At 53.5% G+C, this 69,094-nt stretch overlaps 3 protein-coding genes across 7 annotated transcripts in view; all 3 read right to left on the bottom strand.

The window, feature by feature from the left end:
• Positions 1-9,663: 9,663 nt before the first annotated feature.
• On the bottom strand, positions 9,664-35,824 carry RBM28 (RNA binding motif protein 28). 2 transcript variants are annotated; one of them, XM_058681395.1, is made up of 19 exons: positions 35,632-35,824; positions 32,706-32,864; positions 32,260-32,351; positions 31,776-31,851; positions 30,915-31,007; positions 29,371-29,442; positions 28,471-28,663; positions 28,188-28,339; positions 26,236-26,308; positions 24,667-24,776; positions 21,701-21,774; positions 20,872-21,007; positions 19,931-19,995; positions 18,066-18,224; positions 16,322-16,471; positions 15,907-15,981; positions 13,560-13,813; positions 12,987-13,086; positions 9,664-10,206 (listed from the first exon to the last, which is right to left on the bottom strand). In XM_058681395.1, exons 1-19 carry the CDS (start codon positions 35,747-35,749, stop codon positions 10,072-10,074), a joined length of 2,286 nt encoding a protein of 761 aa, XP_058537378.1. In that variant the 5' UTR covers positions 35,750-35,824; the 3' UTR covers positions 9,664-10,071. The 2 variants fall into 2 exon arrangements, with proteins under 2 accessions (XP_058537378.1, XP_058537379.1); XM_058681396.1 differs by having other exon boundaries at positions 13,560-13,810.
• Positions 35,825-42,394: 6,570 nt separating this feature from the next.
• PRRT4 (proline rich transmembrane protein 4) lies at positions 42,395-50,679 on the bottom strand. Of its 2 annotated transcripts, XM_058681463.1 has the most exons (5): positions 49,969-50,679; positions 49,783-49,875; positions 49,359-49,478; positions 43,908-44,591; positions 42,395-43,324 (listed from the first exon to the last, which is right to left on the bottom strand). In XM_058681463.1, the coding sequence occupies exons 1-5, from the start codon at positions 50,621-50,623 to the stop codon at positions 42,792-42,794; spliced, it is 2,085 nt and encodes a 694-aa protein (XP_058537446.1). In that variant the 5' UTR covers positions 50,624-50,679; the 3' UTR covers positions 42,395-42,791. The 2 variants fall into 2 exon arrangements, with proteins under 2 accessions (XP_058537446.1, XP_058537445.1); XM_058681462.1 differs by having other exon boundaries at positions 42,395-44,591.
• Positions 50,680-62,437: 11,758 nt separating this feature from the next.
• The window catches only part of IMPDH1 (inosine monophosphate dehydrogenase 1), a 14,393-nt gene continuing 7,736 nt past the window's right edge, over positions 62,438-69,094 (bottom strand). For all 3 annotated transcript variants that reach the window (XM_004592511.2, XM_004592507.3, XM_004592508.4), the window contains 12 exons: positions 68,253-68,354; positions 68,077-68,151; positions 67,615-67,821; positions 67,369-67,456; positions 65,941-66,140; positions 65,700-65,790; positions 65,439-65,534; positions 64,478-64,621; positions 64,236-64,380; positions 63,868-64,011; positions 63,654-63,737; positions 62,438-62,632 (listed from right to left, as the gene is read on the bottom strand). In XM_004592511.2, coding sequence (XP_004592568.2) covers positions 62,611-62,632; positions 63,654-63,737; positions 63,868-64,011; positions 64,236-64,380; positions 64,478-64,621; positions 65,439-65,534; positions 65,700-65,790; positions 65,941-66,140; positions 67,369-67,456; positions 67,615-67,821; positions 68,077-68,151; positions 68,253-68,354 — 1,398 coding nt within the window. In that variant the 3' untranslated portion in view covers positions 62,438-62,610. The remainder of the gene's footprint in view (positions 62,633-63,653; positions 63,738-63,867; positions 64,012-64,235; positions 64,381-64,477; positions 64,622-65,438; positions 65,535-65,699; positions 65,791-65,940; positions 66,141-67,368; positions 67,457-67,614; positions 67,822-68,076; positions 68,152-68,252; positions 68,355-69,094) is intronic.

Below are 69,094 nucleotides of genomic sequence, written 5' to 3'. Positions count from 1 at the left end.
GATTAGGGTGAGAAGGGTGAGGAATAGGGGAAAGTGGATGAGACCACTGTTTTCAAGTTTCTTTTTCTTCTTCCTGTATCTGGGGGAAGGGAGGGGAGTAGGGGAGAGGGCTGCTCCCAGCATCCTAACTGCATCAGTACCTGGGGATGGGCACGGCCACCCGGTGTCATGCCAGGGTCCCTGATGTGGAGGATGCTCTGAGGATACTGCTCTGAAATGTTGTTGCTTTCGCTGCACCAAGAATGAGGAAATCCTGCTAAGGTCCATTGGCTGACTTAGTCCACCTTAGAGTCTCCATTTACCCAGATTCTTGCTGTCAACACTTGGCTAGGAGAGTTGTCCAATTTGTTCTCCCCTCCATCCTCTGCTGTGATACTAGATGTCCTCTGCAGACCCCAATGGACCGCCGTATCCTCCATGTGCCTGTGGGCGTGCCACCCACTACACCACCTTCACCAACTGAGGCGGCCCAGCTCTGACACGTGTACTCCACAGTTAGACCATGGATCCTGCGATTTTCCCTGTGGTTAAAGTCCATCAGTTCAGCTTGGGGGGGCAGGTGGTCCCCAAAGACACTTCATCAGAGGTGACTCCAGATCTGACTCCTATATGTGCCAGCCAGCACAGGGCCCAGCTCAGTCTGTCACTCAAATCAGCCTATGCACACAGGGGTGGTCGCAGTTGCTGGGTCAGTTTTGTCCCCAGTCCCATCTCTTACGCAAACCCATGGATGCTGCGGCCAGCCCAACCCTGCCCACCACACACTCAGCTTTCCCACACACCAGCGGGAACTGCAGCCCAGTCGGAGTGACCCCCAATAACCCCCGCAAACCCTCCCACAGCTCTGGTTCCTGTGCATGCTGGTAAGTACAGCAGACTAGTCTGGTCTGTCCCACATCCCATTCAGCTTTTGTCCACACCAGTGGGTGCTGCAGAGGCTAGCAGAGTTCTCCAAGGCTTCTTCCTACACTGCATTGGTACAGCATTCTCCTCCAACCACATTTCCTCCATTTACAAGAGACCTGGTAAGGTAAGGTCATAGATTCAGTCAGAGAGTTAATTATTCATTTGGATTGGTTTGTGCAAAAGGTTCCAGAGAGCCCACAAGAATAAATTGAAAAGCTATTAGAACTAACAGATGAATTTAATAAAGTGGTTGGATGCAAACCTCAGTAGCCTTCTTATCAGCCAGCAACAGCCAATTAGAAACAAGGTGGGGAGCCAGGGGACTGCAACATGACAACAGGAGTACCCGAGTTCAGAGGACACCAACTCGAGTGGGAAGCGGGAAACTTGTGTCTCAGATGTTTTTGAACTTTCCCAAAACTCGTGAGAGAAGTAGATGGAAAAGCATGCCCTATTTCCCAGTAGGATCATGAGACGTGCAGCAGCTTACCCCACAAACGCACCCTGGTCCAGTGCAGTCTATTGCTGTTCTGTTGTCCCTGGGTGGACCGTGACTCTTCTCGAGCTTTCTTAGAAGAAATGGGCAAGAATGACAGAGAGACTTGACAATGAGTGGGGAGGAGTTTCGCCTCCTCAAAGACTTGACATGTCGTGTAGCTAAAATGCAGTTTGTGTGGTTGTGAAAATGGGCAGACTGCTGAGCGGGCCCTAGCTGCAAGCAGAGGTCAGTGTGCGAGAGCTTGGTGTCGATGACGGTGGATTTACGACCCTGTGAGACAGAACAGACAGATGATGCAGTGGTCAACTGGGGGAAATTATATCCTGCCTCACAGAACATACACAAACAAATCCCAGGAGCATAAAAGTGCACCCCATTCACTAACCCACAAAAAGATACGTTGAAGTCCTAACCCCCAGATCACCTCAGTCTGTGGCCTGTTTTAGAAATACAGTCAGGCCTAGTGTGATGGCTCAATGGCTAAATCCTCACTGCAAGCGCCAGGGTCCATATGGGTGCCGGTTCATATCCCAGCTGCTCTGCTTCCCATCCAGTTCCCTGCTTGTGGCCTGAGAAAGCAGCCAAGGACGACCCAAATCCTTGGGACCCTGCACCCATGTGGGGGACCGGGAAGAGGCTCCCGGCTCCTGGCTTCAGATCGGCTCAGCTCTGGTCAGTACAGCAATTTAGGGAGGAAGCCATTTCCAGCGGATGGAAGATCTTTTTCTCTGTGTCTCCTTCTCTCCATAAATCTGACCTGCCTTTTCAATAAAAATAAATAAATCTTTTTTAGAATTTTTTTAAAAGAGAAGTAGAGTTGTGTGCCTTCATGCCATATTAGAGTGCTAGTTTACTCTGCTTCTAATTTAGCTTCCTGCTAATGCTTCTCTGAGGCAGAGGTACTTCAAACACTGGGCTCTACCTCCCAAAGGGATCGCCAGATGCAGTTCAAGACTCCTGGTCTTGACCAAATTCAGTTCTGGCAAAAGCTGTGCAGGTACTTGAGGAGTGACCCAGCAGATGGAAAACGTGTGTGCGTGTGTGTGTGTATTCTCAGCCAGTGTTCCACAGAAGTGCTGGTTTGAGTCCCAGCTACTCTGCTTCCAATCCAGCTCCCTGCTAATGTGCCTGGAGAAACAGTGAGTGGAGAATGGCCCAAGTCCAAGGGCTCCCTGAGCTCAACTGGGAGAACCAGAGGAAGCTCCTGGCCCCTGGCTTTGGCCTGGCCCAGTCCTGGCCTTTGCAGCCATTTGGGAGAGGGAATCAGCAGACGGAAGGTGTCTGATAGTCTCTGTCACTTTGCCTTTCAAATAAAGAAAGGAATCCTTTTCCAAAAACAAAATAAATAACTCCCCATTCCCTCCCTCCTCCAGTCTCGGATCAATTCTGCTCTGTTTTCTGTGTCTCAGGAATTTGCACATTCTAGGACCCTTGCATTGGTGGAATCCTACCATATTTTCCTCCTTCGTCAGGCTGATCTCACTTAGTGTCACGTTGCCCAGGTTTGTCCGTGTGCTGTGCAGCCTCAGTCGGATCGCTCCATGTGCAGAACTGTGCTCCATCCTGGGCGACTTGCTCGGAGCATTTGAGTTGCCCACTGAATACCAGTGAACGACATAGGCTCAAGGCCCTGCCTTCTCTTCTGGGAGGATATCAAGCAGTGCAATAGCTGGAATAAGTGAGCACCTTTGTTCTTTTCTATGGAAGGCTCTGCCCTCTTGGAGCCAAGTGAAGGCTGGCTCCTGGTTCTCCTCCAGACTGACAGCAAGGGCTGTGTATGCACACATCACCTGATTGAAGGTGCACTCAACCCTGGCCGTGCTTAGGTGTGATCAGATGTCAGACACAGAGCTGCTTGAAGGAAAAAAAATTTTTTTTGAAAGGCAGAGTTACAGAAAGAGACCTGACTGGTTGGGACTGGCAGCAGCTGTCCCTATAGACGAGGGCAAAGCCTCTGTGTGAGTGGCTGTGCAGCCACCTCAGCCTAAATGTGCCTTTAATAGCCTTGGTCAAACTGCCACGGTTGTCCCCAGAGACTTTCACAACTATGGGGGAAAAAAGCCCTTATCTGCCCTCTTAGGAGAGTGGCAATGTTTACTGAATTCCAGGAAAGGCAGTTATAAAACCGGGTAGGGCCCACACGCCCTGGCTACCGAGGCCAGAGTGCTGGCTGCTGCCAAGGACACGACGAATCCTTTGCCCGTCTGTGCATGCGCACACTGGCTCTCAGGAACACAGGGAGAGAAGGAACAGGAGAAAACCTGCAAGAGCCCATGCTAACTGCTTGTTTTTGTCCTGGGGCAGTGGGTGGGATGAGCTGGCTTAATGTTTATATGAATGGTTTTCCCTAAAACACTCATCATTGGGCCGACTAGGTGGCTAAGCAGGCTAATCCTGTGCCTGCAAGGACTGGCATCTGATATGGACTCTGGGTCACGTCCTAGCTGTTCTACTTCCCATCCAGTTCTCTGCTTTTGGCCTGGGAAAGCTGTGAAGGACAGCCCAAAGCCTTAGGACCCTACTGGGAGGCATTCCTGGCTCCTGACTTTGGATCAGCTCAGTTCTGGCCTTTGCAGCCCAAAGGGGAGTAAACCAGCAAAGGGATGAGAGCTGTGGCCCAACAGGCTAATCTTCTACCTGCAAGCGCCAGCACGCCTGTCCCAGTTGTTCCACTTCCCATTCAGATACCTGCTTATGACCTGGGAAAGCAGTGGATGGCTCAAGTCCTTGGGACCCTGCACCCACATGGGAGATCTGGAAAAACGCTCCTGGTTGCAGGCTTCGGATCAGCTCGGCTGTTGTGACCATTTGGGGAGTGAACAGTGAATGGAAGAGCTTTTGCTTTCTGTCCCTACTTCTCTCTGTAACTTTGCTTTTCCAATTGAAATTTTTTTTTCTCTATCTTGTCCCTTTCTTTCTCTGTAACTCTGCTTTTCAAATAAAAATAAATATTTTTAATTGCCATTATTGATGGCATGAAGTTATATTTTCAAAAGACATGTTTATTTACTTGGAAGGCAGATGACAGAAAGAACGTGGGAAGGAGAGAGATCTTCCCCATGCTGGTTCACTATGCTGGGCCAGGCCGAAGCTGGGAGCCCAGAAGTCACCCTGGGTCCCCATGTGAGTGGCAGAGGACCCAAGCACTCGCACCACCACCTGCTGTCTGCTAGGGTATACGGGAGCAGGGAGCTGGGTCGGAAGTGGAGGAGCAGGGACTCGGATCAGGCCAACATGGGGCACAGGTGTCCCAAGCAGACTTCATCTGCCAGGCCACAACATCCACCCCAATTCCAGGGGAGCTTTAAAGGATTTCTCATCTAAAGGACACACGAAGGAAAGCGCTCTTCACTCTCATACATTTAATCTGAAAAGGGGAAGGCATTTTCTTATCCCCTAACATTTGATGTTCCTCACAAAAGTGTCACAAATACAGTTCCTTAAACAGATCCTGGGGATAGGGCTCTGGGTCAGAGAGGAGCCTGCTCTGCTCCTCGCTCCAGTGGCCATGGGGTCACAGGAGAGGGTAGGTTTCCTGTTTTCATCGGCATTGAGAGGGGGTGATGGGGCTGCCAGTCTGGCACAGTGGGTAAAACTGCCACCTGCTGTGCGAGCAGCTTCTATGGACACCACCTCAAGTTCCAGCTGTTCCACTTTCGATCCAGCTTCCTGCTAATGCACCTGGAAAAACAGCAGAAGGTGACTCAAGTACTTGGCACCTTGCACCCATCTGGGAGACCTAGGGAAGCTCCTGGCTTTTACATGGCGAAGCCCCGGCTCTCGCAGCCTTTTGGGGGAGTAAACCAGTGGATAGAAGATCTCTCTGTTTCTCCCTCATTCTCCTTAGCTCTTTCAAAATAAAATTCTTTAAAAAATGGAAAGAAAGGCCAGTTTTTTGGTTTAAGATTTGTTAATTTTTATTGGAAAGGCAGATTTACAGAAAGGAGAGACAGAAAGATATTCCATCCACTGGTTCACTCCCCCAAATGACTGCAGCGGCTGGAGCTAAAATGATTTGAAGCTAGGAGCCAGGAGCTTCTTCTGGGTCTCCCACTCAGGCGCAGGGTCCCAAGGCCTTGAGCCATTCTCTGCTACTTTCCCAGACCACAAGCAAGGAGCACCCCAGATGAGATCCAGTACGTGATCTGGGGCGCCACTGTGCCAGGCCCTAAGAAAGGCCACTTGTGACACAGGATCATGGTCTAGGCTGAGCCTCAGGGTGAGGCGGCAGGATTGGGGGGGGCACTCTTTCTCTGGCAGCACTCAAAGGGAAAACGTCACCAGCGCACAGCACTGGGGGATCTTCCAGCGGAGAGCACGCTTAGACTGTGGTGTGTCTGAGGACTGGGGGATGAAGGGGGCAAGTGTGGACTTCCTCTCAGCTGGGTTTATATTTTTTATTTTAAAGACTTATGATATGAAAGGAAGAGTTACTGATAGAGGGAGAGAGAGAGAAAGACCTTTTATCTGCTAGTTCACTCCCCAAGTGGCCACGATGGCTGGAGCTGAGCTGACCTGATGCCAGGAACCAAGAGCTTCTGCCGGATCTCCCATGCGGGTGCAGGGTCCTCTGCTGCTTTCCCAGGCCACAAGCTCATTTGGAATGCCTACCCTGGAGGCAGCAGCTTTCCCTGCTATGCCACAGCTCCGAGAGCCTGGCTTCTTGCATTTGGCCTTTACCACCCAGCCCTGGGCGGGATCCGGGAGTTCCTCAGTAGCCTGTGGACAGGAAAGTGATGCCTCTGGCCACGAGGCAGGTTAAGCAACATTTGAGGACAGCTGCTGTTGGACCGAGGCCCAGACAACAGTGCAGGGCAAAAAGGGATAGGAGCGAGAGAGCAGACACTGCAGAGCTCTAAAGAAGACTGAGCCTGAGCAGGAAGGAAAAGAGAAAGTGGGTAAGGACAGGCTGGGGAGAGGGCACGCGGCTGACATCCGACTGGCTGCTGCCTCCGTCACCACCAAGGACTCATCTCTCAGGATACCACAGAGCACCACCCAGAGCATACTTGTAAAAGCAGTAGTCCTTGCCTTGTCAAGGGAGAGAATGCCACCCAGTGAGGGTTCCAGGGATGGTGGAGGTGCTCAAGGGAGAGCTGGGCCTGAAGCAGCAGGTGGCATCCAAGGCCAAGTGGCAATGAGAGACAAGCAGAACGGTCTAGATGGACAGGGACAAAATGTGGCAGGAAAAACACAGGGCTCTTTGTTGTCATCGCCCTGTCGCATTGTATTCTAGGGCCCTTCCCAGCACATCAGCTGAGCCAAGGACTCAGGGACCCAGCAAAGCCTGGAACAGACACCCTTCTTAGGGTGGGGAGGGGCCACATCATTGGATGAGCCTCCCCCGCCATATGGGGCTGCAGGGTCCGTGGGAAGTCCTTGCCTCCACAGGCACAGGGATGGGGGGGGGTGAAGGGGGGGTCCCTCTCTCCAGCATCCAGAGAGGAGATTCTGTGCTGGTTCAAGCTGGAGAAGAAGCGGCAGGCTCTGGCAGCAAAGACAAGTACAGGCAAAACGGGATTCACCATTTCTCAGCTGCTCCGAAGGCCTTCTCAGCAGCCTAGCAGCTCTCTTCTCAGAGCGGATCCCCGTCTGGGTCCTCCAACCTTCACTGGTGCAGAAGCTTGTCTACAACCATGCTCCAGTTCACAATCAGATGCCAAAGAAAACGGACTGATGCTGTGGAATAAGGAGTAAAGCTGCCTCCTGCAGTGCCAATATCCCATACGGGCGCTGGCTGGAGTTCCAGCTGCCACATTTCTGATCAGTTCCCTGCTATGGCCTGGGAAAGCAGCAGACTTTGGCTCAAGTCTTTGTGCCCCTGCTCCCATACGGGAGACCCAGAAGCTGCTGGCTTCGGATCAGTTCAGCTCCGGCCTTTGTGGCCACTTGGGGAGTGAACCAGTGGATGGAGGATGTCCCTCTCTGTCTCTCATTCTGTCCATAATTCTCTGCCTTCCAAATAAGGAAGAATAATGAAAGGAGAAGAAAACAGTTTGGCAACTGAAACACAAACTTAGCTGTGCAAGCCAACATCCTCCAGAGGGGCCCCTTGCATGAGGGGTAGCCAGACATGCAGAAAGCTGCAGATTCCAAGGACAGAATGGCTGCAGACAGGCAAGCATTAGCAGGTGCCTGCCAGCCCCAAAGAACTGGCTACTTGAGTCAACTGGAGAACTGAGGCTGTGAATTCATTGTGGTCTGTCTGACCCACTATCCGCTCAGACCACACAGGCAAATGTCTGAAGAGGTCCCTCTGATGACTTGAAGCTGTGGGTTAAGCAGCCTCTTGTGATGCCAGCATTCACCAGCACCCATATGGGATCCTAGCAATTGCAAAATGAGGATCTATCCATTGAGTCATCAGGCCGGAATCCCATATGAGCACCATTTTTGTGTCCTGACTGCGCCACTTCCCATCCAACTTCCTGCTTGTGGCCTGGGAGAGCAGTGGAGGATGGCCTGAAGCCTTGGGACCCTGCAACTGCATGGGAGACCTGGAAGAAGCTCCTGGCTCCTGGCTTTGGATTGGCTCAGCTCCAGTCATTGCGGCCACTTGGGGAGAGAACCAGCAAATGGAAAATCCTTCTCTCTGAGGAATCTTTCAAGCAAAAATATTAAAAAGTCAGTGGCAAGCAAAAGGCCTGAGAGAACGGTTCTCCAGCAGACGAAACAGGGAACGAATGCAAAGGCTCCCGGGTAACAGAGCCGGCAGAGCCAAGGGGTGCGAAGCAGTTCCTGTAACAGTCCATGACCACGGCAGGGCACCCCAATTTTGGGGGGACTCTACTGCCAGATGGTTGGGCTAGAGGTGATGGTAAGCATCGGCTCATTTCTGTTTGACCCATGGTGACCTCAGGACTGGCCTCATGTGTCCCCCTGCTCCCTGAGGGCCCTTCCGGGGCCTGCTGGCCCTCATTTCTGTGCTGTCCTCCTGGGTTGTGTCTGCAGATGGCTTAGCGCCTGCCGTCTGGTGCTCTCTCATCCCACGTCACTGGAGCCTCAGTTCCTTAACATGGAGTGCAGTGCCCAGCGCCTACAGCCCGACACCGCTCTGTCTTTCACACCTGATTCACACCCCCTTGGAGAGCTATCTAAACAAGCTCTTCCCCACACAGTTGCCTTTGGCTTCCGGGGAGCTCCCTCGGGCTCCCCCCAGCTGTTCCACTACAAGAAACCTCTTCTCTAACAGGTGCACACAAGTCCCTTCAGCCACTCATCTGACTCTTCTCATGTTTCATTACAGAAAATCTCAAGTGCTCACAGAAGAGAATACAAAGGATCTTCTAGAATCTTATGGAGAGTGTACATTATAAACAATAAATACACAGATTTCAAGACATTTTACACCAAACCCACTTTTATCAACTAAGTCCACTTTCCCAGGAACTGCCTCCCAACTCCCCTCAGTATAACACCTCTGCTTATCCAGGACCAGTTTCAACAACAATCAAATCACCTCAGGACAAACTCTGCCTCCCCCTGACATCTGGGCTCTCTTCCGGTCAGGTCACAAGGAGCTCGGAGTCCTGGCAGCTTAGTGCCCTGCAATGTCACACATGTGCCAACAGTCTCACAGTCCTAACCCGCTTATGGTGGGCAGGCTGCCACTTCATGACACACGACATAAACTCAGCAGACTCAGTTCTTCTACCAGAAGCGCATAACAATGGGTATTGAGGCCCAGGCACGGCAACCGGCCCCAGGGATTTTCATCTCTCCACAGAGCCCACTGCTTGTGCCAGCACAACCCACCACAGACCTTCAGACAGAACTCACTCCTTATGCCAGCACAACCACACATACCCTGTCTCTGATATTCACCACTCTCTGGGTTTCCACACCTCTAAAAAAGGAGTCAGAAGAATATGAGTAGGCGTGAATGAGGAAATGAGGCTGGATTTGCTCAGAGATGCCAGCTGGCCCAGGGGCCCACCTGGCCGTGAGACTGGAGGCCAGGCCTCTCGCTCCCAGCTTTCTCTCCACAGCCACCAGCCCTGCAGTCCAGGGAGGGGCAAGGCCAGAACTGGAGAGCCACTGCAACCCGGCCCCACGTCGAGCGCCAGCAGCAACCCTCTTCAGGAGCCACTCCCCGCCAGGCCTCTCTGCCCTCGAGGACTGTCCCACCTCCTACCTGCAGGACTAACTTGGACAGCATTTTTCTCCACTCTTACTTGGTCAGCTCATACAACATATGGGTGTGCGTAACTGAGTAAGTCAGGCAAGGCAGAAACATTCACCATAGTACGGGATTCATGTCTTAGAAATGACAATTTGTTATTTTAAAAAGCAAAACAGAAATCTATTTATAGAAGGGGCTTGACAAAATATCTCTTAAAAATACAGCACTCCAGGGGTATTTTACAATTGTTTCCATCCAAGGAATAAAGCACAAACATGTGGAATAATTAAAGACAAAACTTCACACAGCAGTCTGGACAACATACGAGCATCCCGATGGCGTTTGAGTGTTTCCTTGTCGCTTACTGACCACGCACCGCAGGAGGGACCCCAGTTCAGCTGTGCAAGGCCCGGGGAGGCTCCCAACTGGGTGGCCGTGCCCTCGGGACCTTCTTTCCTCTGGTGACAGATGCAGAAAGCGAGGAGGCTTGGGAGCTTCAGCAAGAAGGGCACAGCTCGGCTTGGCGTCCCATCTACTGCCGCCATCAGCTGTCAAACCATTTGCTCCTCTTGGCCAGAGGCACTCCACTGGACGGGCCCAACAGCTTCCGCTTATACTGCTCGACCAGCTGGTTGAAGTGGATTTCAGCTTTGTTTCCCTTAGCTTTCTTCTTAGGTACCTAACACATGAGAAAGGAAACACTGAGCTCCACCTGACTTGCAGACCACAAGCAGAAACAAGTGGGCCCCGACACCAACGCTCACAGGCAAGTAGGGTTTCCAGAAGCCAAGGTGCGGCTCAAAAGGAACTATCCACTGGCAGGAAACGAGGCCACAAGGGCATTGGTGTAGGCCCAGCCCAAGTGTTTCCGGTGGTCATTTGAATGTCAATCCAGGTGAGCTGGCCTAGGGTTTACACATTCTTGCCGACTTTACCAAGAATCCTGCCTACAGGACTTCAAGACAGGATCCCTGGAACAGCAGGGGCACACATTCGCCAGAGACAGATTTCTTTTTCTTTAAAACTTATTTATTTTATTGGAAAGTCAGATTCACAGAGAGGAGACATAGAGAAAGATCCTCCATCTGCTGGTTCACTCCCCAAGTGGCCACAACAGCCAGAACTGAGCCAATATGAAGCTAGGAGCCAGGAGCCTCCCCCGGGTCTCCTACGTGGGTGCAGGGTCCCAAGGCTTTGGGCCGTCCTCGACTGCTCTCTCAGGTCACAAGCCGGGTGCTGGATGGGAAGTGGAGCAGCCGGGATTCAAACTGACACCCTTATAGGATCCTGGCGCATTTGAGACAAGGACTCTAGCCACTAGGCTACCATGTCAGGCCCGACAGATTTCTTGAATAGGATGGGAACTAAATGCTTCTTTTGTCTTTAAAAGAAGCTGAGAAACTGGAAAAGCAAGCCTGGTCTCACCTGCTCAAGAAGGTGGACACGTTTTTTTCCTAAAAAGAACTAGAGTTCCTTGCAAACATGGCTCATGCCAGGACCAGAGAAGCCATCCAGGAGACAAGTCTGGGATGTACTGTGTGAGGAGTCTTCAAGAGTTCATGGAAAGTGACAAATCAGGTGTGGATTTTAGCCCAAGTTTCTTTTTTTTAATATCAAACAAACATTTAAAAAAAGTTTCTGTTAACTTTTGTTAAAAGGCAGATTTACAGAGAAGGAGAGACAGAGAGAAAGATCTTCTACCCACTGGTTCACTCCCCAAATAGCTCCAATGACTGGAGTCGAGTCAATCTGAAGCCAGGAACCAGGAGCTTCCTCCAGACCTACCATGCGGGTGAAGCACGCCAAGGTTTTGGGCCATCCTCCACTGCTTTCCCAGGCCACAAGCAGGGAGCTGGACAGGAAGCAGAGAAGCCAGGACAAGAAGCAATATCCATATGGGATCCTGGTGCTTAGAAGTAGAAGATTAGCCAATTGAGCCATTGCACTGGGACCAAAACAAACTTCTTTTAACTCCATTTTTTCCATTAACTTTTTGAAGTTTGAAAGCAAGGACATTATCAAAGATGAGATCATATTAAAAAGACTCAGGGGGCCTGGCACAGTAGCCTAGTGGCTAAAGTCCTTGGCTTGCATGCATACTGGGATCCTGTATGGGTGCTGGTTTGTGTCCCTGCGGCCCTGCTTCTCATCAAACTCACTAATTGTGGCCTGGGAAAGCAGCCGAGGACGGCCCAAAGCCTGGGGACCCTGCATCCACGAGAGAGACCAGGAAAAAGCTCCTGGCTCCTGACTTTGGATTGGCTCAGTTCTGGCCATTGCGGCCACTTGGGAAGACAATCATCGGATGGAAGATCTTCCTGTCCGTCTCTCCACTTCTCTGTGTATCTGACTTTACAATTAAAAAAAAAAAAGACTCAGGAACCACCCTGAAGGGGCCTCTGCTGGCCTGACACAGGACAGGAACAATGACTGCACTTAACTGAAACAATTCAAATACATGCCAACTCAGAATTTCACAATGCTAGCAAAAATCTTGTTCACTCTAGGACCCAGACAGCCCGTAGCTATTCACTCTGGAAATTGATAAGGGGGAGCATGAAGAAAATCAATATTTAGCTTGCCTTTCCTAGGCCGTCTCGTGATAAGGAATGATTAATAAGCAGGGTTCTTCTTTCTAGAATGCTACTTAAAAAGACAGACAATCACCACTCTGCCACCTGTAATGACACAGTGGGTCTGTTTGGTACTCTGGGGCTGCTAAAGCCACCAGGCGAAGCCCGAGGGGGACGGCCCCTGTGTCTACTGCTCAGCCCTGGTGGCATGCAAAACTGGCAATCAGGTGTGACGTGCCACACAGCATGGAAGGCAACCATGGAACCACCCACGAAACACTCTTGTCAAGAAAATGAATTTGATCAAGCCTCTTGACCCACACAGATGACAGGCAAGGCACATGAGCTGATACAGAAAGGACAGAGGAGGGAAGCACTAATTCACTATGCATTGCATTCCAAAGGCAAGTCCCCCCGCTTCTCGCGGGAATGAGCAGCAGAGAGAGCGGGGCAGTGCGGGGAGCAGCGAGCGGATATTAACAGACTGAAAAAGCATCGCAGGAACGCAAGCAGCAGCACAGCGTGTGGACTCTGTGAGAGCTGACTCACAGTCACCAAGCCTGAAAGACCCCTTCAAGGCAATTGAGGAAATGTTCAGCTGTGTATTAGATGGTACCAATGGTGTACTGAGGGTGTGGTTGAAGCCTGGCCAGCCAGAGGGGCACTGTGACGTTTCCCTGAGCGACAGGTCTCATTCCACAAGAGGCACAGTACCGGGTGAAGTGCGGCGAGGCCTGCCTGGGAACGTCTACTCCGAGCTGAGCGACAGGTGGCAGCTTGCTCTGCCTTTCTCTTCCAGTGCTGAACTTTCACTCTGTTCAACTAACCGAGCTAGGGGCGTGGCTGCTGGCTCACTGATCTCGCCCAGATGCCCTGCAGGACTCACCTGCTTAGAAGCAAGCTGCTGCTTCTCTTGCTTCCACCGGCTTGCTTGGGCCTTTGGCTTCTTGGGAGCGAGGGCCTTCATTTTGCCTTTGTCCCGTAACCTAAAAGAAGATGGCGAGGGTCAGCCCGCGTCCTTCCCCCAAATGGCTCTCAGTTTCCTTGTCTACACTGGCCTTTCCAAGTCCATGACACGTCCTGTCTTTCTAAAAGGGAATACCATCACAGGCTAGCCTAAGGTCCAACACTGCTTTTGCTCAAAACCTCATGGGACTCTCAAATACCCTCATTTATTTAATAAATATTTTGCAACAATTGACTTTTTTTTAAAAAACACAGCACTGATCTGATGCCCCAAAAGGAAATTTCCATTAAGGTCAAATATGTGGCCTCAGCTGAGAGGAAGACCAGGAGGCAGGGCAGAAGGGTGGCAGATGGCTGCTCTGAGATTCCCTCTGCCATCTGATCTGACGGCAATACCCACACTGCTCCAGAGACTGGCACGGCACTCAGCATCCCCTTCACCCAAAAAATGCCACTGAGAAGTCAGCTGGGCCTGAGCCACCGTGCAGCTCACCGAATCTTGGGGCCTCGGTGTGACGGCAGTGCGAGGACCTTCCTCCTCCTCTTCCCGTCGGGCAGCTCCACGTGTTCCACCTCAGCCTTGGTCTGGAAGCCCATCCAGTTCGTCGAGCCTTCCTTGTCCCGCGGCTTGCGGGGAGCCGCACTCGGTTCCACGGCGCGTCTGGGAGCCACCTGCTGCCTACCTTTTCCAGCCTCTGGCTGCTGCTTCAGCGGCTCACGGGCTGCAGGCTTGGACTGCACTTTCTGCTGCATAGAACAAGAAAGAAGCCATCTGCTCTGACAGGATTCGCATGTGGGCAATCTTTAACAGGGAAGGGGCTTTATGGGAGCTTGGTAAAGGAAGGAGACACTGTCCCCCACAGAGCTGGAAACTTCAAAGGAGTGAATCCAAGTGGGGCACAGACCACATCCCATCACAGGCGGTTACTGGGTGGGGGACACAACACAACCGTTTCCCTCCAACTCAGAAAGAGAAGGAAGACACAGAGTGAAGAAGACAAGGGCGCAGAGCTGCAGGAAGGTACAACAGATGTCACAGATTTACCTGCACTAAAATCAACACAATGAAGTTCATCAAAATCTAGACGAATTAACTGACAGAAGCCATGCTGAGAGTACATGCGTTACACGCCCTGTCTGCTGCTGAGCAGCAATGACACAAGAACAAACAACAAAGTGTTGCATTCTTTCAGGACTCATGCCTCCTGGAGATAAGAGACACAAACACACAAAGCAAAGGGCCCGGTGTGATGGCTCAGTGGCTAAATCTTCCTCTTGCAAGAGCCAAGATCCCATACAGGTGCTGGTTCGCGTCCCAGCTGCTCCATTTCCCTTCCAGCTCCCTGCCTGTGGTCTGGAAAAGCATTTAGGGAGGATAACTCAAAGCCTTGGGACCCTGCAACTGCATGGGAGACCTGGAAGAAGCTCCTGGCTCCTGGCTTTGGATTGGCTCAGCTCCAGTCATTGTGGCCACTTGGGGAGTGAACCAGCAGATGCAAGATCTCTCTCTCTCTCTCCTTCTCTGTAAATCTGCCTTTTCAATAAAAATAATTTTTTAAAGCAAAAACAAAATGGTTTAAGGACATTCGCAAGAGTCCATGTAATGAGGGTGAGAGGAGGGCCAATGCTGCTTGAGGAAGAACCATGTGATCTGGGGATGGAAACCGAGTCAGAGAAAGGGACACTTCTACGCAGACACAGCAGTAATGATACGGGGGTTGGGTGGGGGGAGTGGAGGCAACAAAGCAAGAAATCTGGAGGTTTAAAAAAGCTGCCAGCTTCAGAATCTCCCCTGAAGCCATGGCTAGAGGCAGTAACACCTGTTATCTACAACAGCAGAGCTTCCCTGAACAACCAGCTCCCAGGATTTCCCAGCCAGGGCCACCATCCTAGCCACTGACATCAGGCACCTGCTCACCACACAGCGCAGACTACAACAGCTGCCATGTGATGTGTAAGCTGAGGGACAATGTTGATGAGCGCTGTGGGAGTTATGGAATCTAGAATAATCTGGACTTGCGTGTCCTGGAGGATGATGGAGGAGCTCAACAGGCTAATCCTCCACATGCAAGTGCCGGCATCCCTGCTGCTCCACTTCCAATCCAGTTTCCTGCTTGTGGCCTGGGAAAGCTGGTCTAGGTAACTGGGCCCTTGCATTCATGTGGGAGACCCAGGGAAAGCTCCTGGTTCCTAGTTTTGGATCAACTCAGCTCTGGACATTACAACCATTTGGAAAGTGAAGTAGTAAATGGAAAATCTCTATCAATCCTTCTCTAGGTAAATCTCCCTGTCAAATAAAACTAAATAAATCTTAAAGAAAATGAGGACTGTGTGCTGGCTGTGCACTATGCTAGACAATGGTACATCAGCTCATTTCGTTCTCATCCATCCTGGGAGGTAAGTATTTTTACCCCATCTTACAGGGGGAGTTCCAGAGAGGTAACAACACAGCAAGGAACTAGCCAGAGCTTAAACCTGAGTATGTTTTCCTCTCCCCTCCATAGCACAGTGAATTAAAAACAGTTCTAGAACTAGCAGATGGCACACTTCCAGCGCCACCAGAGACCAAAGGAGGGGACGGCTGGCAACTACAGGGATTGGAAAGCCTTGGGCTGGCCACTACGATGCCTCATCCCCAGTGAGCCCTGGGCCAGAACTGCCCATGGTGGCAACCACACCTGCTTCTCTATGGTCTTCCCCTGTAGGGCCGTCAGAGGGACAAGCAAAGGCAGCCACAACAGACAGTCAAAATGGGCAGAGAGCTGCTTCAGGGAGCTGAACAAACCGGAAGTTTCCTTTTGTCCTTTTAAAAACCCAGAGGGGTGTTGGAAGGTGCGTACCTGGCTGTGCTGCATCCTCAGTGCCTTCACTCTCAGCTTCCTTCGGTCTTCCAAAGAGAACTCCACTATGGGTCTCTGCGGCACAGGGAGACAGGACGGCATGCAGCAGACTTGGATGTGGGAGGCCCATGAGCTGAGCTCATCCCCTCCACCTCATGTTCTTCAGCCTCCCAACCAATCGAATCCCTGCTGCTCACCTCTTTTCTCCAAAGACAAGGACAAGTCCGGCAAGCGGGAGCAAGCGGCCTCCCCAGCTCAGCTCCTTGTAGCCCTCTTACCACCCGGGTCACCACTCATGCCCGTCCCACCCCTCCAACTTGTCAATCCCCCCACCACAGAGGACAGTGGGCTGAAGGAGACGACCACCACTGTGCTGGTGGCCGCAGGGACCTCGCCTCCCCGGGGCGAGGCTCACCTTCTGAGACCCGAAGACCTCGGGGTTGTTGTTGATGTGGCGAAGGGCTTTCAGGGCGTGCTCGTGCTCCTGGAATTCGGCAAAGGCGTAGCCCAGGGACTGGCCCTTGGCAGCCCCAGGAGCACCTTTCAGGTCTCGCATCACCCTGCACTGTAAGTGGGTAAGAAACAGTGAGTCACACTGCCTGGCTTGAACTGCCTCAAGAGATTCAGTGAGAGGTCGGGGAACAGAACATAACTGTCCAAAGTCAAACTAGAGCAGCACTTGGAAGGACCCACGGCGGATTACAACAGATGTGTTGCTTCTAAGAGCTCACAAACACAAAGTTTACAAGTTTACAAACACAAAGTCAAACTTCCCAAGGAAAATGTCTAAGAGCTGTCTGTTCCCATACGGCACCATATGGGTGCCAGTTCAAGTCCAAGCTGCTCTAGTCTTGAATAAGCTCCCTGCTAACGTATCTGGGACAGCAGTGGAAGAAGGTCCAAATGTGTGGACCCTGCACCCCTGGAGGAGGCCCGGAAGAAGTTCCTTGTCCTGGCTTTGACTTGGCTCAGCCCTTGCCACTGTGGCCATCTGGGGAGTAAACCAGCGAATCGAACATCTCTCTCCCCCAATCCTGTAACTCTGCTTTTCAAATAAATAAAGTTTTTAATAGAGAAAAACTCAATATAATGCAAATATTGTAGAATATACATAGATCTCTAAATTATGACAGACATAATGAACAGACATGTGGATTTGGATATATAATGGAATCCTATGCCAGTAACGATTTAAGCCACTTACTAAAAACGGCATCAGATAAGTGCTGATGCATTCAAAGTCACTCACATAATTTCCCAAATACCAACAAAGACAATCTGAAGAGGCTTCCAGGGACCAAGAAAACATTGGCAATGACACTTTTTTAATGACTCTTGAGATGGGCATGTAGCCTAGCAGCTAAGACAGCCACATCCCATCCTGTAGGAGCCAGGCTGACTCCTGGCTCCGGTTCCTGTTAGGGCAGATGCTGGCAGCAGAGGCGCTAACTCACTCAGGTTGCTGCGACTCATGAAGATCTGGACTACGTGTCCAGCTCCTGGCTCTGGCCTGGGCTCAGCCCTGGCCACTGGGAGCATATGGGGAGGGATGGGAACTCTCTTTGTGTTCATCTGCTTTCTATCCCTCAAATACATGAATCAAATACCAATTTGGAAATTACTATGCTGTCAAAAAAGGGATATAATATTTGCCATGCAAAGTTCAGTCTGGTGAGAAGAAATGACTAACAACTTCGGGTCGACGTAATGGCACGTGTGATCACACACACACACACACACGGGGTGCAGCAGGGGCCGTGGCGAGGCCTCTGGGCCCATACAAAGTCTGATTTAAAAGAGGAACCTCTGTGTGGCTTTGCCTGGGGCACTGAGAATTCTCACGAGGGCAAACCTAATGGTACTCTTCTGAGGAGTAACATGCACACATTCTCTTCTTTGTAAGAAAATCCATCGTGCATTTAATAAGCTGCTTCCGCGTTTAATAAACTGCTTTATGAGGACAGAGCCTTCCTCAGGTCTGCTGCAGTCTGGTCAGACAGGAAAGACAGTTCTTAGGAACCAAAGAAAAGCTACTGCTCTGTCCACACGGCCGTTGCGAGGGACGCTCACTCCGACACTGGCGGGCAGGGCCAGCTCTCGTCTCTTTGATGCGCACGCCCTTCTCGCCCCGGGTGGCCGTGAGCAGGGCCAGCTCTCACCTCTTTGATGCACACGCCCTTCTCGCCCTTGGTGGCCGTGAGCAGCAGCTTCCTGAGCTGCGTGTCATCCACAGCCTTCGGCAGGTTGTGCAGACAGAGGCGGGTCCGGGAGACAAAGATATTCTGGTCCTTGAGTTTCTGGTGCTTCAGTAGCTCAAACTAAGGGAATAACACACTGTGAACAGGACAGTCCACCCTTTGTAAAGGCAAGCTCGTAGTTAGCCTATGTCAAAGAACCACAGCCCTCCACCATGACCACAGGTAGAGAAAACGGAAGAAAACGGCCTGCTCCACAGAAGGCCCAGTGCAAGTTCACAGAGGTAGGATGGTGGGCCAGCCGTGACAGCAGGCTCTGCAGTAAGCCCTCACTGGGCAAATTACAGGAAGACTTAGGGTTCAATTTTCCAACTAGACAATGGAACTGCAAATCCAAATATGAGCTGCTCTAAATGAGATGACAACCCCCTCAAAAACTGGTTCACTCACCAAGCTGGCCCACCAGCTTCTCATATGGGTGCCAGCTTGAGTCCCAGCTGCCCCACTTCTAATCCAGCTCCCCGCAAATGTGCCTGGGAAAGCAGCAGAGGTTGGCCCAAGTACCTGGACCCTGGACAACCACATGGGATACCTAGATGGAATTCCAGACTTCTGGATTCAGCCTGGCCAAGTCTCGGCTGCTGTGGCCATTTGGGCAATGCAACAGAAGAATAACTGTTGTCTCTCATGCCATCCTACTTTCTAACTCAGCCTTTCAAATAAATAATAAATCTCAATTTAAAAAAAAAAAAGAGCTGACCCAGAGTAAGTAACAAAGCATACTGAGGTTTACCATCTGTCCAACATTCACCTTCCCAACTCAAGCCAACAATCCAGTCCAAGCAAGAGGAAATGGGGCAGAGTGAGGCAAGCAAGTGCCAGTGACCACAGAGGCATGCTCTGCTCTGGAGCAATGATCCAAGCCACGTTGCTCCAGCGCCCTCTCTGGGACGGGATGATGAATGACATCCCCTAATTGGTTTTCTTAAAAACCAATGTGGTAGAAAGTGGTTTACAATTAACTACTTCCTTTGATCCAATAATCTCAGACTCCACTGTTTCTTATTCAGTAAAGGTTTCTAACAAATAATAAAATGCACTTCCTGGAAGTGAGGGTTAAAGGGCGTACCAGGTCAAGGTTCTACAGACTACTTTTCCTCCAGAAAAAAAGCTGTGCCTGCTGTGAATTTACAAAGCACACAAACAGGCTAGTGAGCTTTTTGCTAAATAGGTTGTTACTGTCAGAAAATGGGGTACACATGATTTCCAGATGGTCACTACCAACACAGATGATCCCTCGTCTGGGATCTATACAGGACCAAGCACACTGCCTGCACTGCCATGCTCACTTCCCTTCGTCACCTTCTCCACTTCCAAGTTGCACGGCTAATGCTGTTAACGGTTATGAACCTTCACCATCCTGGACTGGCTTAGCATTTGGAATGTTAAGATACACGGAAAAAAGTAAAACCTGCTGAAATTGCTATCACTAAGCAGCAGAGGCACTGAAGCAGTTCCAAGTAACATTGCAAATGCCTATAACAGGGAGTTCTCCTGAAATGATTTTATAATTTAGAGATAACAACTCCTTCTAAGACCTGGGTCGTCTCCTTCCCCTAATAACTGATCTTTCAAACGTTGCCAGGGTTCCCACCGGCCCTGGTCTTCTGTGGGTCACCTGCTGTCCCACCCTAGCGCCTCTTGTCCCTCCATGCCGTGGGAGGTGTCGAGATCACCCGTGGCTCTTCAATGAGCACATCCGGAACCAGCGGCGTTTCACCGACTCTAGAAGCCGTGCGGAGCCCCACAGGCGGGCCTTCTCTGCTCACCCGTTCTCTTTTGGCCATGTCAGCAGCACTCACACCGTCGGCAGCCTTTGTCCCCGCACGGATCACTGCAGAAGGAGGGGGAGGGGCCAAGGCGTCAGCAAGGGGACTTTCATTGAGCAACAAGAATGTGACTGAATGATGCAAACTCCCTGACCAGGCCCAGAGGACCATGTTGGCCAGGCATGTGGTTCGATCCAGAAATAGGCTACAGGGCTAGGCTGGGTTCGGAGCTGCTCTCAAGGACTACAACTCTGAACATGCCTGAATTTCATTCCACTTTTCATTCTCTTCCCTCACAGAAGCTTCACGGACAAGGGCAAATATACATGGAAAGGCCTATGGAAATTTTAAAATTTTGCAAAGCAAAACATGCCCACTTGTAATCTACCCTTTGGAAGTGAACCCGAGGGCTCAAGTACCCGAGGGCCAGTGATCATCGGTGAGATCAGCCAGCCCAGCAGGCAGTCCCGTTGCACAGAAGCCTAGTAGCAAAGGCCAATGGAAAAACATCACCAGCCCCGGGCCGGCAGCTGTACAGGAGATAAGCTGATAAACACTGAGTGCCCTGAAGAAGTGACTGTTTAACTTAAAGCTGATGTCTGACAATCCTTCCACCATCATGTGAAAGGCAGGGCATATACATTTTAATTCATACATAATTCAAGACTAATTTAAGTCCTAACTTCTTCAGAAAGTCTCTTCCTAGAAAGAACGACAGAAGCAAGGTGACTGGAGTTCGCATTGCCAAAAAAGTCTAAGGCGCTCAGGCAGGAAGGAGAACAGGACTGCCCCCAGCGGGAAGCCCCGGCCACTGCAGCGGAATAACGACCCGTAGAACGCTGTTAAAGAGGACATCTGGGTTTTCATTTGCAACAGTTCTGGATCAGGGCGCAGGGCCAGCTGCTTAGCGGACAGGCTCACATCTCCCTCGCAACACTCACAGCCTTCTCGGGCCAGATAAAGGTTCCGCGTTCCTGTCGGCTTCTTCACCTTCTTCCTCCGGAGCTTTGCAGCCTCATCCCGGGTCACTGCCAGATCCACCTTGAGCTGGCGGCCGTCCAGTTTAAGGCCACCAACCTGTTCAAAAATAACCTCTCTTAAAATGCACAAGCAGAAACTTCAAACCAGACAGGAACAGTGAGGAAAGAGACAGCAAACCCACCACATTCCAGAAGCCGGGCCCCACGATGGGCCAGCCCTCCACGGAGGACAGCTGTGGGAACGGCCCCACACACACCTGGGGCAGGCAGCTTCAGTCACTTACTGTTTCATGGCAATTGGTTAGTTCTAAAGTAGGCCCAAATTAAGGAAAATGATCTGAATCACACTTCTACTAATATTTAAAAAGCTTTAAATTAGTAGAGCGATGTGCGAATACAAAATAATTTAATAACCTTAAAACAATTTACACACAGAAAAATCCCCATTATGTACTTTCTCTCTCAGACATTTCCTCGTCTGAAACACAGACTTCACACCTTCTTTCTCAGCCTTTCACATGACTAGTCCAGGCTGGAAGCAGAACACAGACAGGAACCAGCAAATTACTCTGTTTCCTCAACCTATGAAACAGAGGGCTACTACATACCTCGTGGGGCTGACTTTAGGATTAAATCAGACAATGCATCTAAACCCCAGTATCCAACGTAAAGTGTCTAATGTCTTTATGATTACCGACAGCCACGATATCAACCTTGCGGCTCTGTGGAAGCATCACGTGGTCCCGGAACCACCCTCTCCCGGTCCCAGGGTCACGAAGCATCGTCTCACCTCAGCCTCGGGGGAAGCCGCTGCCAGGCACTTCTGAGCCGCTTCCTGGGTCACAAACTGAGCAAAGGCACAGCCTGCATGAGGGACAGACCAAGGCGAGAGCTCCAGGCCTGGGCCAAGCAGCAGGCCCAAGGCCACTCTCTAGCGGCCGCAGCCTGACGCAGGGTGGAAGCGACGGTGGCATCCACGCACTGAACACGATGACAGAGGCACTGTGTCGAGCACTACAGACAGCCACCTGCGCTCAGCAACACTATCATTGCTTCCTTCATCTCTTCTAGTGCTTCCTAAAACCACAGTCTTATCACCCGTCCACTTAACAAGAAACACAGGAAATGGTGGAGAAATCCCAACCTCCTATTTATTTCAGCATCACCTACCGAGAGTCCTGTTAGAGAGCTAACACAGGAGGCGGGAACCATATAAGCCTGAAGCTGGTCACAGATTTCACTGTCGCAGTCATGTGGGAGGCACCAAGTAGCAGATCTGCCCCTTGGAGTAAAAGTCCATGAACATCACCAGGCAACCAGGAAGCTGTGCCTGTTGTCAGTCAGATGCAAGACCAATCAACCCATCCACATTTCTGACGTCAGCAAAAAAGCAGCCTTTATAAGCAGACAAAAGAAGTTTTACATTCCAGCAAATCCCCTACTAAACGCCCCAGAAAAGAAACAGGGCCACGAGTCTGACCTGCTGGCTGATGAGCCAGCTGGGACATGCACACCCCACAGCAGAATGCCTGGGTTCGAGTCCTAACGTCCACCTTCCACGCAAGCCTCCTGACAATGTCGGTCAGGCAGGCAGGTGACAGCACGAGTGCCTGGGTCTCTGTCACCCACGTGCAAGACCCAGCGGAGTTCCAGGCTCCTAGCTTTAGTCTGGCCTAGCCCTGGCTGTTGGCAGCCATTTGGCTGCGCCTAGACAGAGGAAAGTTTTGTCACTCTGTGACTCTCTCTTAAAAAGAAAAATCATTGAAAAAAAATACAAGTTTCAAAATACTATGTTAGTATCGTTTTAAACGTAAAATACACCCTCCTACGAGACTACCGTAGTTCCTACAGCTCACAGGGCAACAAGAACGGACGGCAGCTCACTGGCTGTAAGCATACGCGTGATAGGTCAGGCTAAAGGTCCCCACTGAGTGTGAGGGGCCCTGCTTCCTCCAGGCAAAGCGGGTGTCCCCGCTCCAGTGGCCCCACGCCCTCCAGTCCTCCACTCCTGTCTCGATCACAACGCTGGTCGGGGGCATCTTCCCAAACACAACAATGGCCGCTTCTGTCTCTCCAGCAGCAGCCTGAGTGCACAGCTTCACCGGATACTCAAGAGAGGGAACCGAACATGGTCAGGTCTCCACCAAAGGAGGGTTCCTCACCAGTGGGCTCAACCACGGAGTCAGTATTTAGGGAAAAAAAAAATACTACATCTGTACTGAACACAGACTCTTTCTTCTCATCATCAACATCTAAAAAATAGGGAATCATTATTTACATTGCATTGGGTATTGTAAGTAATCTAGCAATGATGGTAATGCGAGTATTCAGGAGGAAGTTCATCAGTTACATGCAAACACTATACAATGTCATACACAGAACGTGAGCATCTGCAGATCTTGGTGCCCACAGGGGGCCCAGCACCAATCTTCTGAGGGTACAGAAGGATATCTGTAAGAAGGCAGAAGGGGGAAGAGATGTTTCTGACAGGAACATCAGCCTGGTCTTCCAACAGGAAGCAAACAAGAGCTTCTGTCTCCACAGGCAAGCCTGTCATCACTGGCGTTTCCAGGCCATCTCCCTGACAGTCTGCAGAAAAACAAGCACTTGCCGCTCCTGGTAAGTGAAGCAGCCCAGGGAGAGGAACGAACAGGAGGACAAGCGCAGGTTGCAAGAACAGGCATGCGAGCTATCAGGAAGCTTACCACAGATAAGGGAAGACAACAGAGGGAAAAAAGGAATTCAAATACCCTTGCTAGGATCATTAACTCCACTAACCGACCAAAAAGAAATAAGGTAGGTCAACTGTAGACTATATTTCGAAGATATCAACCCAATATAACACTGCAGTCAAAAAGGGCCAAGAGGTTGGATATTAAGGAAGTAAAGCAAGATCATAAAATTAAAGTAATATCATACTCTGCATATCTTATACAAGTTTAGTTGTCCATTTCTAGAAAAACTGCTAAAAATGAAGATGGTCCAAGAAATTTAACTGAATATTGGACCTGAAGCGCATCAAGTGATTACTCTAGCTACATTCACTCCTTTAATAAATGAGAAAAGTTGGGTTAAGCTAAGTAGTGAAGACACCAGCTAAAATGCCAACATCCTGCACTGCCTGTTCAGGATCACCCTTGGTTCCCGAGCCCAGCTGCCTCCTTAGGCTCCGGGAGGCAGCAGTCCTGACTTGGTAACTCAGTGCTTTAGAAGGACTGCAGGCATGAAACACAGGATTATGACCAATGAGTGGGCAGATGCTTAACCTAACAACAGCATATCAGACTAAGTAACTAACCTTTGAAGCTCAAAATATAGTTTTAGGAACGACAAAAAAAAAATAGCCCAACTTCTGACTGCTGCTCCTACAACAAAGTTTCTCAATCAGCTCCCACCTACAACCGAACAGGAACCAAAAGAAAAAAGAAAAGGGATTCCAGTCATCCAATCAACCTGCAATGATTCATGTCCCACCATCCTATCACATTGGAAATTCAAAGGAGAATAACAAATGGAATTCATATTCCTAAAGGAAATAAACAAGCTTAGACAAACGTATCTGGCAGCCACTGAAGACACCATGGAAGCCACGCTCAACATGCCAGGGCTCCTCATGGCCCCATGGCACTGTGGCACCAAGCTACATCACTGCAGACCCCTCAAAACAGCATACATCACGCATCCTCAACGCCCCCAAGTCAGTGACATGGCGGGGGCCTCAGCCCTTCCAGGGCCTGGCCACTGGACAGCACGCACCTTTGGAGTGCTCTGTGTCTGGATGTAAGACGATGCGAACATATTTAAGATCTCCGAATTGCTGCAGGAGCTCCCCAAGGTCTTCTTCCTCCGAGTCGAAGGACAGGTTTCTGTGGGGGACAGAAGGTCACAAGATAGGTCAACCACGAAAGTACAAAACTGCATCATGTCTGCACGCAGCTGGTAAACTCCCTCCTGTGTACTCGCGTTACAACGCACGAAACGAGTGCAGAGTCCAAGCCAGGGGGCTCCTGCCTCTGAGCTGCGCCCCCGTTTAGAAACAGCATCCCATAGGCACAGGTTTGAACCCCAAGGGTTCCACTTGTGACTCAGCTCCGTTTGTGTGCTGTGAAAGCAGTGGAGGACGGCCCAACACTTGTGCCCCTGCACCCACATCCCAGAAGAAGCCCCTGGCTGCTAGCTTCAGTTTGGTCCAGCCCTAACTATTGAAGCCTTTCAAGGGAGTGGACTAGCAGAAAGATCTCCGTGTCTCTTGCTCTCTCTATAACTGTGCCTTTCAAACAAAATTTTAAAAATAAAAAGATTTCAATGTAAAGATTCCTCATTTCCCCAGCACATCCTTCCAAGGGTGAGAAAAATACTTCCTAATATGAACAGCTACAATTCTACTTCTTTCATACTCAATAACATCCCTACAAATAATTCTAATCCATGAAGTAATTAAAATTTCTCAAAAGGCTTTTTGCAGCAGGACAGCCTACCTACATTATTTCTTTTAATTTATATCCTGTGTACAACCACCCCTTTACCTCCCCTTCATTCCTTTGCCCTAAGTTCTTTACTAACTGGAAGCTACATAAGAGCTGGTATTTGTGGTACTGAGGTCACAGGCTTCAGAATACGACGACTATTCCTCCTCAAGAGGCTGAATCCTCCACTAATACAATACTTCCTATGTACAAGTTCCAATTAACACAGTAAACAAATAAAGGTCGCGAAAACACACGGTTAGGAACTTAAAAGGCTGCACAAAAGAGTAAAATATTTACCTCTAAAATCAAACTCAAAGGACCCAAGTTCACTGGTACTTAACAAAGGCTAAGATACACTGCCCTATGGAAACGACAGTCTACTGCACCAGCAGGACCGACACAGCAACAGCAACCTGGCGGCAAGCCTACCCATCTCCACCCCAACTCTACTCCCACTGTCCTAGAAACAGGCGGGTGTCTTACTTCATTTTAGATACTCACTACAAGAGAAGTCAGGCATCAAAAGTCTTGAGGGACAGGTGGTGCTACTCCTCCCCAGCATTCTTCTAAAACAAAGCCCAAAACCTAGAGGCTTATAGCAGCTGGGCTGATTCCAACTACAAAGGGGAGCTCAGAATGAGCACAAGATCCTCCACTGTGTGTGTTCTGTGTAACAGTTGTGACTCCCTACAGCTCTCATTGTTCAAACGTGCTAAGCCTTAAAGACATCCAAGTCTGCAGGACACAACAGGACTAGCATCAGGAGGGGAGGAAGAGAGGAAGCGGGGAGGGAGCGTGCAGGGGAGCAGGACTCCGCCGGAGCACAGGCAGCAGTTCAGACAGCAGCAAGGCATACCGGATAAAAACCGTTCTCCCTTCACTGACGTCAGAGGGTAACTTCCTCTTCTTCTTCTTTGAGACTTGGGAATCTGAGGGAAAAAGAACACACGGAAAAGCCTCAGGCACTCAACAAGCAGCTAACTTCCTAAAAGATACTGCTTTAATTACAAAAAAGAAAAAAAAAAAAGTAACAGAGGACATTCACGAAACACATGGCAACATGCTTAAACTCACAACTACATAAAAGAATTCTGTAAGAAATGAGATGCTATCTTTCATCCCAGATTGACAAAATCAGATCTGCAGATTCGATTCTGTCCAAAGCCCAGGGGAGGCATTCCCGCCAGTGCTGTTACGGACAGAACTTTCTGGAAACATGAAAGACCAATGACTGGGACAAATCTTTCACCTAGGGCACAATAGACGCACACCCTAAGAGGCAGTAGTAGGTCAAGTTAAATGGGTTCTCACAACACAAGTGGGAGACCTGAATCAATTCCTGCCTCCTGACTTTAGCTTGCAAAACACAGCAAGTATTCAAGGTAAGACTGAGTGGATGGGAGCTCTCTGTTCCTGGCTGGGTCTCAAATTAAAAAAAACAAAACAAAACAAAAAAATCAACTTCGAAGCACAAAGGAAATGTTTGATTAGCAAATGTACACCACACTTTGCGTGTGAATATATGTATTTTTGTTTATAAATGCATCAAAACTCTCACCAGAGTCCAGCGGGGTAGCCTAGTGGCCTACATCCTCATCTTACATGCACTGGGATCGCATGGGCACCAGTCCATATCCTGGCCACTCCACTTCCCATCCAGCTCCCTTCTTGTGGCCTGGGAAAGCAGCAGAAGATGACCCAAAGCCTTGGGACCCTGCACCCACGTGGGAGACCTGGAAGAAACTCCAGGCTTCTGGCTCCTGGTTTTAGCTTGCCTCTGCTCCAGCTGTTGCACACACATGAGGAGTGAACCAATGGATGGAAGCTATCTGTCTCTCCTCTCTGGCTTTAAAATAAATGATTCTTTAAAAAAAAAAAAGCTTATTTCTTCAGATTTCTTACACTGTCAGACAAATATTCCAGACTCACAAAAAAGGAAGAAACCCTCCACCCGGAAAAACACCAGAGCATCTCTTGGTAAAAGCTCTATCTGTTCTTACTACAGGGAGTAAGAGGAATTGGTGACAACTGTACTGAATGCTGCAAAAGGGCCTTGTTGTCAACTGAACTGCCTTTCTAATCAATACACAGCAGCCCCAGCGGAGTGAGACTGCAGTTAAAGACAAGTGAGGAGAGGCACTAAAGCTACCTGAGGGCACTCGAGGCTGGGTGTCCTTCAGGAGCAGGAAGAGACCGTTCTGCTCATTTTGCTAATTCCCTCTCTCCTCCTTGAGGCAAACAAGCAAAAGGCCATGTGAGGACACCACAGGAAGGGGGCAGTCTGCACGCCAGGAAGAGGCTCACCAGGAACAAAATCAGCTAGCAGTGAGACCTGGGGGGAATCAGTGTCTGTGGCTTGAGCCGGCCAGGCCGTGGTCTTGCAGCCAGCAGCCTGAGCTGTCTGTGGAGTCCTTTATCCCCCTCTTAACTCAGAGGAGTTGTTTATTAAAAACCCAACTGGGTCTTTACATGTGATACCCTGCTTATCCAGTTAATCAACTTGGATTTGGACAATCAAGACAGAAAGCTTTTACTTCAGCATTAAGCTAGGCTGCAAATCCCCTAACAGAGCATCTTAAACCTCGAGCACCACTCCAAATTCATTTTAAAAACAAACCAAGAAGAAACAAATAAGCAAACAAACAATTATTTAGAAGAAAGGATTACAAAGGTTTCCTTTGCTGCATTTAGATGCCAACTTGACCAAACATCTTAGGGTCCTATGCAAAGACACCCCAATGGGGGACCGTGGCCCTGTTCTTGGGGCCCAGCCGGAGGGGTAAGGCACTCCTGAGGGCCCAGACAAACCTTCGTCGTCCTGCTCTTCTGCACTGCCATCGCTCCGAGCCAGGTCCTCTGTGTCAGCCACACTACCCTCCTCCTCCGGGTCACTGTCCTCCTCAGAAGCATCTTCGCCATCCTCGTCACTGCTCTCGGCGGGGACAGCTTTCCTGTCTGCTCTGCAACGACAGTCTGCGGCTAAGGATCTGGGCTGCTACAGAGAACCTTGCAACACAGGAAGCAACACGCTGCTGCAGACAGGACATGACACGTCCTCCTCTGTGGACACGGAACAGGCCTGGCTGCTTACCTCTTCCGAGGCTGCACTGCCTTGGTCACCCTGGAGTCTTCATCATCATCATCATCTTCTTCTTCTTCTTCTTCTTCATCATCATCATCATCATCAGCCTCAACATCATCATGTTCCTCTTCTATGTCTTCATCATCTTTGCTACTCTTTTTAACTGACTCCTGATGGTTAGGCTCACAGCTTTTGCCCTTACCTACAGAGAGGTAAAGAAAATCAGAAACATGTTAGTGCTAAAGCAAAGTTATTTTACCATGAATAATTAACACTCCAAAGATCCAAGTTTCTCTAGTTTTAAAGAATTGCAGATTGTATTTATTTGCTTTTCCTGTATGCACCAAGACAACAAATGAAGGGAAGAAAGCAAAAACCACACGAACCAAGCACACACCTCCCAGACTCCTCTGGAGCTCTTTCCACTCAGCAGTAGGCTGAAGTGTGAGCAGCGGGGCCAGGTACCCCCAGGGCCCAGTCCAGTGGGCCCCGGCCAGCACAAGCTCCCTCCAGGGCCCAACCTTGAGCTTCCATCTCTGACAATTCTGTTGTCTGAGAGTCTCAGGGCTTGGAGCCATTGTTCTCTGAAGAAAACCAGCTTTTAAGTTTCTCCATTCTTAATGCTGCACTGCTCCCTAGGATGAGAAGCTGGGAGCAGCAGGGACAATGAGCTCAGCCTCTCCCCCCCATCCACACCCAGGGCTGGACGGAGCTCCCCAGATGGGTCCACACACCTCTGCAATCACTCTTCCTGCATGCTCTGTGCTTTGGGTACACCCAGCCCGGTGTTTGCATTCAGATAAGCAGGTCCTTTTACAATTTTATCATAAACAGAGGAGTTGTCTGCCCCCTCTCGCTCAGGACACACAAGCAAGGGGACTCCTTCTGCCTGACACTCCTGCATCTCACCTGGGCCAGAAACAGGCTGAGTATCTTTATATTTATCCTTTGCCACGGCCCAATCCACAGCCACAGTCCGCCCTGTCAGAAAAGAAAAGTGTTATCAGAGGGTTTTCTTCAACATCTCTACCTCCTATGAGTGATATCCCTACAGTAACAGGACTGGTAGACAAGGAAACTGTCAGTTTAGACAATCCTAGTCTTTCTTTTCCTTAACATGTATTTATTTCTGATGTGCTTGGGCTTCTGGGAGCAGCCCTCTCCCCTTCTCTCCCCATGACACAGGAAGGAAAAAAAGAGATTGGAGACAGTTGTCTCATCTACTTTCCCCATTCCTTAACACCCCCAACCCTGGCTGGTGGTCCACATAGGCACGCATCCTTCATAACTATGTGAATATCATCAAAAATAGAACGAATTTATTATAAATAAAAATGAAATTTAAAAAAAGACTTATAAAGAGGAGAGAAAGAAAGATCTTCCACCCGCTGGCTCACTCTTCAGATGGCCGCAACAGCCAGAGCTGAGCCCATCTTAAGACAGGAGCTGGAGACTCTTCTGGGTCTTCCACATGGGTGCAGGGTCCCAAGGCTTTGGGCCTTCCCAGGACACAAGCAGGGAGGTAGATGGAAAGTGGAGCAGCTGGGACTCAAACTGGCACCCATATTGGATCCTTGCGCTTGGAGGAGGAGGATCAGCCAGTTGAGCTATTGCACCAGCTACAGGATGCTAGTTCTTAAAGAACGCTTCCAGTAACTGTCTACTCCTTTTCACATTTAGCCTTTTCTTCAGTGAACAGAAATTCTGCCTTTCTATACAGCCAGCACACCCAGGATAATGTGGAATAAGAACAATGTTTCCAGCAAGACTAATAAGAAGGAAAACAGGAATTCTGGAATCATCTGTACGATTCAGAGCCAGAAAGTCTCTAAACAGATGTCCTCCTTGAGCACAGTGCCAGATGAATCAAGAGCAGCCTCGTCATTTAACAGCCCACAGAGGTTGAAAGGGGTCATACCCACAAGGGAAGAGCGTATATATCAACCTGCATCAACTAACAATTATTCCAGGGAGGGTGGGCACGTGGCACAGCAGCTGGGATGCCCATGCCACATTCCATATCAGAGCCCAGTTCCAGCTTCCTACTACTCCCCCACCATGGGAGGCAGCGGGTGTTGGGGCCCCTTCCACCCACAAAAGAGACCTTGACTGAAATCCGGGCACCCTGGCCATTGCAGGCACCAGGGGAGTGAACCAGCGCATGAGAACTTTGTCTCTTTGTCCCTCTGTCTTTTACTCTGTTTCTCAAATACATACAATAAAACAATCCTAGAAACATTTTTTTATTAGGAATTAACAGGACACTCAGAAAATCAAGGAAAGGCTACTGATACCAGCGCTTTCAAGTGGAACCCTATGGTCGAGTATCTGGCACATTTCCTCAGAGCAGCCTCCACATTACCAGTGAGAAGCAACGCTAGCATCTCCTGAGAATGCACAGAGAGGATTACCCCAGAGCTTTCCTGCCAAGGGCAAGGGGAGAGAAAACTTGCCTTTTATCTCTTTCATGTTCATGCCTTTGAGAGCCTTTCCCGCTTCTAGGAGGTTCTTGAACTGTACAAAAGCAAAACCACGCATCTTCCCATCTGTGGACAAACAGACAAAAAAAAAAAAAAAAAATCAGAAGCAGCAATGGGATAGCCAGAATACGAACAAGAAATCTGGAACAACCTGGATTCAAAAAATGGCCAAATCCTGCCAACCGGCCAGCCCCTTCTGAAAGCAGCAGTGCCTGTCAGGTTGCCCAGTGCACTCTGACTCTGGCCTGGGGAGCACGACAACATCTTTCTCAAGCTCGAAATAACCAGTCTTGTGAAACTAATTCTGGTCTTCTTAAAAATCCCATCAGGGGGCCCGGCGGCCGTGGCCTAGCAGCTAAAGTCCTTGCCTTGAACGCACTGGGATCCCATATGGGCGCCGGTTCTAGTCCCGGCAGCTCCACTTCCCATCCAGCTCCCTGCTTGTGGCCTGGGAAAGCAGTCGAGGATGGCCCAATGCATTGGGACCCTGCACCCATGTGGGAGACCCGGAAGAGGTTCCTGGTTCCCGGCCCGTTGCGGCTCACTTGGGGAGTGAAACATCGGATGGAAGATCTTCCTCTCTGTCTCTCCTCCTCTCTGCATATCCGGCTTTCCAATAACAATAAAAATCTTTAAAAAAAAAAAAAAAATCCCATCAGGGAACAGCATTATTATTTGGGTTTCTGTGGCTCATCAAGTGCTCTACTTTACATGCACCTGGCGGTGCCACGAACCTTGCATCTCTGCTTCAAACAGCGCTGAGATGGAGCACATGACGGAGAAGCACAGGAACTAATCTGAATCAAATTTATGCCAGCCAAAGGGTACCGGTACCTGGCTTCCTGGGGATGTTAACTTCCAGGACGGCTCCAAACTGAGCAAAAACTGTCTTCAAGTCATCTTCTGAGCACTGAAGGCAAACGGGAAGAAAGAAAAAGAATATATCAACAGCAAACAAACAAACAACCAGCAAACATTTATCAGGAACTGAGGTTGAACATCTGAGCTTCTTTCATACTCTCCACAGGGTGCCAGGCACCGCTGAGCAGGGTCACCTCACTGTGTACCTACGAGGCAGAGAGGCGTCGGAGAGCCTTTCTTCCCCTCCCTTTCTCAGCAGTAACTTCCCCAAGTGAAGGCACGTGGTGTCTTCAGTCGATTCTTGTTGCTACAGGCTCACTTTCTGGATTCAGCAGGGCTAAGTTCCATTGCGCAAAGCAAGGAAGCCGGTGACACCACCCAGGGGAGGCACTCCACCAGAGAGCGAGGCGGGGCTCTGTCCACCTTGAGACCTTCATGCGCTTTCCTGGCCGCTCACCTTAAAGCTCAGGTTCCGAATGATCAACCTGGCTTTCTTAGCTGCCACTTTGGCCTTTTTAGATTTCGGTTCCTTAAGTGTCTCTGAATTTTCTAGAGCAAAAAAAACAAAAGACAGGGAGAGAGAGAGGGGCAATGGAATAAGTTCACTTCTAAACCAGAACATTAGAGGGAAAAGCAAAATCTTACTAGTGACAGGTGACATTCACTGCAGGGTTACACCGCCCAGGAGTACCAGACAGGTGACATTCACTGCAGGGTTACACCGCCCAGGAGTACCAGATTTCCCGGAGCAAGGCGGAAACAGGAGAACCACAGTGAGTATCAAAGCCACACCAGGTGATTCCGGACATCCAGCAGATCCAGGAAGCTTCACACTCTAGAAGCTCCTCCACGAGGCGCACAGCCTCTCTCGGGAGAAGCTCACCCCAGTAGTCAGAAGCTCACCATTTTTCCCCTTGTTCCTGGACTTATCCCTCAGCTTTTTCTTGGCAACTGTCACGCTGATCTTGTGGCCTTCAAAGGTGGTGATCTCCTTGAGTGCCCGCTGAACATCTTCCAGCATGGAGAAAGTGACATAGCCAAAGCCCCGGCATGCCTTGCTCCCTGCGGGAACACAAGAAGGCAGGCAAGCTGGCAGTCAGCGGAGTGAACCACAAGCCAAGGGTGCGACCCCAGAAAACCCTCCAAGCTCAAACCAGCAGATGGACCGCCACACCATCGTGTTAACAGTCTGCTAAGAGTCAAGCAAAAAAAAAGGCCTGGCATCACGGCCTCTTCCACACTTCACTCAAACGGCTGGGCATCCTCCCGCTTCTAATTTGTTGTCTTTACTGCTAGGGCCTCTTCCTGCCTCTTTCCTAGTAACCTCAAGAACACAGAGGACCCATGATCTAGGGTTCTCGATAGGCATGCTCACCAGGAACTAGAACCCCAACAACAAAAATCACTTACAGAAAGTAGGAAAGCACAGTTAGCTTTGAAAATCAGAATGTAGCAACGCAGTCCCTTTTCCAAACAAATTAGCAATAAAAACCTGAGACCCAGACAAAGAACTTCAAACAGCAAACGCTGCTTGGGGATCTTGGAGAGCTCACTGCCAACTCCTTAGGCATCAGTGCTGTTAAACCTTTCCAAAGCATTCTTCAAGTCTCCTAACTCATTTCATCGTCAGAACATTCTCAGGTAAGCCCCAACCATCGCAGCATTTGGAGAATGAAGCAGCAGACTGAAGATTTTTTCTCTAACTCTGCTTTTCAAATAAACAAGGGAATCTTCAAAAAAAAGAAAAGAAAAAGTTTTAGTCATAACTCACTCAACATCCACATCTTAGTCTGCAGTTTAAAAAACATCCATGTGCAGCAGTGTCACACACCCACCTGGATCAATTGTTAAAATAACAACCAGGTGGACGTCTGTACAGCAGAGAGCCACGGTGACAGTCCTAACCACAGACAGGGTGACTATTTACAGAGAAGGAGAGACAGAGAGAGGTGCTGCAACCGCTGGCTCACTCCACAGATGGCACAAGGCTGCAGGAACCAGGAGCCTCTTCTGGGTCTCCCACGCAGGTGCAGGGTCCTAACACATTGGGCCTTGCCTCCGCTGTTTTCCAAGGCCATAAACAGGGAATGTGATCAGCAGCGGAGCAGCCAGGACATGAACTGACACCCATATTGGATGCTGGCACTTGTAGGTGCAGGAATTGCCTGTTGAGCCACTGTGCCTGGCCCCAAGATGGGGTGATTATCAGCCCCGCCTACCCACATACTCAGACACCACGGAGAGAATAGGGAAAGTCCACAAGACATCAGCTTCTACCAGTGCTGTCAAAAAGCCAAGAGGCAGCCATCTACAGACCCAGCTGACTTGGAAGGGGGCGACAGGTGCAATCTGGTTTCCACAGCTGCCGATTTCAGCTGCCCCTGGAAAGCACAGGTAAGAGGAAAAAATGCTTCTACCACCACAATCCTATGAAGCAGCCTCACTCTAATGCCAGCCCACCTTCCTACGAGTGAGAGACTGTGAAGTGTACAGTGGTACTCCACAACTCAGCACCTCTCTCATGGCTCAGAGCAAAACCCATGGGGTCAAGCTGGAGTTCCCGCAGCTGCTTCTTCCAGTTGACAGCCGACCCCTCGGCAGCAGATCCTCTCAACTCCACCTGAGACCAAAAATGTCCACCTTCCAACTCCCTTCTCCACAACCACCATCTTGGTCCAACACCAAGTGTTCGCAACCACATCATGGCGAGAGCCGGCTAACAGCTCTCTGCTGCCGCTCGCTCACAGCTCACTCACCACAGCTGCCACAGAGACTTGAAATGCAAACCAGATCACACCAGGCGGCGGTTAAGGCCAGTCTTCGCAGTAGTCCCCGAGGGGCCACAGGCTACGACAGTCCAGCCCTCACTGCACTCCAGCCACTGGCCTCCACACACACGGGTACTCCTCCTCCAGGAGATGTACCTTCATTCCCATGTGTGTCAGGCCTTCCCTGACCTCCCTACACTGCTACTTGCCACACACATCACACAGAGACTTGCTATGCCCTTAACTTTGTCTCCAGCATGTGTCCGCTCCATCACCACACCTGGCTGACTTACTGTCTTCTCCACCTTGAATGCCTACGAACAAAGATGCCCAGCCGAGTGGCGTGTGCTGCTGGCGCCCAAGCAATCACAACAGTGTGCCCACACATAGCAGGCATTCAATTGGCAACTGCTGCAGCCAGCGCAATGGTTAAACTGGCTAACCCTCCACAAGCACCAGCATCCAAAACGGGGGCTGGTTCACGTGCCGGCTGCCCCACTTTCCATCCAGCTCCCTGCTGATGGTCCGGGAGAGCAGCAGAGGAGGATGGCCCAAGTCCCTAGACCCCTATACCCATGTGGGAGAACCAAGAGGAAGCTCCTGGCTCCTGGCTTCGGATCAGCTCAGTTCTGGTCATTAACCATTCAGAGAGCAAACCAGCACATGGAAGCTCTCTGTCTCCTCTGTAAATCTGTCTTTCCAATAAAAATAAACAAATATTTAATAAGCACCTAATAAATACGTAAGTGGACAAAGAGGCGGCACACTGGTCGGGAGCTGACCGTCACACGCTGAAACACCTAGTGGGCCTTTAAAGCTCTCAATCTCCTAAGCCCCGAGTTCCTGTAAAGGGATGACATAACCCGAGTCAAACTCGCCACCACGCCTTGAAATCAGCTACCGTGAAGCGAGGACCGGACCTGCGGGCGCGCGCTGACCCAGCACGCACACCCCGACCCTCAGGACCCACCCTGGCAGGCTCGGCTCCGCAGCAGAATCAGCTCCCCGGCCCTTCCCAGGGCGACGGTCGGGAAATGCGCCCGTGCGACTCCCGCCCCTACCTTTCTCCGTCACCACGAAGCACTGTTTCACCGGCCCCACCTGACTGAAGAGTTCCTCCAGCTGCTCACTGCGGGCCGAGGCGGGGAGGCGGCCCACGAACAGCGTCAGGCCCGCCATGGCTCGCGCAACCCCGGCTGGCCGGTGCACGCCGTGGCCAACCTGGCTCCCCGGACGACCGCACCGGGGACCGGAAGATCCGAAAGAGTTCGTGACCCAAATGAGTCCGGCGGAAAACAAGGTAGGGCGGAAAGAAAGGTTCCGGAGCGACGGAAAAAAAGACGCGCAGGAGGCGGGACTTCCGGAGCAGGACACCGTCCTCCGTTAGCGCGCTGAGCGCCGGTGCGGGGCAGGAGCTGCACCCGTGCCTAAGGTGCGTATAACGTGACTGCTAGGAGACCCAGCCCGTTCACGAGGGCAGGCGAGTTATTGCCCAGAGTCTATGCCAACCTCTGACATACAGTAGGGTTTTTTGTGTGTGTGTTTTTAGGATTCATTTATCTTTATTTGAGAAGCAAAGTCAGAGAGACACACACAGAGAGAAACGCGAGCTTCTTCTGCTGCTTCACCCTCCAAATGGCCACTGTGGCCAGAGTTGAGCCGGTCCAAAGCCAGGAGCCAGGAGCTGCTTCTGGGTTTCCCAAATGGGTGCAGGGTTACAAACACTTGGGTCATCCTCTGCTGCTTTGCAGGTTCATCAGCAGGGAGCTGGGTCAGGAATGAAGCAGCCGGGACTTGAACTGGTGCCAATATGGGATGCCAGCACCTCAGGCACAGGTTTAGCTTACTACACCACAGCGCCAGCCCCTAGGATGAATGGTTAATACATATTTTTTTGAAGTAAACAGGTTCCCAGATTATTTGCGTAAATTGCAGCTAAAGAGTGCAGAAACAGACCTAGATATGTCACATCAGACAATCTGTATTTTAAAAAAATGTATTTATTCATTTGAAAGGCAGAATTACAGAAAAAAAGACGGAGGAAGAAATCTTTAGTCTTCTAGTTCACTCCCCAAATGACTGCAACATCCGTGGCTGGGCCAGAGCAAAGCCAGGGGCCGAGAGATTTATCTGGGTCTCCCACATGCGTGGCAGTCGCCAGGTCAGAGTGCCAGTTCAAGTGCAACTAACTCCACATCTGATCCAGCTCCCTGCTAATGCACCCAGGAAGGCAGCATGGACCCCTGCACCCATGGAAGAGACTTTGGTGCAGTTCACCTGACCTGGTCCTAGCTCTTGCAGTTATTTGGGGAATTAAGATCTCTCTGTGTCTCTTCCTGTGTCACTCTTTCAAGCAAATAAATAGATCTTTTTAAAGAGTACCAGGTTGGGGCCCAGTACGGTAACCTAGTGACTAAGGTCCTAGCCATGCATGCACTGGAATCCCATATGGGCACTGATTTGTGTCCTGGCTGCTCCACTTCCCATGCAGCTTCGTATTTGGGGCCTGTGAAAGCAGCAGAGGTGGCCCCTGCACCCCATGTGGGAGACCAGAAGAAGCTCCTGGCTCTGGGCTTCAGATCAGCTCAGCTTTGGATGTTATGGCCACTTGGCGAGTGACCCAGTAGATGGAAGATCTTTCTCTCTGTCTCTCCTCCCTGTAAATCTGCCTTTCAATAAAAATAAAATAAATCATTTTTAAAAAGCAAATAAGAGTACCAGCCTGGGGATGATGCCCTGGCTCAATAGTCTAATCCTCTACCTTGGGACGCCAACATCCCATATGGACACCAATTCATGTTCCAGCTATGCTGCTTCTGACCCGGTGCCCTGCATATGGCCTGGAAAAGCAGCAAAGGATGGCCCAAGTCCTTGGGACCCTGCACCCTTGTGGGAGACCCGGAAGAAACTCTTCGCTCTCGGCTCAGCTCTTGCCGTTGCAACCACTGGGGAGTTATCCAGCAGATGGAAAACCTTCTCTCTGTACCTCTCCTCTCTAGAAATCTTCCTTTCAAATAAAAATAAATAAATCTTAGAAAGAAATTAGCAGGGTATTTGTAGCTGTTAGCTTGCCGGTGTTGCTGTGTTGGATCGCTTAGGTTCAGTTGCGGCTCTGCTTCTGATCCCAGCTTCCTGCTAACACACCCTGGGAGGCAGCCCAAGTAGCTGGGTCCCCAACAACCACATGGGAGACCTGGGTTAAGTTCATGACTCTTGATTTCTACCTGACCCAGCCCTGGCTATTGCAGGCATTTAACAAGTGAATCTGTGAATGGAAAATTCTCCCTGCCTTTCAAATAAACAAAAACCCATCACCAAATTACAAAATGATGTTGTACGATTTTATCAGAAGACACTGAAATTAAAGGTGGCACCAGCTATATGCTCACACACAGAGCACAGCTCCACTCTGAGGCACAAGATCAGCTCAGCTCTGGATGAGCTCCCCTCACGCCAGCTCAGCACACAGATCTGCCACTCAGGGCCAGCAGAATACAGGGCCATCCCATGGGGCTCAGGAGCTGGCCCACGAGCAAGATGGCCGTACCCTGCACAACAACCTCACCAGTAGCAATAGCCAAAGCACCTTTTACATTATTACTTTAAAACAGATTTATTTATTCTTATTACAAAGTCAGATATACAGAGAGGAGAGACAGAGAGGAAGCTCTTCAATCCATTGATTCACTCCCCAAGTGGCCGCAACAGCCAGAGCTGAGCTAATCCAAAGTTAGGAGCCAGGAGCCTGGAGCTTCTGGGTCTCTCACACGGGTGCAGGGTCCCAAGGCTTTGGACCATCCTCGACTGCTTTCCCAGGCCACAGGCAGGGAGCCTGATTGGAAGCAGGGCCACCGGAATTAGAACTGGTGCCCATATGGGATTCCAGTGCATTCAAGGCAAGGACTTTAGTTGCTAGGCTATCTTGTTGGACCCACATCATTACTTTTAAGGGGTGATAACATACTCAGAGTAGCCAGACAATTCAAAAGATGTAAAAGGGGCAACCTCGGATGCAACTGCTTTAGATACACTTTGGATGGACAAAGACGTGGTCAGCAGTGATGGGGAAGAGAATGTGGAACATCAGCTTTATGAAGCCCTAGCTCCGACTAAGTAATACATGCTTTAAAGAGAAAACAACTGAAGTCACTTTTAAATCTTCTTTAAAAATATTTGTTTATTTTATTGGAAAGGCAGATTTATAGAGTTGGAAAAACAGAAAGTGCCGGCCCCAAATGAGAGGCTTGGAAACAGTCAGAATATGACCATTGGAAGAATACCCTTTCCTATCACCCTACCACTTGGCTTCACTACCAGGCTACTTTTAAAATAAGACTTATTTATTTTTATTTGAAAGGCAGAGAGAGGACAAAGAAAAGTCTTCTATCTGTTGGTTCACTTCCCAAATGGCCACAATAGCCAGAGCTGAGCTGATTCGAAGCCAGGAGCTTCTTTCAGGTGTCCCAAGCAGGTGCAGGGTCCCAAGGCTTTGGGCCATCCTCTGCTGCTTTCCCAGGCCACCTGCAGGGAGCTGGAACACGAACCAGCGCCCATAAGGCTGTCCCTGCTTGCAAGGCAAAGGATTAGCCTTTTGGGCCATCACAACTCCCCTCACTTCCAAAGTCACTTTGAAACACATAGCTCAAGAAAAGAAGCACATCTGGGGCAAAGAGAGAAATAGACACAGTTTGGGATCCACATTCTTCCCTTTCTCCTTCCCTCCTACCCATCCCCCAGCCCAGCGTAGGAATCAAAATTCCATTCGCAAAATCTAAATGATGAGCTTAAGGCCCTCGTGTGGGGAGAGCCTCCCGGCCCTGGATACAAAAAGCCAAAGGGAAGAGAATGCTGAGAAGGTGGTCCCAAGATCCCTGTGTGACACCCCCCTACCAATGCTAAGTTGTAGACGTCTTGCACCCACGTCTTAAAAGGACAAAATGCAACTGTGCCCCTGTGACCATCAGGGGGCAGCAGTCACCCACAGTGTGATGCTCTGTCCCCCTGGGGAAGACAACAGCAGGACTCACCCTTTCAGTCCTCCCCGTAGATCCAAACTGCTGCCCCATCTGCTTCCCAAACCGGCATCCCCCGCCCCTGAATCCATTCATAGCAAGGAGGTCACACGGTTCTTTAATCAGGAATATTTGCTCATCCATCTAAGCTGGGACACAGGCAGTGGTCTTTATTACAAAGCAGGAGCGGTGGTACACTGCACCGTGGCTTCCAGGGGAAATCAACTTTTGACTTCTCACTCATCCATCAGCACTGTGCAGGAGCCTGGAGGTGTGGGGAGGTATAGTAAGAGCACCCGGGCTTTTCAAAGGCAGCCTCGACCAGACCCTGATCTTCCAGCTCCACTCTCCCCCTGCCTCTGCAAGCCAGACTTCCTCTAATGTCATTGCTTCTGTTCTCACAACCGCAGCAAATTATTTGTGTGATTATGACTGTGTGACTAGTTGTCTCCTGTCTGCTTTCTTCCAAAAGGCTTTCAGCTTCATAAACTCGGGCCTGGAGTCCCCGTCCTTTTGTCCCTGTCTCCCTGGCATGTAGCACATGGTAAACACACAATCATATATATATATAAAGAGATTGGATGAACAAATGAAAGAAGGGAGCCTGTTTGTCTGTTTTCCTCTCCACAGCACTGAGATTTGACATGGGAGATGTGTATGTGAGGGTCTGCCTGCACTCCTGGGGAGGCTAGAAGGAGATGAAAGGAGAGGCTGGGGGCTTTCTGAAGCCATGGAGTGGAGGTCATTTTTGCTGAGGGAAATACAAGCAGTGAAGTCTGGAGCTGGTGTCGTGGCATAACAGGAAGTGCCACTACCTGAAATGCCAGTATTCCATGTGGGTGATGGTTTGTATCCTACTTCACTTCAGACCCACTTTGCAGCCAATGGCCCAGGGAAAGCAGTGGAAGATGGTCTAAGCACCTGGGCCCCTGCTGTCCACATAGGAGACTCGGGTCCTGGTTGCAGCCTGGTCCAACCCTGACTGGTGCAGCCATGTGGAGCAGGGAACTAGGGGACGGATGTGTGTGTGTGTGTGTGTGTGTGTGTGTGTGTGTGTGTCCCTCTCTGTAACTTTGATTTTCAAATAAGTAAATAAGTCCTGTTTTTAAAAATGTATTGGAGCTGGTGGACCCCAAGGTATTTCTTGTCCCCCATTATTCCATAGCCCCATTTTGGAGCTTCCAGACAGGAAGTGTGGGTGTGTGAGAGAGCAGGGGTGGGGGAGGCGGGAATTAGGGGGCTCGGATTGCTCTGTTGGGAGGTGTGTTCATGAAGCCAAAGACCCTGGGGCTGAGGGGTTGGTGGGAATGAGAGAGAGAGAGCAGCTGGCAAGGATTGGAATGAGTAGGAGGTGGCCAAGAAGGCTGAGTGTAAGCAGAGCAGGTGAGAGGCAGATGGAAGGGGTGGTGGGAAAGAAAGGGAGAAGTTCCTCAGAGCGCCTGGCCCTGCGCGTGGACCATAAAGCAGCTCCAACGCTGGGGGAGCTGCTCCAGCCGCTGTGACACCAGTGAGAAATGCCTGTAATTAGAAGGCTGGCAGTTCCCTGGGTCTCAGCCCAGAGTGACGATGCAGCAAGAATTGCTGAGCCTCGCTGAGCCAGGTGATGGAAGAGCCACATTCAGAACCGTTCCAGTCCCACCCCTCAGTGTACCTGCAGCCGTCTTCCCGCTCGCTCCTCCCTACTCTGCCTCTCCCCAACCTGCACCCCCCAACACTGCCTACTCCTCTCCTTGCTCCAAGGCCCCAGAGCCTGGATGCTCCATGCAGGCAAGACAGATCTGCATCTGTAGGACAGTGCTTGAGTGTGTCCTCTGGTACCTCGATCTGGTCTGATCTGTCTGCTGCAGCCTGCCTGCTGCTTCCCTCTTGGCTCCCAAGCTGCCTTCAGTCCCATTAGCTGATGGGTAGAGTTGCAAGGAAAGCCACTTGTGTTCCTGTTTTTTCACTTGAAATCTCGTGTTTATGCCCCTGCAGGTGTTTCTGTTATGTACAGGACACTTGGCAAAACACGGGCAAAGTGCCATGGTCAAACCTCATCTATATTGCCCTGGTTTTTGTGCAAACAACTTCTAGCCAAATGACGAACGGATGGAGGTGGAGGGTGCAGCAGGCTTTCTCTAAGGAGGATTTGCACCTGCAGGAGTTGAGCCCCTGCAGAAGCAGGTGCATGTGAGCCCAGCCCTGAAGATGCCCCATTGGTAGACAAAGAAGAGAACTTCCTCCTTGTGACTCCCAGACCATGGGGGTGTGGCAGGAGGCTGGCTGGGGAGCTGGGTATCACTACCACCTAGGCTCTAGCCAGCTGTCCTCCAGGACTGGAAGCCTCAGGAATGCCAGCCTTTCCACCTAGGACTTAGAGATACTGCCACTTCTCAGAGACCCACAGTCTGTTTCAGGGACTGCTCCTAGGACCCTCCCTCTGCCCAAACATAGACCCAGATGCTGTAGACGGTTCCTGAAGTCTGAAGGGGCACTCCTCTCTCTCTCTTTCTCTCTCTCTCTCTCTCTCTCTCTCTCTCTCTCTCTCTCTCACACACACACACACACACACACACACACACACACACACAGCTGTTCTCTGCCAATGCTATTGGTGTCACTGCTGCTATTGCCCCATTAAAACTTTTCCCAAGAAGGTCAGAACTTTCTCCTCTGAAAATATTGTATTGATAAATTAACTCTGAACGAGCTCACCTCCCACCAAGTCTCCTGGATGGGCAGGGGTGGGGGTGGGTGGGAGGAACTGCAGACCCTTTGGGGGGGAGCAGCTCCCCACGGAGGTTAGCACAGGGAGTCGCAGGCCGGTGGGATTCCTGGGCCTGAGGCAGGTCCCCAGGGCTTCTGGGGTCAGCCCCTCTCAGCACCAGAGCAGGGAGGGAGTGGTGGTCGGCAGTGGAGCACCTGGGGGGCTTTATTGCTGGTGAAGGCCAAGGAGGCGGGATGGCTGCCAGCCTGGCATTGCAGCAGAGGGCATCCTGCACCCAGGGCTCCAGATAAGATGGCACTGAATTCCCTCCCTGTCAGCACCAACCTGGCTGCTGAGCTGCCCCGCCCAGGGGCCCCGGGTGGGGCGGGAGGCGGGGAGAGGTATCTGGTGCCAGGCAGGATTGGGCAAGAGCTAACAGTGTGCAGGTCTCAGGCCCAGCGTGGAGGCCCCGGGGGGAGTGCGTATCTGTGGTGCTACAGGTCTATGGTGTCACTGCCCAGACTCAGCTCGTCGATCTGTCGGCAGGCGTCCAGGAACTGCTCCTGCAGCAAGGCCTCCTCAGCCGGCAGCTCCGGAGCGGGCTCCGGAGAGGTACAGGAGGGTGGGGACAGCGCCTGGTAGGAGCCTGAGGCGGGGAGGCTGGGGCTGCTTCCCGAGGCCCGCGGGGGACTGAGGACACAGGCCAACGGGCACCGAGAGGGCTTGTCGGGGCAGGAGCACAGGAGCACGGAGGAGCTGTCCCGTGAGAGTCCGCACAGTGAGCCGGACGAGCTGCTGCCAGGGGGCCAGGCCCCGGGGGAGGGGAGCTCCCGGGCCGCCGGGGAGCCGGGATCTTCCTCCAACTTGCCGACAGGCCCCTTCCGGATTGTGGCTCCCAGCGAGGCGGTGCGGTAGAGGCCAAATCCGGGCAGGGCGTCCCCGAGGGCAGGGCCCTGGAAGAGGCTAGGGGCGAGCAGGGCCTCGCCACAGAGGGCCTCCTCGATGCTGCGTCGCAGATTGATGGGGGACGGCGGGCGGAAATCCACGGTGGAGTCGCTGCACGGAGAGGAGGCCGGGGATGGGCCCGGGTTGTTGTCCTCAAAGCCGCGGCAGCCGCCGCCACCACCACCACCACGCTGGAGTAGGAGATCAGGGCCTGGCCCCGCCAGGGCGCACAACTGCAGCAGTTCTGCCTCGCCACGCGCAATGGCGCTCCCCAGGGGCTCCTTGTCCGGAGGTCCAGAGATCCAACCTCCGGGCAGCAGAGGGGCCGCGTGGCTCGGGGACAGGCGGAAGAGCTTGGCCCAGCAGCGAGGTGGCACTCGAGGATTGCAGAGCGCGGGGTAGAGACCCAGCAGTGCCAGCGGGAGCGCAACGCCCACCTCGCCCAGACGCAGGCCTAGCTGGAAGGCCCACCAAGACCAGGGCCCCTCCAGGCCCGACTGGCCGCCATAACCCAGGGCATGCAGCACCTCGTAGCCCTGCAGAGCCCCACTCAGCAACCCGAAGGTGCCGGCCACTGGGGCGGTGCGCGCCGCGCGCCGCCAGGACTCCCGCGGGGCGAAAGGGCTGCGCACCTGCGGGAGAGGAACCTTGAAACCCGAACCTCCCAGGGGCGCCCCGGCTCTCCGTCGCCTACCCCGCCAGCAGGAGAGGGCCAGCAGGAGCCCTGACAAGGACGCAGCGAGGAAGGCGTGCAGCCCGCGAGAGGCAAGACGCAGAGGCCGCAGCGGACGGTGTGCGGCGCTTCCCAGAGCTGCAGCGGTTGCCAAGCCCAGCCCGAGGAGCAGCAGCGCTGCCAGGACGGCCGGGCACCACGGCGGGCGCGGCCGGGCCAGCAGCAGGCAGGCCAGCCCCAAGCCGGCGGCCAGACATGGCAGCGGAAGGTCCTGTAGTAGCAGCCAGGCGAGCGCGGGTAGCCGCTCGCGGTGTCCGTAGGCGTCATAGAAGAGCGGGAAAGCTCGGGTCGTCCCGGCCAAGAGCAGCAGCAAGTCCAGTAGCGCCAGGCAGGGGGCGCCAGGCGGGCAGCGCCAAGGCAAGAGGACCAGGGCCAGCAATGCTAGCACCACCACCAGACCGAAGAGCGCGCCGACCCCGTACACGTGGGCCTCCCAGGCCAGCCCCCAGCGAGCCCTGGCCTCCGCCCAGTTGGCCTCCAGGGTCAGCAAGAAGAGAGGCAGCGGGGCGGCAGGGGGCTGCTCGCTGCGGTCAGGCAGTTTTCCCAGGCCACAGGACTCCAGGGCACATTCTGGCTGCAACGAAGCACTCCCCAGGCTACTGGCAGAGACGTCGGTCGCGGCGACCGAGCTTGGGACGGCGGAATCTGTGGGTAGAGAATGCTTGATTGAGGCTCCGCAGCCCCCCTTGACCTCCCAGTCAGAGGGTCTTCCAGGCACTCTGGCCAATGACACATCCCCTCCCCGCACTTGAGACTGGGAGGGGAGATCTCAGCTCTTATCCTCCCCACCTCCACCTCCTACCCTCTTCCTCCCTTCCTTCTCTCCAGCCCTGCTTGCTTCACTGTGTTTTCCCTGAGTGTTCTTGAGACCTCCAGGGCCTCCCCAACCTACCAAGGAACTGGGGCCGCCCTTTCCTGCCCCCACCTTGGCCGCCACCATCCCCACCATCACCAGCACCAGAAAGGGCAGCCTAAGGAGATCAAACAAGTTTGTCTGCTTCGCTCACATCCAAATCTTTGGCCTAAAATGATTTCTGGCACCCAGCACTGAGCAAGCCAGCCACTGAGTCGATGTCCCAGTTTGGCCTGGTGACCATACTGAAACCCTGCAAAGTGACTTGCCCAAGGTCACACGCCAGCAGAGCTGTAGCTAGAATCCAGCTCTGACCCCCTTTTAACACCCCCAAAACTCTCCACAAGGCCTTGTTCTGCACCCAGCCCCCACCCTGGGACTATGTACACCTGCCCTTTTTCAGCTGCCCCCCAACCCCGTGTCCCTGGCCAGTGCACGCATGCACATGCGCACACACGCAGCAGGAGGAACCCTAAAATGCTGGTAGGCCGTGCACTCTGAGCACACATTTCCTCTTTATTCACGACCCACTTGCCTGCTACCCGCTACTTGAGCCCACGCACAGCTGTGGTCCCCTTACTGCTGCGGTGGTAAAATCATTGCTCTTAGGCTTTGAATACAGATGCCACGTTGATTGGACACCCTACACCCATTTCACAGAAGCTGAGACACTAAGAGGGAGTCCCTGCCTCTCCAAGACTGCCTTTGAAGTCTCGGAGAGGAAGAGCTGGGGCCCTGGGGTGGGTTAAACACCACCCAAAGAAGTATCTCCAGCCCCATCTGCTAACATCTTCCCGCATCCTTTTGGTGAAAGAAGTGAGAAAAATTCCTAGTTCTACTCTCCCAGAGCGAGAGACCAATTAGAATTATACTGGGGCTGCATTGTGGCATAACAGTCACCGCCTGCGATGCCAGAATCCCATAGGAATGCATGATCAGGGATGTTCCACTTCCAATCCAGCTCTTTGGTAATGTACCTGGGAAGGCAGCAGAACATGACCTGAGTCCTTGGACCCCTGAACCCACTTGGGAGACCTGGAAGAAGCTCCTGGCTCCCAGTTTCAGTCTGGTCTAGTCCTTGCTGTTGTGTCAATTTTGGGAGTGAACCATTGGAAGGAGGTTCTCTCCCCACCCCCATCTCAGTTCTCCCTTTTAAATAATAAAGCAAATCTTTAAAAAGAAAAAAAAAAGTTACATCCTAGAGTTGTTTCCACAGCCAGGCAGTTAGGGGAGATGCTAGAAGCTGGGTTTCTCCCTGCCCACTCCCCAGGAGGCTCAGCAGGATTGGGAAGAAAGGGTGACGGTGAAGGACAGGGCCAGCATGGAGAGCAAAGGGAGATGGACCTGAGACAGCTGTGGTTTGAGCAGGGATGGCCTCCTATGGTCAAATTTCTGCCCCAGCTGTGCTCCAGCCACACCTCCACTGGACCACACACCAAGACCCCCAGAGCATTGCTACCCCCCCACACACACAGTACCAACTCGGGTTGGGGACACACAAAAGCAATCATCCTCAGAATGAGGATAAAAGAGTGAGGACTCTGGAAGGGAGGGGAGGATGGGACTGAGCAGCAGCAGAGGGCCGGGAAGGAGCAGCTCAGGCTTCAGGGTACACAGCTCCTCGCCACCAGCCAAGGGCATCCTGGCCCCTGTTCCATCACATTGCTCAGATCTGAAATAGGGAAGAAGCACTTCCATAAGATGGAACTTGTAAGAGAAGAAAAGTGGGAATGTGAGCTCTTAGGGCAGTATGGAACCATTCAGCATCTGTCTGATTGTTGCTGGTATCATGCTGCCAGCTAATGTTCATCTCCAATCCATCAGCATTTCCTGCTGTCAGGCAGTGACCACTACTGACCTCAGAGAATGAATTAAGAGCTTAGTGTAACCCAGACTTGCTTAAACCACCACGGTTGGGCACACCATTCCGGTGGCCTATCCGCCTGGGCGGCGATAAAGACGCCCACCACTGAATGCGGGGCAGTTCAGTGGGTGTGGACAGCTTGCTGGTCAGGGGCTGAGCATCAGCAGGATCCAATCACGTCCCTCCTCACCCCTTACTCGCTGGTCCCCTCAGGTCTCCAGCCACTTCTGTGTAAAGTGGATGAGCCTGCTTGGACTCCACAGAGCTGCACACAGAACCTGGTCCATCCTGTTGCTCCCGCTCCCCATCACTGACCCCTGCACCCTGCTCACCTGCCCAACAGGTGCAACTCTCGAAGTCAGTTCCACTCACCCTCTTCCCTTCTTACCAAGGGGCCACAGGAAGCTCCATATCTCTTCTCTGTCCCCCCAAACACTAGAGAAAATGTCAACACTCTCAGGATTCCAGGAAAATGAAGAGAAACCAGAAAACAGGGAAAGTTAAGGAAGAGCACAGTTCTAACGAGGGAGCATAGCATGGGGCCAGGTGTGTGGGAACCAGGCCGTGAAAACCCAGCTTGTTGCCTCGAAGACCTCACATTTGCAGTTTCCCTAAAAAAGAGCTTTTCACACTGCAATTTTCTGATCCTCTTTCCCAGGATGCCTCCCTGAGCAGGCCAGCTCCTCTAGGGGATAGTACCAGCCTGGCCTGTGGCCCTTCCTGACCTTAGGAACCAGGGGGAGAGATGGAGATGTCAGTGTGAGTAATTGGTAAGGCAGGAACTGGCTGGGGAGGGGCCAGGGAGAGGCCAGCGAGATTCATGGAAAAGTCAGGCCTGATTATCCACCAGCCTCCCAGATCAAAGAGCTGGCCTGTCCCAGCACCACTCTGGATGCTGGGAGCTGAAACCAGTGTGGCCTGGCCCCAACAACCCTCTCCTCACCCCCACCGCCAGGATCACAGAGGATCGGTACTTGTTGGAAGGGTGATAGTCAAAACATCTCAGAGGTGTGATGGCGCAGGTGGCAGCCACTCAGAACAGAAGCTGGTCACGGTGGTTGGGGAGTGGAGTGAACATCGGGGAAGGAAGGGCAGTAGGTATCATCCAGGGGACAGATGTCCTCATAACTGGTGCCCTGAACAAGAGCAGCTCAAGTGGAGAGGACCTAACACAAAGAAGCCCTAGGTGTCGAACGTGAGCCAGGTTAGAATAGGAAGGGAGATACTCTCTTTGGTTCCCAACAACTGGACAGTGCTCTAAGCACTTGCTCCTGAGCGCCCTCCTTCCCCCACCTCTTCTTCTCTCCCTCGGGTGGAGTGAGGTCTCTCCAGGAAACCAGTAGCCCTCTGGGGTTTATCCAAGATGAACAACAGTCAGGAAGAGGCTGGGTTCCTGCAGCCACCAGCGAGGAGGGGGAGTGAGGGTGGGGCTGCCAGGCTGTGGGAGCTGGGCTGCCTGATACTGTCCAGACTCATTAAACCTGCCTGGCCAGCACTGTCACCAAGGCCAACCGACTGCCAGCCAGCATCGTCCCTCACCCCAGCCCCAAAGACATAGAGCCTGCCCCCAGCCCAGCAGATCCTGCCCTGCTGTCCCCTGGGCCAAATGAGGATGGAGACTCTTGGCACCCACCCACTGGTGGCAGGGAGTGGTGTGTGTGTGCGCAGTGACCCAGTATTGGGGTGAGCTGGAGAGTCAAGAGCTGCGTGAAGTCTGGAGCTGGAAAAAGCTGGGGGACCAGTTGATTCCACCGCAGGGCCTGGTGTGGGAGGGGCTGAAAGGTTTGCAGCTAGACTAACACCCTTTGTAAAGCAAAGCTGAGCCTGGGAGGCCTTCTTGGCCTGTCTGACAGTGCCTCTCCCTGCACACCCATGCACTCTACCAGGCAGATTCGCTCAGCCCACTCTCGGTGTCCCGGGTCAGTTGGCTACAAGGTAGGGTCTAGCAGTATATTTGGGGTGCAGCTGGGGAGAGAGGCAATGTTGACCACTACTATTCACCAGCTTTACTTTGTGCCCAGTTTCATGCCATCAAAGTTTTACTTAAACTCAGCATAACGAGTAACATTATGAAACCCTAGAGCTAAGGGAGCTCAGAGAGGCCCAGGAACCATGGACACCCAGCCAGTAATAAAAGAATTGGGATTCAAAGCCAAGGTCTCCAGATGGCAGAGTCCGCAGGCTCTCTCCGCAATGTCTGTGACAGGTTCTCAACAGACCCCTTGCACAAAGGTGGCGCCTGTCTGTCTTCCATGTCTTTCCAATGAGGGCTCTGGCTCTACCTACACTGACAGCATGTCAGGTCATATCAGACAGTGCAGGAGGAGCCCTGAGGCCGGGGTGGGGGTGGGGGTGGGGAGCGGGGCCAGGCGGCCTGGAGTGGAGGGTGGAGTTATCAGAGACTGCAAATCATGAAGGAGTTCCTGTGTCTGCCCTGATACATCTATCTCCACCCTGCCCTGCCTGTGATTGCAAAGCTCTCTGAGCGCCACTACTTACTTCACCCTGTGTGGGACCTTCCCAGCAGCATTCTGGTTCTCAGACAAATGAGGCAGTGTCCGCAGGAAGGAGGAAGACTATGATGACTATGGTTTATGGCCAGGAAGCATGAGAGTTCCAGAAAACACTGAGGAGTGACTAGCATATAGTAAGTGCTCATTTAGAGCTGTCAGACTCCAATGGGTGAGATACCTACCTGGTGGTGTGGTTGCTACTGAGGCAGAAGCTAGGGAAGTGGTCGCGTCCAGCAAGCCTGGGCTCAGGAGCTCCCTCTCCCGAGGCGGTGAGGATGCGGACAGAATGGTGCCGAAGAACCCTGAAGACAGAGCACACAGGGGTCAAGGGCCATCTCCCAACCAGCTTTGGACTCTGAAGCTTGGAGGAAGGTCCTGAGTTTCCCAGGAATTGTTGTCTCCTGAGCAGGTGCACTGTGAGCTAAGCGACACGTGTAGAAGCAGAGAAGCCTTCCCTAGGGAACAGCAGCTTCTGTGCCACAGCCTGGGAGAAGTTACATAGGCCTCCCCTGAGACCAACAACAAAAAAATGAGGGAGGTGCCAGTGAGGCCCCCAGCATGCAGAGATCTCTCCCAAATGCTCTCTGCGACACAATCAGTACTCACCTGAACTGGAGGCAGGGCTTGAGGGCGTGGTGGCCCCCAGAGCGCTAGAGCCAGAGGAATTCCGGAGCGGAGACAATGTGGTACCAAAGAACCCTGCAAAAGGAGCCCACGTTGGAACTACCTCTTACCTGCCGGGGGAGCCCAGCAAGGCGGCTGCCAGAGGAGCCCAGCAAGACAGGTACTCACCAAAGGGCCCCAGGCGCCCAGCGATCTCTGCCAAGCTGGCCCGCAGGCTGGGCAGTAGAGGCAGTGTCCGGTGCCCCAGCGTGGGGGCCGCCCCTGCTCTCAATGCCACATCGAACTTCAACTCCAGCTCACTCTGGTGGGACCTGGGAGCGCTGGACGGAGGCACCACAGCCTTCAGAGCTGTGTCCCAAGTCACAGTGCTCTTCCTGGGTTGATAGGGAGCCATGTGCCGGTCCGTGGACCCAGATACAGGGGATGTGGATTTCGCAGGCAGAGAGGAGGCCCCAGTTGTAGAGCTGCCTTCAGCAGAGCCCAACTCTGAAGGGGAGTTCCCAGGGGAGCCCCCCAGCAGATCCCAAAGCAGATCAGTCCTCTGCCCACCAGCTACCTCATCCCCTGGCTCCTGGTCCAGCCCAGGAGAGAGAGGCTGGCTCTCTGTGACCGGATTGCCCCAGACAGCAGCAGGTCCCCGAAGATGGAATTTGAAGTTAAGTCCCAGGTTGAGAGACAGCACAGAGGCCTCACTCTGCGGTGGTGGGGTCAGAGTAGTGGGAAGAGCCACAGGCACAGATGAGGAAGCGAGCTGGGGGCCCACGGGCATGGCAAGCAGGACCCAGGGGAACAGTCCCAGGCCCAGACAGCCACGCCCTGCCATGGCCCTGCCTGGCCTGGGGCAGCCTGGGTGGGCTCAGGTCTTCAGCTCCTCCTGGGCACCAGCGTCCTGGATGGGGAGGAGAGACCCCCAGTGAGCTCAGATTACAGCCACTCCCTCTTCCCAACACCCTACACCCATACGTGGCTGCTGCTTGCCCACAAGTAGGTGCTGGGTATAGGATGCCAAGTGTTCTGCCCCAGGGGACAGGCTCCCTCCTGCACTTCCAGGCCTCTGCACAAACCCCATTTTCTGTGCAGCTGCTCCCTAAGTCCACGAACAATTATGGGGGAGCTGGGGGCTGCTGGCCACCAGGTAAAGAGAGTAGGGAAGGTGGACTCAGGCTTGCAGACGCTAGCCATTTCCTTTTCCTGCCCACCTCCTTCCCATTCTGCCCAGCCTTCTCTCTTGCCTACTGTGTGCCCAGCACCCTCCGGTTACAGAGCCGTGAGCCAGCAAACACTCCTGTGTGAGCCCACTGGCTGTCACAGGCCTGGATGATGTGACAGAGTCAGCAAGGCCACCCAGTGCCTACCCAGAGAAGTCGGGCCTTGGACGAGCAGACACCCGCTTGCTACAGCCCCTCCCCTTTACCTCTCTTTCCTGGGGTTTGCTAGCTCCTTTCCCCAGGACCCTAGAAGTACTAGCGAGCATGGGGTGTGGTAGACTTGGCAATTTCTGGTTCTCCACTCCTGTCCCGGGATTGGGGGGAGAGGAAGGGCCGGCAGCTGGGGGAGCCTCCCACCATCTCTGACCCCGGAGCTCACCCTCCCATGGGCACATCTCCTGGGAAAAGGGAAGGAGGCTTAGTGGGGGCCCACGTGCACCCAGTACCCTGACATCACACACGCAGCCACACCTAGCGCCCGTGACACAGTCACCCACTCACCCTTCACACCCCCCTTGCACTCACACTCTGTCCGCTGAACCCCCACCCTGCTCCACAGGCTCTGACCCCACTGGCTCCGCTGTGCTGGCCCTCTGCTGTCTCTCATGCTCAACCAGACACACACACCCCTAAACACACATATGCACAGCACACTCATGCACACACATCCACACCCCTCGTGGGCACACACGCACACCCTCAGCCGACTGGGGCTCCTCAGCCAAGTCCCCCAAGAAGGGGCGGGCGGCCGAAGGCACCCACCTGAGTAAGGCTGCGCGCAGTCTCGAAGGCTCTCTCCGCTGCTCCCAGCGCCCCGGAGATGGAGCCCCGCTCGCCTCGGACTGCCGCGGCGGCGTGGCCGATCCGCCCCCACCCACCCTGCCCCGCGGCCCGCAGCGCTCTCACCAGGCGGCCGGCCGGCCCCGCGCCCCGCACTCCCACCACGCCGCGGCGCCGCCTCCTGGCTCCGAGCCTGGCTCCCCGGCGAAGCCGCCCGCGCCGGGCTCCGCGGCAGCCGCGCTCTCACCGCCCTCCCTCCCCTGCCGAGCTCCCTCGCCTGCTCGCTCCCGCGCCCTCCCTCCTCCACCCTCCTCCTCTCTGCCTCCTCCCACCCTGCCCGCCGCCGCCCGCGGGCCGCCCCACACCCGGGGCAGGCGGGCGCGCACGGAGCGCCTGGGGCGGGGAGGTGGCAGCAGCTGCACGCGCACTCAGTCACCCCGCGCTGTCGCGGGCGCTAGCATTCTCCCGGGGCAACCCCGGAAGCCATGCACAGCGCCCCTTCCCCGGGAAACACACCGGCGCAGGAGCACCGCGCGCACATACGTGTACAACACACACGCCTGTACACACACACACCCCTCCTCTGGGAAGCACACCCTTGCCAGAGCGAGCACGTACCCTCGTGCACACACATGCGTGCCTTCCCAAGATACATGCCCGCATCACAGCACCATATACACACGCATGTGCACCCGTATGTCTTCCTCAGGACCTAAGTGTGCACCATGCATGATGTGCACACATGCATGTACAAGCGCACACATACAGCCTGTGCCAGCCTGGCACCCATGGCAACAAGAGTCCTCGGTGAAAGCTCCTATCATGAGTAGAAACACAACAGGCGCTTCTCCGTTAGTTGTCACATTGATCCTCCCCGTAGCCCTGTGTGTCCCCATTTCACAGATGGGTAAATTAAGACCCTATAAACAACCATGCCCCAAGGTAGCACAGCTTAGTAGAGCATTGAGCCCAGCCTCTCTGTCTGCCCTCCTAATCCACCCAGTGGCTTTCCCCAGCTGTACAGAGGCACAGATTCAGCAGGTGAAGTGCCAGGTGCCAAGCCCTATAGTAACATTGTTCTCCCAGAAGCAGTGGTGAGCTCAGCTGCCTGCGAGAGGTGGAAGACAATTTGTTTGCAACACAATGTGAGGGAATGAGGAAACCAGCAACAGAGAGAGCACGCCGCCTGGCCCTCACGCGAGGGCGTCCCCCTGGACGCCGCCCTGCCCCCTAAGAGCATGCGGGGTCGCATTGGGTGCTCCGCCGACCCCGCCCGGCAGCGAATGCCTTGTTTTCTCATTGACGTTGCTTTGGGTCACAAATTCCTTCATGCTTTCTGCCCCAAAGCTAGTGTTTCAAATATCAGGAGAACACAAAACACGGAGGCTCCTGGCACCGTTTAAAAGCTTTGCTCTGGAAATCCACGCAGCTACCCTACCCTGTGCCAAGCACGTGGTGGTGGCCTCAAGAGCCTCCTTGTTTATTCCTCATTACACAAGCTACAGAGAGGGAAATCGCTGCGACACACCTCTCGGCCCTGGGTGGGATCCTGGGTCCCATTGCCGCCCCTCCCGGCTCGCTCCTACCCTGTAAGGAAGGGGCGCTGCTTGGAGGACCAGCGGCAGCCTCTGGCGTGGTTCCCGCGAGCCAGCCACGCGCTTTGCCAGCAGCGCATGCTCAGTGACTATTTGATAAAGTGAATAGCGGGCCCCGCGGCGTGGCCTAGTGGCTGAAGTCCTCGCCTTGAACGCACCGGGATCCCATATGAGCGCCGGTTCTAATCCCGGCAGCTCCACTTCCCATCCAGCTCCCTGCTTGTGGCCTGGGAAAGCAGTCGAGGACGGCCCAAAGCCTTGGGACCCCGCACCCGCGTGGGAGACCCGGAAGAGGTTCCTGGTTCCCAGCTTCGGATTGGCGCAGCACCGGCCCGTTGCGGCTCACTTGGGGAGTGAATCATCGGACGGAAGATCTTCCTCTCTGTCTCTCCTCCCCTCTGTATATCCGGCTTTCCAATAAAAATAAATAAATCTTTTTTTAAAAAAAGTGAATAGCGACACCAGGTTCTGAGGCCTTGGGTGAGCAGTGGGTTGCCTTTCCGAAATGCGCATCCAGGGTTGGCTTCCCCACCCTACAATCCCAGCAGTGAGTGTGGGATCGCTTCTGTCCAGCCACGGAGCCTCTAAAGGAAAACCCTGCACATGATAACCCCTGGATGCACCTTCAGGGTTGCTGAAGGATTACCCGCCACATACCCCACTCTTACGGGGCTGCAGCAGCGAGGCTGTATTCGGGGAGTTTGTCTCTGTTTTTTTCTCCTATACTTAATAAAAGCTATCCCACTGGAGACATTTGCTTTGAATCTTCCCTGTGGAAAGGCTCATTTCCTGCTAATCATGTTCACTTAAAGACTTTTAAATGGAAATACAAAAATAAACATACCCCAGGACATGAAAATAGCAATCCTGCGTGACTAAATGGGGCTATTCCCAGGAATCATCTTTTCAAAACTATAGTGAAAAGGGAAGTGAGGGTTATGAGTTCAGATGGTGATTGAATGCATGTATCTAATTTCACTCCTGCCCAACATGTCACTAAAACTACAGGAAAGAGATTGTAAAATGAAGAGACAGACCTGCCAGGATGGAGAGACCAGGAAAAGGAACAGCAGCGACAGAATGTTCAACACGGGGTGGCAGGCAGTCCCTCAGGTAAAAGTCATCTCCCACCGGCAGTGGGGAGATGGGAAAAGCAGGTTGGTTCACGTGGTGTTGTCTTCAAGGACCAAGATGAAAGGCAAGTTGACCTCTGGATTTCTTCCCTAATTCCAGCCCCCTGGGAGTGGTCCCTCCCCCTGTGCCAGCCAGGGTCTGGAGGGTGTTTCCTCTGACGAAGGCAACATAGCAGAGATAGCATTCAGAGAACCAGAGGATGAAAGCACCAGGTGGTAGGAAATACTAAAGGCAGGGAACCTGAGCTTCTCCCCAAGCCAGGGCTTTCAAAGTGGCGGGAGCAGGACCACTGCTCTCCAAGCTGGACACCGCAAGATTCCACTCCGGGGCATTTCACCAGCCCACAAGGAGAGGTTGAAAGTCTGCAAAAACATCCCAGCTAGATTAACCCCCAGTGGCCGACTGAAGCCATGACAAACCCTGAGCTCCTGACCACCTCTTACCCTCAGCCTCACTCAGTGACCAAAGATCACCAGACAGCCAGGCAAGTTTCTAACACAGAAGAAAAACACAAAGCAATCAGAAAAAGTCACTCATGGAAAACAGGCTCTGTACAGAGAAGACGTTACCAGGACGGAAGCAGATGTTCTCAGATACGTGAGAAGATACTGACTCCATGAAACAGGAAAGGACAGACCCAGTGTGATGGGCAGAGCTGAATCCTCACCTTGCATGCGCCCAGAATTCCATATGGGCACCAGTGCCTGTCCCAGCTGCTCTGCTTTCCATCCAGCTCCCTGCTGGTGGTCTGGGAAAACAGCCAAGGACAACCCAAAGCCTTGGCACCCTGCACCCACGTCAGAGATTTGGAAGAAGCCCCTGGCTCCTGGCTTCAGATCAGCTCAGCTCTAGCCATTGTGGCCACTTGGGGAGTGAAACAGTGGATGAGCTTTCCCTCTCTCTCTCCTTCTTTCTGTAAATCTGTCTTTCTAGTAAAAATTAATTAATTAAAAAAAGAAGGGGCCACAAAAGCAACAGTTTAAGACCACCAGAAGCAGTAGCCATGTTGTTCCAGAAAAGGAAAGCATGGCAACAGAAAGAAAAACTCCAATGATTAAACATCCCTAGTTGTAAAGCAAATGTACTATAGGAAAATGTAGGACAGAAAATGCGAGAGCATAATTCCAGGAGTTCAACGTCAAAATAATGGAAAATCTAGAAGGAAAATACACACCCATACACAGCCAGATATGGAAGGGTGGAAATCAGTAGTTAACTAATTCAAGGACATTTCCTAGAACAGAAGAAAGTTGAAACAAGCTGTCAATGAAAATAAACCCTCACTGGAGCAAATTAAAGAGGAAGGTCTAGAAACTTCCAAAAAGTAAAAACAGAACAAAACAACACCAAAAAATGTACAAATATTCAGCATTGGAAAGGCTTTGAATTTCTCAACAACAACACTGGAAATTAAAAGCAATATTTTCAAAGTTGGAAGCAAGGACCAGCATGGTGGTACAACAGGCTAGGCTGCTGCTTGCAAGGCTGGTATCCATTACACAGTGCTGATTTGAGTCCCAGCTGCTTCACTCCCAATCCGGATTTCTACTAATGAGCTTGGAAAGGCAGAAAATGATGGTTCAAGTTTTCGGGCTCCTGTCACCCTCGTGGCAGACCCACATGAAGTGTCTGGCTCCTGACTCCTGCCTGGCCCGACTCTAGGTGTTACAGGCAGGAGTATGAACCAACAGATGGAAGTCTCTACCTCTTTCTCTTCTCTCTCTCTGCCTTTGGAATAAATAAATCTTGCAAAATAAATGTTTCTAGGGAAATTACTTTCAACCTAGAATTTATACTCATTCTACCTGATACAGGAGTTTGGGGAGCTCCTCTATCAGGATACAGTCCCTGCAGGTGAGCACAAGAACCAATCCAAGAAGCAGCCCAGACCAGGCCAGATTACAGTACCACCAGCATACGTGTGGGTCAGCTTTGGGAGTAGGCTAGGCTCTGCCAGTTCATCACACCCACTTGCAGATCTGAGAACCAGGACAAGTACAGTACAGGACAGGTTGGGCTGTAGCACCAGGTAGTTCACGTTAGGGCTGGGCCTCGAGACTGACTGGGCTGAATTGGGTGGTAGCACCCACTAGTACAAGCAGAAACTGGGGGCAGACGGGACTGGGCCAGGCCGCAGCACCCACAGGTAAATGCTAAGGTGAGATGAGCCATGCCAGACTGAGCTGCAGCATCTACCAGCACATGTGAAACTTGGGTGGGAGTGGGGTGTGGAAGTCGAGCTCAGTAAGGAAGATGTAGAACTCCCCTGATGAGCCACTGCTCCTGCTGGTGAGCATGAGAGCTGGGACCAGGGACAGACCAGGCTGGACAGGGTTACAACTGTTGGCCTACATGTGACCTAGGTTAAGAGGAGAGCCAGGCTGGGCTGACTGTATTCACTGGTGTAGGCATGAGCCAGAATAAAGGCAGGCTGGTCGGACTTTGCTGCAACATCAACTGGCAAGTGCTGGGACTAGGAGCAAGTCCAGTTGAGCTGGATTTCAGAACCACCTTGTAGAGTGCAAGATCTGGGGTAGGGAGTGGGTCCAGTACGGAGATTGTGGGCACCTCTGATGGGTTGCAGCTCCCACTGGTGAGCATGAGAACCAGGAATGGGGGCAGACCTGGCTACACAGGCAGTGGCACCTGGTGGCATGAATGAGGGCTAGAGGGTGGAGTAGGTTGGGCTGAGTTAGGCTTTAATGCCCAGTGATGTGTGTGAGAGCTGAATAGGAAGTGGGACAGATCAGACCAGTCCACTGTACATGCTGGCAGGCAAAGAAATCAGGGCTGGGGTGATTGGGGGTTACTCTGATGGGGCTGCAGCTTCTTCTGGTGTTTGTGAGGGCCAAGTGTGTGATGGGTAGGGTTGGGCTGGGCCATAGCATCCTTTGGTTTGCATAAAAGACAGGCTGGAAATAAATCTGACCTAGCAATTGCAACTATCAGTGTGTGTAGGCTGATGTGGGCGATGGAATGAACCGGACCACATACTGGCAGGCACACACAGGAGACATGTCTGGGATCACCTCAGATGAGGTTTCTTTGAAGGTTCCCTGAACTGAATCACTGGACTGAGAACTCCGACCCTCTGGGGAGTTCTGTGATCGGACAGTGGAGTGCATGTGTCTGAATGGGATCTCCTCAGTTACTGAAGATGGCGCAGTGGACAGCGTGCCCAGACGCACACGGAGGATGTGGCAGTCTGTTGGAGCCTGTGGAGGGTATGTGGTACCATAGCAGAGGAAGGAGGGAAGAACCAACTGGGAAACTACCCCAAAGAAGTTTGACAGCAAATTTCTGGGCAAATAGACACTCTGGAATGGAGTGTGTTAGCCAGTGGGCCTTGGAAGGAGTTCCTCTTCCTCAGATCTGCGAGATCGACAGCTCGTCAGAACTATCAACACTACTTGAACCCTCGAAATGTGCTCCACATCAGGGACCCTGGGATGACATTGAATGGCCCCTCCCCTTCCCCATGTACTGAGTCAGTTGGAAGCCTGGGGGTGGCTTCTCCACCTTCCCCCCAGATACAGGAAAAGTTAAGGAAAGTGTGGAAATATTGTTCTCATCCACTTTCCCCGATCCTCGAGCTTTCCCACCCTAATCTACTGTGTAAACATCATTAAAAATAAAGTAAAAAAAAAAGAATAAAATATATTCAGCAGTTAAAACATAAAAAACAAGAATACACTTTTAAGTGCTATTCTGAATGTATAACTTGTTTTTCATTAAAATTTAATTATGCTAATGTAACTTAATATATTGACAGGTCAGATAAGAAAAACAGGATCATTTTGATATCCAAAGGGCACACTCAGAAATTAACAGTGAAATTTTTTTCTTTAATTAATAATAATTCAATTTCAAAAGAGCAGCTGAATCCATATTTAGCAGTTAAATACATTAGGAATCCCTGCTAGGTAAGAAATGGGAATTCTGCTACCAACGTTGACATTAAAATCTGGTTTTCAAATTGCAGCTAATGCAATCAGACCAGATGTAAAATGAGGAGGGTAAAAAGAATAGAAGGAGGAGGAATAAAAAGAAGGAAGAGCAAAAGGAAGAGGAGAAGCACAAAACATATTTGGAAAGGATGAAAGAGAGCACCATTATTTTATGAGGCGATTGGAAAATCTTTAGGAAACATGTAATAGGATTAAAACTGCAGAAGGAAGTGCTGTGTCACAGTGGATTCAGCTGATATTTGCAATGCCAGCAGCTTGTATCAGAGTGCCAATTTAAGGCCCGGCTACCATGCTTCCCATCCAGCCTCCTGCTAACATGCCTGGGGAAGCAGTGAAGGTTGGCATTGCCACTCAGGAGCAAGACCAGGATGGAGTCTCGCTCCCAGCTTCAACTCCCCAAAGTGCCTGGCTGCTGCGGCACTTTGGGGAGGTGAACCACTGGATGGAAAATCTCTGTGCATCTCCCCACCTGTCTCTATCAGTCTACCTTTTACAGCTGCAAAAAGCAGTATGATTGGGCCCGGCGGTGTGGCCTAGCGGCTAAAGTCCTCGCCTTGAACGCCCCGGGATCCCATATGGGCGCCGGTTGTAGTCCTGGCAGCTCCACTTCCCATCCAGCTCCCTGCTTGTGGTCTGGGAAAGCAGTCGAGGACGGCCCAATGCATTGGGACACTGCACCCGCGGTGGGAGACCCCGGAAGAGGTTCCAGGTTCCCGGCTTCAGATCAGCGCGCATGGGCCCATTGCGGCTCACTTGGGGAGTGGATCATCGGACGGAAGATCTTCCTCTCTGTCTCTCCTCCTCTGTGTATATCTGGCTGTAATAAAATGAATAAATCTTTAAAAAAAAAAAAAAGATCACAGGGGCACTTGCCAGGGAAGTGTGGGCATCAGAGCAGATGTGAGCATGAGGGCAGACCAGAAAGGCAGCAAGATTGGCAAACACCATGCTGCTAGTTTGCAAGATGGAGGAAAGGGCCACAGGCCCAGGCACGCAGCAGCCTTTAGGAGCTGGCAAAGGTGAGGAGCCCTCGGAAGAATGCAACCAGAGGACCCCAGGACATCGAGATAAGAGATGTGTTATGAGCTATGTGCTCATTCGTTACAGTAGTAACTGGGAACTCTGGACAGTGAGGGAGGGACATGAGAGGCCCCCGTGGGCTGCAAGGCCAGGATGGAGCCAGGGTTAGGGGTAGGGAGAAGGGGGAGGGCCAGGCACAGAGCGCTCAGTCTGTGACCTCAGCCCTGGCTAGCCACAGCTGCCTGGCACCCAGATGCCTGTCAACCCGTGGTAGTATGCCTGACTGGGCCAGAAAAGGAGCACTGGGTAGCCAGTCCTGAGGCAACGATGAGGGAGTTACACAGAGTGATGGTGCCAGGGGAGGGAGCCCATGGGCCCCAGGGCGGCGAGAGATGCAGGGAGGGAGGTGGGGTCCCCCCAGGGTCTCCACCAGCAAGTTCTCTCTGAGAACTTGGGCCAACCCCGTCTGGTGAGTCAGCCCCTTCACCCCTCAGCTTTTCAGGGAGAGGGCGAGCTCTCCGGGAAGCCGTGGTCAGACGCCTGAACCTGAATCCCCGCAACCCTTTGCCCCCTCCGGTCTGTAGCTCCTCCCTCACACAGATTAGCCGCCGGCCCCAGCTTGTCTGCCACCTTGATTCCATAAGCCCCGCTCAGCTCTTGGTATGGAGGCTGAAGCCTAGGATCCCATGCCCTCCTCGTCGGCAGGATGGAACAGATTCACGGGCAGTCAGGTCCCCATCACCTGGGATCCTGGTCTTCAGGGGTCCCTGGTAGAGCACGTGTGGGGACACTGGGAGAGGACACGCCCAGGCCAGTGTCTGGGGCGCCATAGGTCAACGGGTAAATGCAAAGCCCCCAGCACACCGGCCTCACTCCTGTCCCTCCGCACCCCTAGTGTCCTTCAAGAAACCCGACTTCAACGACTATCGCGGGCTGACCGCCCGGCAGTGGTTGCCAAGGGCAGGGCTGTCAGGAACAGCTGTCTGTTGCCTAGGAAACGGCGCCCCTGCGCGTCCCCCGGAGTCCAGCGGGTCGGCTGCGTTGGGCGCCATCTGCTGGAGGCAGCGCCGCGCTCCCGAAGTCCACCTGCGCGGGGAACATCCCGCACCCACGCCCCGCTTCTCCGCCGGCATAAACGCCCCGAGTTGGCTTCGAGACCAGGGACTCGGACAGGAGGAGCTGGGCGCTCCATGGGACGCACGGAGGGCTGGGAGCCAGGTCCTTTCCCAACCCCAGCCCCCTAACCACCCCAAGGGAAGGAGCCGGGATCCTGGGCAGCGGCTTGGGGTCTGCGGGAAGTCCCTCCTGTCCACGGACTTCTGAAGCTGGGGACCCGCAGTGCAGCCAGAAGCGCAGTTCGCCTCCCACCAGGCGGCTCCTAAGTCGTGGACACGAGGGTTCAAGCTGGGGCTGAAAGCGACGCGCAGGGTCGCAGCAAAGTCCTCGTCCGCCGCCCCTCCTGGATCCTTCTCCACAGCCGCTGATGCCCTTGACCCTCACTGGACACCCCTTCCAGAGAGGGCAACCTTCTGCATCTCGTCTGCTGCCGGCCACGCCCCCAGCAGCAGAGGGAGACGCTGGAAGGCGCCCGCTGGCAGGCACGAGTGCCCAGGTCTCCAGGGCACAGTCCCTGCCTCCCCACTGTTGAGAGCTTGCTAGGAAAGGTCTAGGGAGCAAGGCTGATGGAGCAGCGTCTGAGATGGCCTCTCCACTTGTGATCCTAACCAGGGGGAGGGCGGCAGCCCCGCCCAGCGGCCTGTCCCTCCACCCAACCTGACTCCGCACCAGAAGTGGAGGAAGGGGTGGATGGCTGAACTGTGCATACAGGGGTGCAAACCCCACCTCGCCTCCAGGGAGGTTTCAGACTGGCTGCCCATTTCCTGCTAAGCACTATAAGGCTCAGTCCCCAGGGTGCACCAGAGGTGGCCCCATTGCAGCCCTTGGCTATGCTGGGAACCCGCCTCTCCTGCTCCATCACCTACAGGACAGGCCTCCCACAGCCCTGCCCCTGCCCTGATCTGTGACTGTGACATGTTAGCCTGGGAGAGTGTGTAAGCCCCTTCCTGAGCCGTGTGGGCACAGGTGTTGCTGCGGGGACCTGGGGCAACCAGGAGTGCGAGCTGGCCTTCCCGCGGCAAACAGCCTCTTCCTGGGGCTGTGCCTTCGTATAGATGCTACTGCTCATGAGTTAGGAGGCAGGGCACTCCCACAGCCTGGCTCAGGACCTCAGGCCACAGCTGCGAGCTGTGCTGGCCTGGTGGCAGCAAAACGCACAAGACCTGGAACCCTCCCAGCCCATGGCTCTACCCCATCCTTGGGTTCCCCAATGTCCTTGGTCACCTTCCTGGGGAGGCTGGTCCAGTCACTCTGTGGATGGGGGACAGAAGATGTCAGAGGCATGGAGATTTGCTCAATTTATTCCGATTGTTTAATATACAACGATGCAACTGTGACCCAAAGTGTGCAAAGTTAAAGCCTTCGGCTGCAGCTGAGAGGAGAGGGTAGGAGCGGGGCCCCAGGATCGGTGGCTCGTCAGAAACCAGATAGCCTCCTCCCCAGGGTCAAGGCCGGGAAGCCTGAGGAGCAGGGTCCAGGCTGGAGGGGGCAGGGTAGGCTGGGGAGGCTCAGGCCAGGGGAAGGGGGCAGAGACCTCCCTCTGGCCTGGTCAGGAGCCCCACAGGGTAGTGGGCAGGGGCGGGAGAGCACCATTTCCTGGGGGTGGGAGGAGGGAGGGAAGGGACCTACAGGAGAAGCTGGGAGAGGGTTGCCCGCCCCAGGGACGGGCCAGAACAGGCTGCAGCAAGAAAGACCTGAGGCAGGCACGCGGCCTGAGAACCCAGCCGGCAGGGCCCGGAGGGGCTGAAGAAGGGGCAGCCCAGGGGCACTCCCAGAACAGTCCGCCCCCCCCCCCCCCAGGCAGGGAGTAGGGGTGCAAGGATGCTCAGCCAGGGGTCACGGACCCCTCAGGGCCGGCCGCTCTTTCCTCTCCTGGACAAGGAGCTCGGGGCTCGTAGTGCAAATCTGTGGGCCGCTCAGCTATGCAGGGAGGCCGTGCCTGAACGGGCACCAGAGGGCGCACCGCTCCCGCCGCGGGCGCCGCTGTCCTCAGTACAGCCGCTTCTCGTAACTGTGGGGACAACGCCACAGGTGGTCCAGAGTTGGGGGTCTGCAGTCTGCTGCTGCTTCCCCCCAACAGCCCCTCCCCAGGCCCCCCAGGAAACAGGCAGAGAGCTGCCGAGGCCCCTGCCTCTCACACCGGGGAGGGAACGGAGGCAGTCGGCAGGCCCTGGGCTTCTGGGCTTCTCAGCCAGGCCTCCCTGAAGAGCAAAGGCAGGGCTGCCGCCACATCCCAGTGGGCAGCGCTCGGGGCCTGGGAGAGAGCCAGCCCACGGAGTAAGCTGACCTCTGTGGCTCTCACTGCTGCCCCACCCGGGGTGGCCTGCGGTCACTGGGTCAGTCCAGGCTAGGTCGGCTCTGAGCCAGGAGAGTCCCTGTTGGCTCTCCACAGGGTGCCACGGAGGCAGTCCCTGAGGGCACGCTCCAAGGCCCCCCATAGCCTGTGATCATGCCTGGCTCTGCCCCCAACCCAGTGCCCAGCAGCCCTCCCAACCCAGGCCCCGCCCCGCCTGCCCCTGCTCTAATCTACGGGCAGCACGGTTATTACTTACACGGTAGAAAGGTATAGCTACGGGAGGGCGGGGCAGAAAGAGACACAGGTTAGATGCCCGCCCGCCTAGGCCTGGGGCGATGGGCCACAAGCCTGCTACTGCGGCTGCTGACAGCCAGCACTGGCCCGCCCATGGCCGCCCCAGCGCTGGCCCTGGCATCCGTCTCTCTGCCTGCCTGTCTGCCTGCCTGCCTGGGACCACCAGCCACCAAGCAAGGGCTGGCCCAGAAGGGAGGCGGTAGCCACATGCCTTCGGTGCCCTGCCCAGGGAGAGACGTCCGAGGGGAGGTGGGTGGAGGGGCTCCAGGACAAGGCTCAAGAGTGGGCAGGGACCATCCCACTGAAGCCCCCCGTCCCTGGTGGCGGGGCGGGGCGGGGTGGTAGTCTCTGGGTCCTCAGCCTGGTCTCCGGCCCCTGCTCCCACCTGCCGGACCTAGGGTCAGCCAGCACCAGCGAGAACCAAGGAGGCCACCACACTTACGAGTGCAGACCATGGACGCCACCCTCAATCTGGGCTGACATGGTCCGCTTCTCGAACTTGAGCTCTCCTGAGTACATCATGGAGCTGGAAAGGTGGGGAGAAGGGATGGCTCAGGGGGTACCCAGGACCAGGGCGGGGGTGGGGGGAACAGCAAGGATACAGCAGGGAGCAGGCAACCCTCCCCGCCTCTCGCCCCGCCAGCCCCAGGGCTCACCGCAGGATGGACAGGCTTCGGGCCCCGATATCCTGGCAGCCATGCTGGATCCCAGCGATGAGGTAGGGCACGAACTTCTGAATGGAGCCCTTGTCCTGGATGGAGCCTGACACGCCCTGCGCTATCTTTACCTTGTCCCCCTCGCTGCACAGAGGGCAGGCGGTCAGAGCCTTCAGCAGCCCCAGGCTCCTAAGACCCCCTCCCTCCAGGGGTGCCTCCAGAGAGGGGAGACCACACACAGGGTTCTCAGAAAAGCCCCCATAGGGCTACTTATTGCCCGATGTCCGGGTTTCCAGGACTCTGGTGCAGCAACCAGGCACCGCTCTGGGGCAGGTGCAAGGCGGGCGGGTGCGACCCTGGACAGGCACCTGAAGTATCGCTTCTGGCTGCTGCTGCTCTTCTCCATGGCATCTAGCGAGCCCATGCCCCGGTACTTCTTGAGCCTCACCCCATCCGAGAAGAAGTACTCGCCAGGAGCCTCCGTGGTGGCGGCCAGCAGAGAGCCCATCATCACTGTAGGGGCGGGAAGGGAGGGTCAGTGTCCCAGCACTACCTGCTCCCAGCCCTCCTCTCTCCGCCTCCCCCACCATGCCCAGAGACCCCTGCTCACCTGTAGATGCTCCCAGAGCCAGGGCCTTGACCACGTGACCCACGGTCTGAATGCCGCCATCAGCTATAACAGGCACCCCAAAGCGCCGAGCGTACTCGGCCACCTTGTACACGGCGGTGCCCTGGGGCCGCCCGCAGGCCATCACTGGGGGAGAGGCACAGGACAGAGATGAAATCATGCCCACACAGGCCCAAGGCAGGCTGGGCACTGGAGGATGGGCCTGGGTGGTGTTACTCAGGATAGCAGGGTCACCTTCTTGGCAGTGGTGCTACATGGGGGCTCTAAGCTTCTGTCGGAGCCCAGAATCAGCCGGGGGCCCCTGCTCCACAAGCTCCGTAAGAAGCTGACAGGCCAGCACTGTGGTGCAGTGTGTTAACCCAATGCCTGTAGCACAGGCATCTCACTGGTACACCAATTTGTGTCCCAGCTGCCCCACTTTTAACACAGCTCCCTGCTAATGGCCTGAGAAAGCAGCAGAGGACGGCCCAAGTGCTTGGGCCCCTGAATCCACGTGGGAGACCCAGATGGAAGATCTCTCTCTCTCTGTTATTCTGCCCTTCAAATAAACAAACACATGTTTCTGAAAACCCAAGGGGTCTTCTGCTTCCATTCTTCGGGCCTGGAAGGCCCAGCGGACCCTTCTGTTTTGCAGAGGTGACCAGGTAAAGGGACCAGCTGCATCCCCTCTGGCCAAGCCAGGACCCAATGCCCCAGGTCACCCACCAGCTCCCAGCCTGGACTGCTGCAGTGCGGGGCGCTATGGGTGGGAAGCAGCCTGGACGCACAAGTGTCCATGAGTGACAGATCCAAGCTAAGCCCTGAGACAGCCGTCGTGACAGCTCCCGGCCTCAGACTTCCTGATGGCACTTAACAAAGCGCCGCTTCCCACCCCGAGCCCCCGATCCCAGGCCTCGATCTGGAAGTGCCAGGCCAGGGGCTCTCCCCGTCACACCACACCCACCTTCCTGAGTGATGCAGATGGAGCCGCAGCCCATGCCCACACGCAGCCCATCCACACCAGCGTCAATCAGGTTCTTGGCTTGGGCTGCTGTCACCACTGCAGATGGCGGGTTAGAGGAAGGATGTTGAGGACCAGAGGCCCCTGCCCTGCCAGGCACTTCTGGAGGGCTCGGCCCAGCCCCCACCCCGCGGCCCGGAGCGATGCCACCACCTGTGGATGCCCAAGGACACAGGGCAGGGGCAGGAGGGACTCCACACTCACCGTTGCCCCCAATCACCTGCAGGTGGGGGTACTTCTGCTTGATGTAGTGCACCATGGCAATCTGGTACACGGAGTTCCCCTGGGAGGAGTCCTGGGAGGGGGAGTTCAAGCTTAGGCACTGAATCTGCACTGAGCGAGTGCACCCCTGGATCACAGGAGGAATGCTCCAAGAAGGCTCTTTCTCAAGGCCGGTGCTGCAGCACTAGAGGTTGAGCCACCGCCTGCAATGTGGCCTCCTTACCAGCACTATGACATCAGCCCCGGCCTGAGTGAGCAAGTCCAGGCGGTACTTGTCATCCTCACGGGTGCCCACAGCTGCTCCACACAGCAGCTGCTTGTGGGAGTCCTTGGAGGCCAGAGGGTAGTCCCGGTTCTTCTTCAGGTCGGTGCGGGCGATGATGGCCACCAGCTCGTCTCGCTCATTGACGATAGGCAGCTTCCCTGAGGGCAAGTGACACAAAGCGGCTGGTGGCAGGTGCGCAGAGAAGGTCAGACTGGACCACGCCAGGGATTCCACTCAAGTACCCCAGGAAGCCACTAGGTGGCAGTACTGCCGAGGAAGTGTTCCTAGGGACCTGGCCCTCTTCCCAAGGAACGGGAAGGAAGCGAAGAAACCTCCTCTTTGGCCAAGCTGGTTCCTTGAGCTTCTTCTGGCCCTGTGGGCTGGCCAGGCTGGGAGGGGCAGCAGCTGAGTGCTAGCAGCCTTTCACCTGCTGGGCCCCGGGCCAAGCTGACCAGAAGCTCAGGGCACAAACAGGAGGTTTCCTATACTCTACATGCGGGAACACATGGCAGGGTCAGAACTCCAAGAACTCTAGAATGACCAGGGAAACATTCCTCAGAATAGCCCACTGGGACCTAGGAAACGTCACACACACAGTCCCTACTTCAAGCAAACCTCTCTGCAGGCTTCTCAGAGCCCGAAAAGAGGGCGCACAATTGCTGATGCAAGCCACGACAGAGTGCAGCATAGGGGGTTAAACAGCCACACTGCAGCACTGGCTGCTCCACTTCCCATCCAGCTCTCTGCTAACGCGTCTGGGAAAACAGTGGAGGACGGCTCCAGTGCTTGGGCCTCTGACACACATGCGGCAGATCACCCTGGCCGCTGCAACCACGTGGGGAGCAAAGCAACGAACCATCTCCCTCTGTCTCTCCCCTCTCTCCGTAGCTCTTTCAAATAACTGCATAGATATTCCAAAAACCCATCTACTGGTTCACTCCCCCAGATGGCTGCAATGGCCAGAAAGGAGCTGATCTGGAGCCAGGAGCTTCCTCCAGGTCTCCCACATGGGTGCAAGGTCCCAAGGCTTTGATTCATCCTCCACTGCTTTCCCTGGTCATCAGCAGAGAGCTGGGTCGGACGTGGAGCAACCAGGACACAAAACAGTGCTCATATGGGATGCTAACACCACAGGGCGGAGGATTAGCCTACTATGCCACCACTCCAACCTAGCATTTATGAATTCTGAGACTGCACCATCCTTTCTGCACAATAAGCATCTCACAGGACTAGTTCTGGGACATACACTGTGAAGGTATTGAACCAGGGATGGGTTTGCTGTGGCCAGGACAAAGACTCGGGCTTTCTCAGGTGTATGGAACCTCCGCCTGGGGCCTTGGGGTTGGGAGGTCAGTCTGGGACTGAGTCCCCTCCGGGACCTGGTACCTTTCTTGCTGCGCTGCAGGATCTCGTTTGCCTCTTTCAAGGTCACGCCCGCCGGAGCCACCACCAGCTCAATGCGTGGTGTCATCACCTGTGGGGCCAGGAACATGCCACCTGCAAGTTGGCAGGTGAGAGAGAAGGCGCCGGGCCTCCCTCTGGTCCCTAGCCAAAGGCACCAGCCCGGAGGGCCTCACTCCCTCCACCCGACATGGGGAGGGTTCTCTGCATCCCCAGGCCCAGCAGGTGCACCTCGCTGAGGAGTGTAGTGTGGTCCTTCTCCGCGAGGAAGTCGATATCTCGGGAGGTGACAATGCCCACCAGCTTGCCGCCCATGGCGCCCGTCTCCGTAACCGGAATGCCTGAGAAGCCGTGCCGAACCTTGGCCTCCAACACATCACCCACCGTGTGTGAGGGGCTCAGCACCACTGGGTCCGTGATGAAGCCCTGCTCGAACTTCTGCGGGCACACAGGGAAGGAAGAGGCTGGGACGGGGCTGGGAAGGGTGCAGGGCAGCCTGGTCACGGGGGTGGTGGGCACCTGGGGGCTAGGGCATCCCACAGGGAACCCAGTCCTGCAGGGAGGGGTGAACATGAGAACTTGGCCCTGGCCCCCATGGGGAGGATGGCCCATCAAGACTCCTGCTCAGTGGTGATGGGGTGGGGCGGGTGGGGGCCGTCTGCTGCATCTTCTTGGGGCCAGCCTGGGACTTGCCTTGACTTTGCGCACCTCGTTGGCCTGGAACTCCGGGGTGCAGTTGTGGTGAATGAAACCAATGCCTCCCATCAGCTGGGCGAAAGGCGAGTGAGGTCAGAGCGGGTGGATGGGAGGCCACTCTCCACCACCCTGCTCCCTCCCCGGCCAGTCCGCATGCGGGCACTGGGACTCACAGCCATGGCGATGGCCATGTCGGCCTCCGTCACGGTGTCCATGGGGGAGGAGATGAGCGGTGTCTTCAGCGTGATCTTCCGAGTCAAGGCTGAAGTGAGGTCCTAGGATGCAAGTGTTTTATCCCTGGCCAGACACTCCCATAGGGTGCACCAAGACATGTCGGGAGACACCACAGCCAACGAGGCAGATGGAGTCCCCGCCAGCTCCCCAGAGCCCATCCAACCAGGAAGGAAAGAAGCCAGAACGGCCAGCGCTGTGGTGCACCAAGCCCAGCTGCCACCTGCCAGGCCAGCATCGCCTAGCAGAGAGCCAATCAGAGGTCCAGCTCCCTGCCAGTGTACCTGAGAGGGCAGCAGGGAGAGACCAAAAGCTTGGGCCATCCACGGGGGAGACCTGGATGTTGATCCTGGCTCCTGGCTCCAGCCTGGAGCAGCCCAGGCTCCTGTGGCGTGGGGAGCGGCCAGATGAGGACCGCTAATGCATTCCATCAGGGAAGGCTGTAAGGGAGACCCCAGGAAGCAGGGGCTGACAGACTGAGGCTGGATGGCAAGAAGCAGGTGCCGGGGACCTGGAGCGCGACAGAGGTCAGCACTGGGAAACAGATGTGCATCTTTCACGCAAACATCTGGAATCAAAACTGCTGCAAAATCTGAGAGCTTCTGAGCAGCAGCTGGAGCTGAGCTGATCCAAAGCCAGGAGCCAGGAGCCAGGAGCTTCTTCCAGGTCTCCCCCAACGGGTGCAGGGTCCCAAGGCTTTGGGCCGTCCTCGACTGCTTTCCCAGGCCACAGCAGGGAGCTGGAGGGAAGCGGGGCAGCCGGGACATGAGCTGGTGCCATACAG

This window comes from Ochotona princeps, chromosome 25 (genome assembly GCF_030435755.1).
Source record: "Ochotona princeps isolate mOchPri1 chromosome 25, mOchPri1.hap1, whole genome shotgun sequence".
In the NCBI taxonomy this organism is placed as follows: Eukaryota; Metazoa; Chordata; class Mammalia; order Lagomorpha; family Ochotonidae; genus Ochotona; species Ochotona princeps.
Note: the sequence above shows the minus strand (reverse complement) of the source record. Positions and strands in the feature narration are given on the sequence as shown.

Coding starts and splice junctions, on each gene's coding strand:
- RBM28 (XM_058681395.1), bottom strand. CDS start 35,749: ATGGCGGGCCTGACGCTGTTCGTGGGCCGCCTCCCCGCCTCGGCCCGC. Junction 31,852..32,259: donor TTCGGAACCTGAGCTTTAAG/GTGAGCGGCCAG, acceptor GTTTGCCTTCAG/TGCTCAGAAGATGACTTGAA. Junction 21,008..21,700: donor CGGCTTCCCCCGAGGCTGAG/GTGAGACGATGC, acceptor ATTTTTGAACAG/GTTGGTGGCCTTAAACTGGA.
- PRRT4 (XM_058681462.1), bottom strand. CDS start 50,623: ATGGCAGGGCGTGGCTGTCTGGGCCTGGGACTGTTCCCCTGGGTCCTG. Junction 49,876..49,968: donor TGGGCGCCTGGGGCCCTTTG/GTGAGTACCTGT, acceptor CTCCTTTTGCAG/GGTTCTTTGGTACCACATTG. Junction 49,479..49,782: donor AAGCCCTGCCTCCAGTTCAG/GTGAGTACTGAT, acceptor CTCTGTCTTCAG/GGTTCTTCGGCACCATTCTG.